Below are 72,089 nucleotides of genomic sequence, written 5' to 3'. Positions count from 1 at the left end.
AAAAGGGAAGAAAGAATTAAGAAAAATATATATACATCTACATTAACATAATACTGAGTTTTACTGAAGATGCTGCAACATTCAAATATTGTGTATATTGTCTAAAACAGTAAATTATTTTTTTATTATATTATATTAGTTTAAAACTGTAAATTTATACTAGATACCAGTAAGTACGCTAAATATTAAAGACGCCCTACATAATGATGCACCTGGTCGTCATGGAGATGTTGCCGCCATTAGGAACTTTTGATATGCTCAAGGTGTTATTGAGTAATAAAAACATTCCAAAATTACCGTATTTTTCGGACTATAAGTTGGTCTGGAGTATAAGTCGCACCAGCCAAAAAATGTGTAATGAAGAAGAAAAAACATATAGAAGTCACACTTTTTGGGGGAAATTTACTTTATGAAATCAGAGACCGGGAACTGAATTTTCATCTAAAAGGCAATTTATAGTAACAACAATAGAAGAGAGAACAACAGACTGTTAACGTCACACATGAACAGTTCTTCAGATAAACTATAGCACAAACAACAGAACAGAACAAGTTTACCAAACTCTCCATCTCACTCCAAATCACTAAATCCATTCAATTCTTCATCCTCTGTGTCACTTCTGAGCAACTCCGTGACCTCTGGAGGTAAACAGAGCCCCGCTTCCTCTTCTGTGTAGCTGTCGTCAGACTCGGCATCAGTTCTAGTTAGAATTATTCCGAACTTTCTGAATCCCAACAGGATGGTTTTGTGGTCACTCAAGTTCAGGCTTTGTCGATCCATCCAGTTACTTCCAGGAAAGTTGCACGGTGCATCCTCCTGGTTGCTGTGAAGCTGTGTTCTCATCCCTGCTTTCCACCAGTCCTTCACAAGTTTCTCACCCACTCCAAACTTTCTTTCTGCTGCTCGATTACTGTTTTCAGCTGTGTACTGCTACTTGCAGCAGGACAGAGGCTGTTTCTGCAGGAGACATGCGCAGTAGATCCAAGTTACAGTGGTACAGGAGGAACAGGAGCAACACAAACTGACACACAAGCCTATAGCGCCCCCTCACAGCTGTCAGTGTGAACATTTATATATATATATATATATATATATATATATATATATATATATATAATATATATATATATATATATATATATATATATATATATATATATGAAAGTCGCACCGGAGTATACGTCGCAGGAAACACCCAAACCATGAAAAAAAAGTGTGACTTATAGTCCAAAAAATAGGGTAAATAAATTGTCGATAATAGAGATCTATAATGCTATACTGTGGAACATTCAAGGCAAAGATAACATCTCCATGGAGACAAGCAGGTGGCAAACCCTCCACTAAAAAAGTTTTGCAGTGCACCTTTAAAAAGTGAGTAGAATCAGATCAGGCTGAGTTTGTTCAGTGACCTCTACATTACAATAATGGGTGCAGCCTCTTGAAAGAAGGAGTGTTAACGTCACATGACAAATTGCAGCATGCAGGCCTCTCACAATAACAACATCTGAAGTTGTTGCTGAAGTAAATAAAGACGATAAACAATCATCTTTAAACTAATTTATGCCACTCACATCACAATGCAAGAGCAGATTTAAACCACAAAAACTATTCTAAATCTACAATATTGTTAAAAAATCATGAGCTGCAATAAATAAACAACAGAATTAAACACTTAGTACTTAGTTTGCATCTGTAATGAATCATTTATTCAAGTTTTTACAGCTGAAATCTTACTATATAGCCAAAAGATAACAAAAAATTCCCCAGTATTACAAAGAAAAAGTACACAAGTTCAATATTGTTCCCCATGTACTGAACAATGAGTCCATATAGAATTGTAGTGACAGGCCCAGCAGTGTACAGTGTCACACATATCTGCTGTAAGAGTGTGAGTTAGTAAACCAATAGAAATCTAGATAGAGTGCAGAAGATCAGGAAGTGTGCTGTGTTAGCCGGTTTGTTTTTTGTAGCTTTTGAGGTCAACTCTTTCCACTCATGCAGATAATTAATTTACTTTGGAGCCCTAATTATATCTGCTATGTGTACTGGAATCAGAGGTGGGCTCCCAGTAGAATTCACTCAAGTACTTGTGATAAAACTTAAAAAGAGTAGTTTTCAGACACTTTTACTCCCACTTGAGTGATATATTTTATAATGTAACAGTAAACTCACTTGAGTAAAAGTTTTGGTTAATCTTCCCACTGTGAATAAGTCTGCAACTGGCTAAAGCTTCTGCATATTACACTATTTTCTGATCTATGTTATAATGTTTCCCAGAGGTGAGACTTGCAAGTGGTGACTTGGACTTGAGTCTGACTTGAGTCACTATTTTTAGGACATGAGACTTGACTTGATAAAATAGACAAAGACTTGGGACTTGACTTGGGCTTGAAGGTCAGTGACTTGGGACTTGACTTGGGCTTGAAGGTCAGTGACTTGGGACTTGATTTGGGCTTGAAGGTCAGTGACTTGGGACTTGACTTGCACTTGAGCCCTGAGACTTGAGAAGACTTGATGCTTTTCTGATACTTTTCTCTTTACAGTTGATACGTGCAGTGATTCATTTTACAGGAACAAACTGGAACATATCCCTCTCACTTCTCTGTTTGTTACTTGTTACATGTAACTGAAGTACTGTGACATGTATCCTCAAATGTACTACAGTAATATACAGCACAATACAGTAAAATACAGTATGGTATAATACAGAAAAACAGAGGGAACTACAGAGAACATGATCCTTCCATTTAACTGTTAATAAGGACTCTTAAATCTTAATTCTTTCTATTCTGACCATAATAATTCGCACTCTCGTCAAGATGTTTAAAAAAGGAAAAATTAGCAATTCTGGAACTCTTGTCTTGTATACATACTCATATACCATGACTCTTTAAGTACAATTTAGCTTAAACTTCATATAAATTGCATAAATCTTTTTTGGGGTTTAAAGATTTGAAATGACTTGAAGTTCAAAGCAAACGACTTGGACTTGACTTGGACTTATGGGCCAGTGACTCGAGACTTGAGTTGGACTTGGACTTGGACTTGTTTGTATTTCACTTGGGACTTGAGGTCAAAGACTTGAGACTTACTTGAGACTTACAAAACACCGACTTGGTCCCATCTCTGTTGTTTCCTCATCACAAACAGACCTGGAGTTGTGTTTTGTTTCATTCACACATTTAAAACACAAATGCTGCATATTTAGGCTGAGTTCTCCACACACCTTCACTAGAATCATTTGGATAATTTCAGCCCTGGAATTTCCCATCTCTACTGAATTAAAAGCAAAAGGTACCTGTGTAACTTGAAAAAAGTGGAACAGAGCATTTTGAGCTTTGGAGATGTAGACAAACTAAAAAATATTCAAAAAGTTACTCAAACATGTGTGAATGAAAGACTCCTGGTCTGTTTTTAAGGAGGTCATAACATTCTAACATGGCTTAAAGCTCACAAGAATCAATTTAGTGTAATATAAGATGATCAGAATGATTGATGAATGATTTGAACGTTTGTGTTTCTTGCTCTGCTCTTTTGGATATGATTTAGTTTTTCTCATTTTTGTGGTCTATGATTTGAAAATACCAGATTTCCAAATACATAAACTTCACATTACAAAACAAATGTTATGCTAGACAGTCTTACAATTACTCCTACTTGAGTAGCAGTTTTTCCAAATACTGTTTTACTCTTACTTTCTTGGAGCTTTCTTTGTATTTCTACTTGAATAATACTATTTTAAAGTTACTGTCTTAATTAATTGTTTAATATAATGTACTTTTAATGTATTATTTTAACTTATTCATTGTGTTACTTTTCTGGGGAGGTTGCGTCAAATGCTTTTCTTTATCGAGATGTTTTTGCTTTGTCTGGAATGTCTCACAGTATGGTATTAAACCTTTCTATCTTCATAGAGACCAAACCAGACCAAGTTACGGGTCAGATCTGTGGAGAGGTGACCCGCTCACAGTCAGAACGTTTGTTTTTCTAGGTATTTTTGAGCACCTGTAATTGAATAAATCTAAGATAGAGCTAGTAGTCCAATGAGGTTCATTTGATCTTTCGATAATTTGTATTATTAGGTTCTTTTTTCAGCCCAAGAGCTTGTTTTCATACTTGACAGTTTCAAGTGCTCACTAGTGATCTTCCTCAGAGTGGTCACGTGATGTTGCTGTGACACAATATGAACACACAAAAAACTCTCGCAATTACTCACTCACCCAAAAGACAAAATAGAACTGGAGCATAAATGAAATGTCATATACAAAATACCCTAGCTAGACTGGTGCCACATAGTGCCTCCAGCAACTAGGTCAGGAATCAGAAAACATTAGATGGTTTTCAAGAACCCCGGAAGTGCAAGTTCAGGCACCAGCCAATCAGCAAAGAGTGATATATTCAGTGTTGTCAGTAATTCCCAAGATTGAGGATTTAAAGCTGGAACAAAGAGACTGTTTGGTGAATTTTATCAAGGGGAAAGACGTTATTGTCCTTCTTCCTAAGGGATTTGGGAAAAGCTTAATTTTCCAGTTAGCCAAGTTAATTACATACGTCACAACCAAATAGCAGTGATTGGTTAAATGCTAAAAAGTACCCGCCTACCGTCAAGCGAACGACATCTAAGGCTGCGAGGTCAGACGGTTTGTAGTGAAATGAAGTAAAACCAGCTGATGAATCGGACTAGAAATACCCTGCATGTCCTGCAATAAAACATACATCAGGGAAACAGGGAGGGCATTCAGTCCAGGAAAAAAGGAACATAGAACAGAATGTGAGAAGGAAACAGCGAAGGTGTGTACATGAGCAACAAAACACAAAGCAGAACAGGAACAACTCAAATTGGTCATCTCTGACTACTGTAAAAAAGAAAAGCACATTCTGGACTGGGATGGAGCAAACATCACTAGGACAGAGGAAAACAAACATCATCGCTGGATTAAAGAGGCAATCGAAATACGGAAACGTGCCCACGGGACGATAAACCTGGATGAGGGGGCTTTTTTACTCTCACACACCTGGGATATCATCCTGAGGAGGTTGGACTGAAGATGGCGCTGTCGTCCTGCCTCCACTGGTAGGAAGACAGCACCAAAACCTGTTTAAATCAACGGACCAAACACGTCACAGCAACATCACGTGACCATTCTGAGGAAGACTAGGAAGAAGAGTTAGTGAGCAACTGTTGGGCATGAAAACAAACTCTTTGGCTGAAAAAAATAACCTAATAATACAAAGTAAGGTAGAGCTGTTTAATGTCATACTGTGGAACATTCCAGGCAGAGCAATGAAGACATAACCATAGAAACAAGCAGGTAACCCAGCAAAAACGTTACACAGTGCACCTTTAAGTACAATTCTTTGACTACTCGAGCCTCATCTGGATATAATGTGTACGAGGAAGCACTGAAAAATACATGATGACAGTTTTTCATTGGAAACATTCTGATGCCTGTTTAGGGGAATGCTCAGAGTTATATAATGTGGTGTAACTTCGTGATAGCTCGACCCAAATAATCGTCTGCTTAAGCGTTTGTGTGCAGCGGTAATAACAGGAATGTAGTTGATTTAATTGGAAGCGTGTAATTTACAAAAACACAGCTTGGATTATTTAAAACCATACGACGGAGCGCGCACAGACAGAAAAAGAGGGCCAAAAATGTCACTGATTTCCAAGTTTTGAACGGAGGGCCTAACTATGCATGTAAACACATTATCCCCATGAGTAGAATGGTCAAATGGAGCATAATTGGATTTTTAAACACTGTGAAATTCAACTAAAATCCAATACAAATCTTAAGACCTGCTTGTCTTGCTTTGCCTGGAATGTTCCACAGTACGGCATTAAACTTATTTATCTTTATTGAGTCAAGCGGGTGAGGTCACGGGGTCAAGTTACAGGTCAGATCTGTGGAGAGGAGACTCCGCTCACAGAAAAAATGCATGTTTTGTAATACAATTGAATGCAAGATTGAAAATGTAGTTTAATGCCATACTGTGAAACATTCAGGGCAAACCAACGTCTCCACAGATAAGCAGGTAGCGCACCCCTTAGCATAAAAGTGACAGATTTTTTTCATTTTTTATTCATTTTTATTTTGAGTTTGTGCCAAGAGAGAAACAATAATCATAAACATACTACATCTACATTATAAATAACAGAAAAGCACACATCCATCCATCCATTTTCTTCTGCTTATCCGGGGCCGGGTCGCGGGGGCAGCAGTCTAAGCAGGGACTCCCAGACTTCCTTCACCCCAGACACGTCCTCCAGCTCCACCGGGGGGACCCTGAGGTGTTCCCAGGCCAGCCGAGAGACATAGTCCCTCCAGCATGTCCTGGGTCTTCCCTGGGGCCTCCTTCCGGTGGGACATGCCCAGAACATCTCCTGAACACTCCTGAACACCTTCTGAACACCTCGTGAACTCCTCCGGAACACCTCCAGAAAAGTACATTTCTCAAAAGGAGCAGGAAGAAAAAATATATATATATATATTAACCCACCCATATTCATCACAGTTTCAAAAATTCAAAAATGATGTGGTTGCTGTACATGGATGAAACTTTATAAATAAAAATAAATGACATACTATGCATACTAAATATAATTTTAGCCCAATTTCTTTCTTTTTGTGTTGTACTGTATTATGGTCGTACAAACTCATAATAATGATAAAGAATAATAAACACAGTGTTTCTTTAAATGAAAGAAAACTTAGAGGTAAATTAATATTGTGAATTTATTGAAGAGGATTAGGCAGTCTCAGCCAGAGGTGCGGACGTGCAAGTCGTGACTTGGACTTGAGTCAGATTTGAGTCACTGTTTTTAGAACTTGAGATTTAACTTGATAAAATAGACTAAGACTTGTGACTCGACTTGGACTTGAAAGCCAATGACTAGCGACTTGACTCAGACTTGAGGCCTGGGACTTGAGAAGAGCTGATGCTTCTCCTAAAAAATATATATGTTGTATGTAGAAAATACTTTTCTCTTTACAGCTGATACACATGGTGATGAATTTTATAAGAACAAACTGGAACATGTCTCTTCCAGTTCTGTTTGTTACTTTGGTTGTAACTTAAGTACTTTGATATAGTATCCTCAAATGTACTACAGTAATCTGGCAGTACAGTACAGTAAAACAAAGGGAACTACATAGAACATGATCCTTCCATTTCAGTGCAGGCACACGACAAAATAACTGTTATTAAGCACGCAATTCTTTCTGTTCTGACTAAAACAGGACTTGACTTGGACTTACGGGCCAGTGACTCGAGACTTGACTTGGACTTGCTTGTATTTGACTTGGGACTTGACTCTAACTTGAGGTCAAAGACTTGAGACTTACTTGAGACTTGCAAGACAATGACTTGGTCCCACCTCTGGTCTCAGCAATATAATTTTAGTACACATATAATACATAATACTACTACGGATATGTCAGTTTGAATCCATTTAAGTCTTTTATTTACCAATTGTTGTAGCTCTTTTCATCTGTTGACAAAAAACATATTAGCTGTGAAATCTATAATAGAAAATGAATTGTAAATAGACTTATAAAAGCACCTAAGGCCTGTACATTTGGTCAAGAAGATTAAAGTCCACTATTTGCCAACTGTTGTACTTCTATTCTTCTATTGACCTATTAACAAAAACATACTTGTAGTTGTGAAATCAAACCTGTTATAAATGTAGGTGGTAAATATAAAAGCACTTGACGCCTGCACCTTTGGGTGAGAGTTCTCCTCCTCCACTCTGACTCATATAGACTTGTTTTCTCAGGTTAAGATGCCATGGTTTCTCTGCACATGTAAAGTTGGCATGTGGCCTCTTCTGTTTCGTGTGTTCTCATTAAAAAGGCACAGATTTATAAAGATATTACGGAACATTGTGATTTGGGAGACTAAACAAATGTAGATGAGAGAAGGAGTGAACAAGGACCATACCAAGACCAAACTAAATAGACATTTGTTAGAGACAGGAAGCAATACTGTGGTGTACTGCATTTAGTCATGATATGGTGTGTGTAAAAGGGTGTGAAAGTACTATTAGCAGAGGGTTGGAGTTTAGGCCTCATCTCTCCCTGGGCTCGGTGTCGTGTCCTAGGGGCTGGCGGCGCCCCTCTGCTCCTGACACAGATGGCTCCTCTCATGATTCTTCCTCAATTGATTTGTTTGTACTCATCCTCATTTATCTGTACCTAGCCATGAGTATTTTAGAGGGCGAGTGTGTGTGTGTCTGCATGTTAGTCAGAGTGCAAGAGTCTGTCTGGTTTGTTTTTGTTTGTGTGGGTTGGGTGACTGGGTTGTATTTTGGTATGACATGTGCTTAATAAATAAAGTTTGGATTCGTTCGCTGCTATTTGGTGGTGACATATGCAGTATGCCAAATCCCATAGGAAGAAGGGCAATAACATTTTCCCCTATAAATTGATTAAACATTCTCTTTGTTCCGGCTTTAAATCCTTGATCTCGGGAATCGTTGCCAACACAGAATGTCTGGCTTTATCTACAGCCATCTCGACCGCTTTGTTTACTGTTGTTTGTTCCACAAAAGGCACCCAGACAGGTGTTTGAGTTTGACGCCATGGCTTTACAGCTCTTCACTGATTGGCCAGTGCTCGGTCTAGTGTATTCCTGACCTAGTCGCTGGAGAGAAATGAAATTGAGTGGAGGCACTAGGTGGTGCAAGTCTGGCTACCCTAAAGCTGCACAATGTAACTTTTTGATTGGGGGTCCGTCACTTGCTTGTTTCTGTTAATTTGTCATTGCTCTGCCTGGAATGTTCCACAGTATGACATTCAACAGCTCTACTTTACATTTATTCAATTACAGGTGGTTTTATAGCTCAAAAATACTAGAAAAACAGACATTCTGACTGTGAAAGGGGTCGCCTCTCCACAGATCTGACCTGTAACTTGGTCTGGTTTGGTCTCCATGAAGATAAGGTTTAATTCCACTCTATGAAACATTCCATACATGGCATCTCCATGGAGAAAAGCATTTGCAGGACTCTTCAAAGAAAACTTACACAATGCACTAGGGGTGTAACAATAACCAAAATATCATGATATCGTATCATCAAAAGTCTCTCAATAATAATGTGGACCATCACAATATATCGAATTACAAGTTTCTTCGCTTAAATTCACTGTTTTGGTGCAGCAATAGCTAAAAAAAACAGAGGGAACTACACCGATCATGATCCTTTGCTCCATTTCAGTGTTGGCTACAAGAAGAAATAACAGTTCTAAGCACTTTTATGTCTTAGACCTTTGAATTAAGTCTTGTCAAGGCATTTTAAGTTGAAAGATTTGTTAGCCTCCACAAAGTATTGCAATAAATATTGAACCGTGAGATATATATCATGAAAATATCGTATTGTGAGATTTGGATATCGTTACATCCCTACAACGCACCTTTAACAACGCACCTTTAAATTTCACTCAACAAACCACAGTCATGATTGTTCCGTTTTGTGTATTGACCGCATGACACACTTAGTTTTGTCGAACCTGTGCGCTTGAGTCCCTCACCTTTGTACCTGCAGCACATGTGTGTTTGATGTGGCGCCCCGGGCTCAGACCACAGCGCAGTCTTGTGGTCAGTCTGGGTGTTGCTCTTTTTGTCCACTGTGGATGTGGTCAAGGCACAAGTCAAACCAGGAGGCTGTGGTTACGCACGGTCTCCCTCAACTCAGTCTTTCCTGGGGCGTCCTGCTGAGAAATGTGAAAATATTTATTTTTTTTTTATAAAATCAGTTGTGTAACCTTAAACCTGTTTTAACCTGAAATTACATCATAGTATTACATAATCTCACAGTATTTTTTATTTTAACATGATGAAAGCAGATTTTTTATTTTTTTATGTTATTTTATTTGTCTCTATGGAGATGTTATTGCTTTGCCACAACTTTTTCTGCCAATATTCTGCTCTGATCTATGTTCTAATGTTGTTTTCTCATCACAAACATCACACAAACCCTGCGTATCTAGGCTGCGTTCTTCTCTCAGACAAAATACACTCCACTTTTTGATGCCATGTAGTAAGACAGGAAGTGCTCAACCGTGTTTTTAAGCTCCATACATTTTACAAACACTGGATGATTTCAGGCCTGGAAGTGACAATATGTACTGAACAAAAATCAATCAATCAACAACTTTATTAATCCCAAAAGGCAATTCAGTCCACACATCTCTGGTAGTGCACAATCTATAAATAATAAAATGAAAAGAAAAACAAACATACAACACACGCCGCACATTCAAACCTCAGTGCATCAGGGACACAATAGCAAATTTACTTTCCATTTAATAGCTTTATGGCAGAAGGAACAAGCGCAATCAGAGATATCAACCTGGTCTCCCATGAGGCATCAGTGGCAGTTCATCACCACAGAAGCAGTTTATGAGGAGTCCAGCCCATATTACATGATCATTATATCCACAATACAATATGTGTATCTGTACAGGCCCATGAACATTTGTGTGATACTGGTCACACATGAGAATGTCTGTGTTTACTTGTGTGTAATGAAAATGTCATTTTTCATGAGTTGTGTATGTGTTAGTTGTGTGACTGTAGATCAGTGTGTTGTGTATCACCAGAAAAAGAAAAAAGGAAAAATGTTTTCATTCCAATTAGAATTTTAACAGCATACACTGACAGAGAAAGGGACTGTTATAATTAGTGATTATCTGGAAAACTATTCATATTTGACTGTACAAATGCATAGAATTATAAATAGATAATAATTTTTCTGAGATTTTGAGACACTCCCGTTGCTCGAGCTCCATCCTTCATGGAGTTATGACCAAAACTGCATCTTTGACCTTGGATACCTTGACCTTCAAATGACCTTGACCGGTTTCAACCTGTAACATCCAGTGTACCCCTTTTATGTGTGTATCAACTTGTGTGACGATTGGGTGAATATTTTAGCCCACAGATGGTTCAGAAATTGCCGAAATTGCCCAATCCTTTATAATGGCGTGACTTTTCAATTGACCTGTGTGACCTCAAATGACCTCAGATCATCACCAAACTGTTTTTGCGGCATCAGGCACAGGAGCTTGACCCACATACCAAATTTGGTGACAATCGGTCCATAAATGGTGGAATTATCATGGGTGGACAGACACACAGACACACACAAAGGCACACAGGGTGAGTACAAAACCTGGTCAACTCTTCGGGGACCAGGTAATAAAAGGTTTAGCGTAGCGATTGGTCTTTTGCTGTGGGGTGACATATCGTCTCCCAGAGAGCATTTGCACAAACTGTAAGTGCAGTACATGGTAAGGCTGGCTCAGTAGGACCTTAGACTTTTGGAGCACCCAATGTCTCAGCACAGAGGCTAAATCCTCCATCTGAACATCACTGATTTTGCTGCACACTTTTACTCTCTGGTTCAGACTGTTCTTGTAAAAGGGAGTAGCTGTTAACTTGAAACTACCACTTCATGACATCACAAGGTGTAGTATTAGGTATAGTATAGTGTAGTGTAGGTGGAGAATTTTGAGGTTAGGAGATGTAGACAGACTAAGTTGTCTAGACTTTTATAAATTTGTAGACATTTGACTAGACTAACTTTTATAAATTTTATGTAATGTAAATGTAGGACCTTTAAAGTCTATCTTCAAGCACATGACAGCACTCCAAGTTACAAGTCAGATCTGTGGAAGGTGATCCCACTCACAGTAAGAATGCATGTGTTTCAAGTTATTTTTCAGCATTAAAAAGAATTGCAAATGCAAGATAGATTTGTTTAACGACACACTGTGGAACATCCCATCTCTATGGAGAGATGGTGGACCCTCCCCCTCCAGAAAAGTTACATAGTGCACCTTTAATTACACATGCAGCAGTAAAGCTCTTCCTAAAAATAAAAACAAAACAATATGAGTTGGATTAACTGACAACTTTCCAAAACAGTGTCATACATATTCAGCGACTTTATCTGATCACACAGTTTCCACCTTCACTCTCTTTCTGTATGTTTCTTGCATTTACATGTACTAACCAACATCCCCGTACTCTGAATACCACAGGCCGAAGAAGAGTTTTGCATTTATGTGTATACTTTTGTACTTCACACCATATGGAATTATAGTTTCTTTGTTTCATTTGATTTAGTTTTCATTTTAGTGTTTGAATATTGATACAGAACCAATAAAGCCACATTGTGTAAGCTTTAAAACAGACTTAAGTGTTTTTTAAAATGTATTTATTATTATTATTATTATTTTGGAAGCGTTTATTGCACGGAAAAACCTCAAAAAACATGTGTCCTTAATGTGAACATCTCCACAAATCTGATTCTTATTTGACCCGGAGAAGGGCCTCTTAATTCTTGTTTCTCATGAATTATTGTGTCTTTTTTTTTTTTTTTACAATATTCCACAATATGAAGAAAGTTACACACTGGACCTTTAAGTTATCACATCACAAATCTAGTGGCAACAATCTTATAAAAAGTAAAACAATTCAATTAAACACACACACAAATAAACTTCTCTCTCCTCCCTCGTTGTGCAGATTTAATTTATAACTTTCTACTAATATTGATTTAAAGTATGTAGTTACTGTTGAGTATTGAAGTACAAAGAAAGATCTGGAACCGTGCACCTGCTGCTCAGAGGAGCCGTGGAGAAGAAGCTGTGAGGGCGGACTGCAGCTTCCTGTTGTGGCTTTGTCTCTGTTTCTTTTGCAAAACTTTCAGACTTTTAACACAAACTCAAAGTGTGGGGCCCACGGTGATGTCGTCTGCTCCGGCTCTGCTCATCTGAAAAACAGGTGGGACCGTTTAGACATGATAGTCACTTGTAGTTTTAAACGATTTTCTTTCCTCTAGTGATATTTGCACACGTCAGTAATAATAATACGTACGTTTTTATAGCGCTTTTCGAAAAGGAAATCAAAGAAGCTTCACATAGGCAAGAAAAAGACACTAGACGACTGCAAAACAAACTTAAAATAACAGGATCATTATAGGAAATTGTATATGAGTGAGTGACTTTTTAGTTTTTAACAAGTTTTTGAAAGATTGTAGTGAATCTGAGTTTCTGATTTGAAGGAGGAGAGGATTTCAGAGGGTTGACGTAGCAATGGCGAAGGCCCAGTCCCATAAAGTTCCAAGCTATTTCAGTAACAATTAATTTCAGTTGTTTTATTATTTGTTTTATGTGAGCAGGCCTGTTCGAATAATTACTACATCGCCTGTTCATTCCGTACATTATAGCTGGAACAATAACTTTCAGAGTCAATTTTCATCATGCTACTTTTTCTTTGTACTGTTCTTTTTCTTTTTAACCTTTTGTTATTTTTCTGTAAAGCTGAAGAGTTGTTAAATTTCTTTCTCGCAGCTCACGTTCTTCAAAAATACTGTACAATTGTTTTTATATTATTAGAGGTGTCAGTGGCGTTACTACGTTCAAGATTACTGTGTATGTCGATAGTTTCTTCAGCAATATTTAGTACTTTAAAATGAGTTACGGGCCAGGCAGGGCTGTATGTGAGGTGAAAATATCACTTTAATGAATGCTTTTGTAGACATGGACAGTATATTGGTGCAAGTAGCTCTTCTGTGTTATCAGGCCTTATGTTTTTGGCGTACATTTTGTGTGTGTGTGTGTTAATGGAAATAGAAAAGCAATTCAGCTAATAAATAGGTGACTGTATGTTTACATGTTTTATCTCAGATTAAATTTTAAAAACGCCTTTAAAATCTTAATTGGGTTAGTCTATAGCAGGCTTGTCCAAAATATGGCCCGTGGACCAAATGCAGCCCTCAGACAAATTGTCCTTGGTCCTCAGGCTTCCAGGTGAATTGGCCCAAATTATATGGCATCAATTAGAAATGAACTTCTTGCTGCAAGTTTTTTGAAAATCTACTTTGATAAAGCTAATATTTAATATTTAGTGTGTGGTTTTAAGGATCTTGGCATGAATAAAGACTGATGGCTCATTCTAACGTGTTAAACATGCATATATTTCTATTATTCACTGTCTTGAGCACCAGTCTACAGCCCTCAGCCAGCCCTCTGCTTCCTCTGTGTTTAGTTATGTGACCCTTCATGAAAAAAGTTTGGACACCTCTGGTCTATAGTCTTTCATGTGTTTGTTTGTATTCTGCTGTATTCATTGTCCTTGCATTTTTTATTTACACAAGTCCATCAGAAATAATTAGAATATCATGGAAAAAGTTCAGTATTTTTTCATTTCAGAAAGTCAAACCCAAATATTATATAGATTCATGGCACATAGAGTGAAATAGTTTATGATTATGGCTTACAGAGAACAAAAAAATTCTATGTCTCAGAAAACTTGAATATTACATAAGTCTATTAAAAAAATGATATTTAAAACAGAAATGTCAGGCTTCTGAAAAATATGTTCATTCTATTCTACTTGGTTAAATCTTCATTGGTATTTTTACAGCATTAATGTGTCGTGTCATGGAGCAGATCACCCTGTGGTACTGCTCAGGTCTAAAGGAAGCCCAGGTTGCATTTGAGAGCGGTCTTCAGGTCATTATTGAGTATTTCTGGGTCTGGTGTCTCTCATCTTCCTCTTGACAACATCTCAGAGATTCTCGATGGGGTTCGGGTCAAGTTCAGGTTCAGGTCAGTGGGTTTGCAGGATAATCAAGCACAGTAACACAATGGTCATTGAAAAATATTGGCTGTGTGGGCAGGTGCCAAGTCCTGCTGGAAAATGAAATCAGCACCTCCGTAAAGCTTGTCCACAGAAGGAAGTGTGAAGTGTTCTAAATGTCCTGGTAGATGGCTGCGCTGACTTCAGAAAACACAGTGGACCAACACCAGCAGATCAACCAGGCTGCCATCACTTAGTGCCTCCACTCAATTTCATTTCTCTCCAGCGACTAGGTCAGGAATCAGAATACACTAGACGGTTTGCAAGAACCCCAGAAGTTGAAGACAGCGCGCCGACCAATCAGTGAAGAGCCATGCATTGTGTTGGCAATGATGAGGATTTAAAGCCAGAACAAAGAGAATGTTTGGTGAATTTCATCAAGTGGAAAGACGTTATTGCTCTTCTTCCTACGGGATTTGGGAAAAGCTTAATATACCAGTTAGCCCTGTTAGTGGCGCATTACATACGTCATGACCAAATAGCAGCAATTGGTTAAATTTAAAAAAGTATCCGCCTACAGTCTATTGAACAAATTTTAATGCTGCGAGGTCAGACGGTTTCCACAATGTGAAACCGGTTGATGAATCAGGATGCAGTAGATGGCATGGCAGCCCAAATGATCACTGACATTGCCTCATGTCTCATATAAGCTCTGTGTGTAGTGGCTCAGTCCTCTCCCCCAAATTCTTGAGTGGATTTTTCTTGACAATCCTCTCAAGGCTGCAGTCATCCCTTTTACTGCTGCATCTTTTTTTTCTTCACTCATGTTTTATGAATATGCTTACATATTCAAGCATATGAACAACCCGCTTTATTAACACTGACCTTTTGTGGTTTACCCTCCTTGTGGTGGTCAGTGATTGTCTGACATCTGTGCAGTCAGTAGCCTTTCCCATGATTGTGTAGCCCACTGACCCAGACTGAGAGACCATTTAAAGTCTCAGGAAACCTCTGCACATGTTTTCATTGCATTCACTGATTCAGGTGTGAATCCATGACCCAATATTCAGCTTTTTCTCAACATTATAATCTTCTGAGACACAGAATTTGTTTCAACAGATTTTGAATTTGAAATACCGTTGAATTTCTCCTTTTGAATGTTTTAACTCTGAAAAAGCTTGTTTGACTTATTTTTATTCAGAATTTTAGTGTAAATTTTCAAAATGTTTGATTTTTGACTGTTGACTATGAGGGCTGGAATATATTTGTGCTGAATATTTAAAAGGTGATTTTTTTATTTTGAACTTTAGAGAGTAAAATTCACAGTGAAAAAAATTTGCAGGAAAGATCCAAGATGCCAAGGTCGAAGCAATCGATCCAAAGTGATCCGATCGACCTTAGTAACAATGGGAAATGGTGTAGTGAAGCGATCTGATTGGCTAGAATCAGCCTCATCAAAACCTCATCTCTTTTATTTCTTAATTGTAAGCCCCACCCACAGATGAAAACGACCTATAGGAAATAACCTTCTTCCTCCTCACTCTCTAATGATCGATTGCTTCTGCCTTGGTATCTTGGATCTTTGTTGTGAAAGTTTTTACTGCGAATTGTACACACTTGAAAATATCTGTGCTGAATATTTAAAAGGTGAAATTTTATTTTGAATTTTAAATATATTGAAAAAGTATACTTAAAATTTCAGCAACTAAAATTCTGAATAAAAATTATTCAATTCTTTTTTCAGATTAAAAAAATTCAAAGTGAGAAATTCAATGGTATTTAAAATATTTCACTCTGTGTTATGAGTCTGTATAATATCTGGATTTGTTTTTCTGAAATGAGAGATAAAAAATATTAAACTTTTTCATGATATTCTAATTATTTGTGATGGACTAGTTCAGGGGTGTCAAACTCATCCGGGGGCCATATCCAACCTACTTTGATCCCAAAGGGGTCGGATCAGAAAACTAACGGCATATATACCCCAAAAATAACAATAAGTTCAAATATTTGTAAAGAGAAATGCAAATCTATTACAGAAATCTTTTTTAATTGAGGAACTCTTTTACAAAATATTATAATATTATGAACAACGTGAAACTTGAAAAAATGCAATTTCAACACAATGTTTTAACATTAACTTGTATACATTTCATAGAATTTAGTCATGCTTTCTTTTTGCTCCTCAAACTTGGCATCTTTTAGCCTGCACAAGTGCATCAATATCAGACACCATGTCCTGAGCAGCTGCTGTCTTCAGAATGTCATTCAAGTGCTTGTGTGTTGTGTTCAGCTTTGAGCACAGCTTTGTTTTATTAATGTTCATTACTGAGAAAACCTGCTCAGAAAGGTAGTAACTGTAAACCTTTTACTGTATTTTACGGGCTATTAGGCGCTCTGGATTATAAGGCGCACTGTCACTGAATGGTCTATTTTCGAACTTTCGGACTTTAAATGAAACACAATAGTTGGATGGGTCAATGGGACTTTGTTTGACCCGTTCACGGTGACTCTGGGCTTTGTTCAGTTGTGGCGTGTAGGGAGGGTGCTGTCTGGGACCACTGGATTGTTGGCGTGTTCGCAGTGACTCAGTTGTTCAGTTGTGACTCAGAGTAGCACATTTCACTCGCTTTTTTGGTTCATTCCTCCGTTCCATTCCTCGTTCGTGTGGAGTGATGAGTGTGGCTGCGGGTGTGTTTCGCTGCGCAGTCGCTGTCTGCTCCGTGTGTGTTTGCGTGTTCTGCGGGTGGTGCGGCTTTGTAGTTTACTGAAGTCGTGCTGGGACACTCGAGTGGATTCATGTATAGGACGCTCTGGATTGCGGGGCGTGCAGTCGTTTTTTGATGGGGTTAGAAGCTTAAGAGCGTGCCTAATAGCCCAGAAAATTCGATATTTCTAGTTGCATGTCTGCGGGCACATCAGAGGTTTTGACTGTGAATTGTGTGCGAAAAATTGCAAATTCTATCTTCAGGTTTTAAAATATATTTGAAATATTTTAGTAGAAAATCAGCCGAAGGCCAGATTAAAGGTCTTGGAGGGCTGGATCTGGCTCCTGGGCCATATGTTGGACACCCCTGGACTAATTAATATTGTTGAAAACAATTTTGCCGACCCTGAGAAAATGACATGTTTTTTATTTATTATTATCAATGAAAAACTCTACTACTAATGTCGAGTAACTTAAAGTGCAACATCTGATTTATAGTTTATGGATGTGAAGTAAAATCTGGTCCTTTTAAATGTAAAATGAGAAAAACTAAACAAGCTTTAATCACTCACAGTAACCGAAACCTTCACTTAAACAAGAGCACAGTTACTCAATTTAAATTTGACTCAAGTAGGAATAAAAATATACTGCTGGAAATTCAACAAATGTAATTCTTTTGTGTTTCTAGACTAGTTCTGATCCCCTTCGCTGGCATCATGTCTATCGACCCGGCGGCAGAGCTCCCTTTCTTCTACGGCAGCATCAGTCGCTTTGATGCAGAGCAGTACCTCAAGTTAGCGGGGATGAACGACGGGCTGTTCCTCCTCCGTCAGTGTCTACGCAGTCTGGGGGGCTACGTCCTGTCTCTGGTGTGGAACCTGAACTTCCACCATTACCCTATCGAGAAACAGCTCAACGGCACCTACTGCATAGTGGGAGGTGAGGTTGAGATAGGGAAAATAAATCATGTTATTATTTGATAACGGTGACAATTTTATATTTTTGTAAAAAGGTCATATATATATTTTTTTTACAATTTTTTTCCTTCTTCCTTCCCCACCCACACCTCCTATTGACACTTGCAGCTGGTGTCATCACCTATCCCCAGTAGGAGGGGGTTCAGCTAAGTCAGTTCTGGTAATAAAGACTGCCTTATTTGGAACTGCAACAAGTGGGCTGATTTGTCTTCACGTCCAACTTAAAGAACATATACAATAATACAGGCGTCAACTGTTTTCCAGTTTGTCACTTTCACATTTGTTGATAGTTGAACAACTAAACAACTAAAAGGCCGCTTGTATTGATTCCAGGCTTCTGCAGATGTGTTCTTTAAGGTTTCAGATTTGCTATCTACTGTTAAGAAAATCAAATAGAAGTACAGAAGGTAGTTTTAAGGCAGTATCACAGAGCAGTGGGTGTTTGCCGGAGACGGTGAAAACGGGGGTAGTTCGGAGCATGAAAATTTTTCAAGCGTGCATGAATCACTCCAAATTCAACTTTGAGAAGGTAAATGAGACGGGGAAACAAACTTGGTTAAAAAGTCTGAAAAGTTCATTTGCATAACCGGTCCGCTTTAAGAGCATCGTGGGCGTAATATTCCAATGCATTTTGTAAATCGAATGAAAACACTGATTTAGGTTTTAACGCAGGTATATCCCTTGTATCTGTATCGTTCAGCACTTTGGAAATGTGTTATATGATTAAAGTGGATTGGATATGCAGTGTTGGGAAGTAACTGAATTCATGTACTGAGAATATGTATTCTGAATTTTGAGTAACTGTATTCTGGTACAGATACTCTTGGTGATTTGGTTTTATTCAGAATACAGTTACTTTTCTCAAATCAAAGAAATATATTATATGATATTTGGTCATGTCATTGAGGCTTCAAACTGCACAGAATCAATGAGAAAAATAGAAACCACTGCTCTTGTGGTGAAGCAGGTGTGAGTTTGTCATCTCCTGTGTGTGATAGGAAATGCTTTAAAAATGGTGAACCATGAAGCTTTTTTTAAAAATCCTATATCTTTATACCACAGTTTAAATGTAACTCGAAGTCCAAGTATTGCAATACTCTGATTCACGTAACAGAACATGTTACAAAATCAATTTTAATGCAGGTATTCAATATTCTGTAACTAAGACATAAAGTGGGGGTCGGGGGACTGAGAAAGAAAAAGAAAAGCAATGAATAAACTAAAAGGTTACTATATGTTTACAAATTTATATCCCAGATTTCTATGGTTGAAAGTTCAGCAGTTACCATGGTGATACAATACACAGAGTTATAAGATTTAAGTGTTAAAACTCAAAAATACAAAATAAATTTAAAAAAACATTTTCAGCAGCCTGTGATGAATACGAGCGTTCATGGTCTTGTTGAGGTGTTTGATTTGCAACAAACAGTGAGAGACTAACTGAAAAACTGTTGTTGTAGTATTATTTGGAAGAGAGACTAAAGAGAGTTTAAACAGCACATATCAGCTCACCTGGAGTTTCAGCTAAGTCAGTTCTTTATGGTCAGGTTATGTTCAAATAAAGCCTAAATTAATGTCTAACTAAAGGAACAGAGCTTCAGACAGAGCAGTGCAACAGTTAGCATCACACCCCCAGAGAATGTTGATAACTGTAGCTGCAAAGTCCTAAATAATCACAGTGGTGTTATTTCTTTGACCTATGGCCCGTAGGTAAGGCCCACTGTGGTCCTGCAGAGCTGTGTGAGTATTACAGTAAAGACCCGGATGGACTGGTGTGTACTCTGAAGAAGCCCTGCCTCCGCCCCCCCGAGACCAACATCAAACTGGGCGTGTTCGACAGTCTCCGTGACAACATGCTCCGGGAGTACGTGAGGCAGACCTGGAACCTGGAGGTAACTTCACTGCATAAAGTTACATAGTGCAGCTTTAAAGGAACCTGATTTTCACTGACTTAAAATTGTAAAAAAAAAAAAGAGAGTAGTAATTCATTTAAAGCATATGCAGTGGATCAGTTAGTAGGGTGTTTGTCCAATAATTCGAAGAGGTTTGAGGTTTAAATCCTACTCTAAGCATAAACGTCATTAGTCGAGCAGTCAGATCCACTGATCCGCAGGTTCGTGGTGCGATTCCAGCTCCCACAGATGATTATTGCCCCCCCCAGCCCCTCTGCTCAAACCACTTGAACTGGCCCTATGAGGCAACCCTCAAAAGTTGTCATGGCCTTTTTTTTTTTTTTTTTCAGATTACTTTTTGGCAAATAATAACACATCTGCATCTTGTTTTTGCAGATTTTTTTCAATAAAAAATGATATTTATAAGAAGTATTTATATTTATATTTAAATTATTATATGATGTATTTACATTTGTCGCTGAATTTTCATCACCATGAACAGTGACAGTCAACACACGCACACAGTTCTGTAGTGCAGTTAAAGACAGAAAAATGACGAGTGTTAAAGCACAAAAACTTAGTGCAGAGTTTTCAAAGAACAGTGAATGACCGATTATTTTTGTGCAGTGTAAATACCGTGAAATTTTTGGCAATATGTAAAGAAAGTGTGGCGGTTTTCAAAGAATTTAATCTGCGTTGTCAGGGCCAAACAATTCTGTTATACGGCCGACCCGAGCCCAGCTCCCTGTCACAGTCAGGAGCGATAATGTGGCACCAAGAGAAAACAGTTTGGTGACCTCTGTGCTAGATAAAAATGAACATTTACTTGAACAGCAGTATATAATAGTATATATGAAGTATTTAACATTAGTTCTGCAGTTTGGTATGTAAAGAATCTGATTTCACTTTTCTTCAGATTAAGCAAATAATTCCACCATAACCACAGACTTGAGTCAATTTGAATTTCAGGTCAACTCAAGTCAGGAACGGGTTAAATTCCTTTGTACACACATAAAAAAAGAAAAAAAAAAAAACCTTGAGCTAATAATCTGCGGTCACATTCTAGAATTTGATGACATCATTCTTGCAGATGAGTTACTGTGAAAAAGTAATTTCACATTTTCTTATTTATACTGACAAGACAATGAATTTTATAACTTAGATATGAACCATAAACCAGGTCAACAAATCTGCAAACATAGAATTCTCAGTCGTCCTGTAACTCAATTTAAACTATAACTATATTCTACAATGTTGTTTAAATTACTGTTGGTTAAATCAGCAATTTTATTAAGGCCTGTGAGGTGTACAAAAATAAATTGAATAGAATTAAACAAAAACAACAACACAAAAGTAAACAAAACACATAATTTTCACATAATGTTCATACCGTGTTTGTGTTGTGCATGAGGGTGAGGAGATGGAGCAGGCAGTTATCAGTCAGGCCCCAAACCTGGAGAGACTGATCGCCACCACAGCCCACGAGAGGATGTCCTGGTACCACGGGAAGATCTCCAGACAGGAGGGGGAGAGGAGGCTGTACTCCGGAGCACAGCCAGATGGGAAGTTTCTGTGAGTAACATGACAAATACATCTTTAATACAGACTGTTTTTGGATGTATTAGGCTTTTGTCAGGTTCTTAAAAATGACCTGCAACATACATATACAACATACATATACATATCAATGGGGTATTCACATGTTACCTTTTACTGTTTTGGAAATTCTATAGTCACCAAAAATGTATTCAAATGTGTAATTAGCAGAGGTTAGGACTTGCAAGTCGTGACTTGGACTCCAGTCAGACTTGAGTCACTATTTTTAGGACTTGAGACTTGACTTGATAAAATGGAATAAGACTTAGGACTTGACTCAGACTTGAGGCCTGTGACTTGAGAAGACTTGAGAAGCACTTTTAAATTTGAATTTGTTCTATTCTGACCGAAATGATTCACTGTAAAATCTTGTCAAGACATTTAAAAAGGAAAAATTTAAATTTCTACAACTCTTACATACTCTATAAATACTCTTATATAAATATACTATGATTTTGTAAGTACAATTTATATTAAAAGTTATATAAATTGAAAAAAATCTAAGCTATATTTACTATTACTATATTTACTATATTATATTACTATATTTAATGTACTTTGGTTTAAAGACTTGAAATGACTTGAAGTTCAAAGCAGATGACTTGGACTTGACTTGGACTTATGGGCCAGTGACTCGAGACTCGACTCGGGCTTGCTTGTATTTAACTTGGGACTTGACTTGGACTTGAAGTCAAAGACTTGAGACTTACTTGAGACTTGCAAAACAACAACTTGGTCCCACTTCTGGTAATTAGCTTCAGTTTCATTATGACACGCTGAGTCCTTGCTGCCCTTGCACCCTGTGCTAAGCCACTCCCCCTTCAGAGCACTTTCACAACAAAAGCAGTGTGCATTCCACTAAAGAAACTACTGCACATCACATTAGGTTTGAGAAGCTGTAGTATTTTATATTGTATATTTATGGGGAATTGCTGTGAGAGCGTGGGGACTATGGGGACTTGTAGGCTGAGCATTGGACAGAATCTTACAGCTCTTATAACCATAAGGAGGGCCTGGGAGAGATCACAATATTACTCAAACATGCATGGATGACATATAAAGCCTCTTCTGTTATGTTTTTGATAAGGAAAAAACATAATATGTAACCTTTAAAACTAATATAATGAGTGCGTATACATGCACATCAATAACCCCGTTATGATCGGGTTTTTTGAGTATCCCGGTTTCTCAGTGCGCATGTATACACACTAACCCGAATACTGACATAACCGGCATACGGATAATAACCGGGATACTGATGTGCATGTATACGCACTCAATGTTGTTGTTTTTCTCAGGATAAGAGACAGGGAAACGGCCGGGACATTTGCACTTTCGATGATGTATGGAAAAACTGTGTACCACTATCAGATACTGGAGGATAAATCTGGGAAGTACTCAATGCCAGAGGGAACCAAGTTTGACACCATCTGGCAGGTACGAGAAACAGCTTGATTTTGATACTGAGGAATAGACTTGATACTCAATACCATTTCGATACCACAATGATAATTAAAAGCAACCTTTCTTTATATAATGTGATTTTAATCATTAAATAATGGTACTTTCTTTTATATTATCTTTTATATTATATGTGTGTAATCCCTCAGTGGTCCAAGTAGGTTCCATAGTAGTCCATGGAAGTATACTAGTCTGTGTGCACTTATATTTGTTCTGATACAGCTCAAGCTCATTTCTGTCCTGTGAATGTGACTTTTTTAATATCAATTCTTGTTCAAGTATCTAGTTTCCATACTAATTTTAGTATCAATTAGTATCTGATTTTCAATACTTCTGACAACCCTAGCCTACACATTACAAAAGTCTTTAGTTTACCTTTTTGACTATTGTAACACATGGTTAGTATTTGCATAGTAGTAGTAATATTATGATACTATAAAACTTTCTCAATTGAGCCTATATGTATTCATTTCACTATTACTTCTATGCTATATTTTATAACAGTGTTTCCCAAACTTTTTTTCCGTGGGACCCATATTTTAAAAGTCACAAACCTTCGCGACCTGTCAATAAACATTATTCATAAATCACAAAATAAAGGTGGATTTGAGCATTATTGAACATTAATGAGGATATTTTATTGTTGACTGAGTGATCGTGTCTCTGAACAATTAGTATTACTCAAGTTTAAACAATGTAAACAATGAAAAACAGTCATTGAAGCAGCAATAAAAGGATCCATAAGTCGCCTATTTGGACATTGAATCAGATGCAGGATTCACTCTTTTTCTGTGCTTTATGTTCATTTTGGTGAGCACAGAAAATTCCATTTCACACAAACAGTATATGCAATAGTGAAAGGAATAAGCATAGAAATAGAGATTCTGACCAAATGCTTAACCGAAATGATGATAAAGTCACAGATCAGAACCGTATGTTGCAGACCTACATGCAGATCATGACAAGGTGGCCCCAAAAAATCTCTTGCGATTTACCTGAGGGTCGCAACCCAGTCTTTAGGAAACAATGGTTTATGTAATATTTTAGGGCTGCAAGATTAACCATAGCAAATTGTTAAAAAAAAAATCAAATAAAATGAATTAATAAAGCACTATAATATCCTCCACAAACAACAAAACATCCTGTCTTATTCTTCATAAAAAAGACTGCTAAAAAGCCATGCAGTTTAGATCTGTACAAACATGTTTTAAAATGTGATTCTTGTCTTTATTTAAGCAGTTTTGTGTTGTTATGTTGTGTTGTGTTGTGCTATATAAATCAAGTTGTTGGGATCTGGACTATTGTATTAACACAGTACGTGGCATGTGGCAGTGATATCCAAATGTAATATATTTTATTAACTCAAGCTTAGGGATTTCTAAAAACAGCTGGGATCAATCTGAGGGGAGGGGGCATTTGAACGAATATTATAAGTCATATTTTATTAAAGATGCACTGCGTAACATTTCTGGTCAATGGTACAGCACCTGTGTTTGTTCTCAGGCATACAGATGTAATTGCTTTGCCTGGAAGGTTCCAACATATGGCATTAAATGTATCTCCATGGAGGCGTGCAGGCCAAGTTACAGGTCAGATCTGTGGAGTGGCGACCAAATTGGTCGACCTCGCTCCCTGTAATATCGCCAATTTAAACACAAATGCTAGATATATGTTTAATGCCATACTGTGGGACACTCAAACCAAAAACATCTCCATAGCAACAAGCAGGCAGCAGACCATCTATTAGAAAAGTTCAAGTTGCGCATCATCAAATGTTTTATTTTGTGTTTCTTACCATATACATTTTAAAGTTAGTTAGCAAATTTGTATTTCTCTTAGTTAGATGACCTCAAAAACGACGTAACTGTTTTAAATATTTAGTCTTATTTACTTTCTAAGCCATCTTTTTGTATTTTATTCTCATTAGCTGGTTGAATATTTGAAGATGAAACCTGATGGTCTAGTCACTTCTTTGGGAGAGGCTTGTTCCAATGGCAAATCTGATGAAAGTAAGTTTACATATTTTATTTTGTTTGATTTCATTTTGTTTTCTTTGGATCAGTATATTAATAATTATCTGTCATTTCTTGTAACTTTCCAGAGACACCAAGTCTTCCCACAACAGTAAGTCAAATGTTCATTGTGTAAAACACATTGGCGTTGGTGCAGCGTGTGTTCATGTGTTCAACTTTCCCCATGTCACTGTTTCAGAGGCGAGCAACTCCAAATGCGTATGTACCGCCACCTACAGGTCAGTCATCACATGTACACTTCATTTAGAGTTCTTAAACATCAAGGGCTTAGGTTTGGTCTCAGCTTTGGTGGGGATATTATCAGCTAAGCCTCCACTCCATATGTTTTATGAATTCTTTCCAAAAACACACAGAGTCTTGGCAGGTCCAAAATAAGTGAGAGGTGGTTTCATTTTTCAGTTCAAAATGTTCAGTTTGTGACCATTGCCCTTCTAAGATGATTGTTTAGCAGATAACAGCGATGTAGAAGTTTGTAGCAGATTTCTCTTTGCTTGATGGTGATGAGACATTTGTGAGGTCATGTCTGTACATCTTTCCATGGAATATTGTCAGTAGAGTCGGGCTGCTAACAGCGCACGCTCTGTTAGGAGGTGCACTTGTGGTGATAGTCGCTCTTTTTCCACTGCGACTCATTATAAGGCAAGTTTAATTGAAGATGAAGCCAAGTAAGTTCCTTTTGAAAAGTCTTCCAAAGTTTGGTGCAGCATCTTCACTCACACCTGCTCAAGCCTCCATCTTCAGGTGCGGCCCTGTCCTGCCGCTTCCCCAGTTTAGGCTCCTGGCTCCACTAATGACATCACTCTGTTGCAGCCAATGAAATACCGGCAGGTGTAACCCTGTCGTCATATCACTGAATACATCTCAGAACGTCTAATAAACAAAATGTGAACTAAAACGTGTTCAATTAATATTGAAAACATTGTTAGGAACTATTTTGTCTTCCCTAAATATTGGTTGTAACATGTCCCCACCATCCCTCTGCAAACCTACGTCCTTGTTAAACATCATAAAATGTAAATGATTTAAGGGATATGAATAGTGATGAATGGCATTACATTTTCAAATAGAAAGGCACTTATGTAACTTTCTGAATGTGATACGTCACCTGCAGGATTTCACGGAAACAGAAAGTTAAAACCAAATTCTGAAACATTCTCCATGGATATAGATAAGGTCTATGCCTTAGTGTGAAATATTATAAAATTTTCTCCTCCTGGCTCCTCTTGGAGAGTCAGGTATGTGGAGATGCAAGCCCTGTCACAGTAAAGATGCATGTTTTTCTTTTTGGTACAAATTTAAGTTTATATTTGGCTTTAATCCTACCCCTACTTTACCATAGTTCATTTATATTATGTATTTTCAAAGTAAGACCAGCCTTCATAATGCAACTAAGTCCTACATTATAGTGTCCCACTGCAGTAAACAGTAGAGAAAAAAACACCAATTACACATATTAGCAGTAATCAGTTTTGTTTTGTTAGTAAGATAATATCATATCATCACATCATGTCAATCACTATTTCATCTTTGCACTCTTTTCTTCTTATGACCTTTTGTATATAGCTGAGATATATTTGTATTACTATATCTGCATATTTTTTTTATTTTTTAACTTAATTAATTATGCTTTATTTGACACCAGTCTTTTGGTACTTATTTTGTGTTTATTGTCACCATTTATATTTTTACTCTTTGTTATTATAATATATTGTGATGTGTGAGCTACTGTGTCCAAATAATTCCCTTGTGCATCAGATAGTTTGTATACGTGTTAGTCTAAGGCTTTGTTCTCATCTATGTTGACCTACGTTCTTGCTTATCTGACATGTATTGTTGATTCATGTAGAACGGGACCTCCTGCCCATGGACGATAACACGTACCACAACCCCCACGAGCTCAAGAAGTTCAACATCAAGAGGTCCAAACTGGTCCTGGACGAGGTCGAGCTGGGGTCTGGAAACTTCGGCTGTGTCAAGAAAGGAGTCCTTAAAACAGACAAGTAAGAATGAACAGGTTATGTTGTTCACCTGACGTCAATGTTACTGCACTGTACACAGAAATGTGAGTGTCCCAGTGTTCTTCACCTTCTAAATGTAAAGTGAACTGTGTTATTGTCAGGGGTCAGATCGACGTGGCCATCAAAGTGCTGAAGAGTGATAATGACAAACTGGTGAAGGATGAGATGATGCGAGAGGCAGAGATCATGTACCAGCTGAGTAACCCGTACATCGTCCGAATGCTGGGACTGTGCGAAGCTGAAAGCCTCATGTTAGTAATGGAAATGGCCTCCGCTGGACCCCTCAACAAATACCTCGCAAGTAAAAGGTCTGTACAAGCTTTTACGTACCACTTTAGGCCTTTCAAGACAGTTATAATAACTAGTCCCCTACCAAAGGCCAGGGAGCTTGACAGTATCTTTGCTGTTCACTGCACTTTTCTGGACAGAGATGTCTGTTGTTTTTCCTGGTATCTGCTGTAGCCACTAAAGGTTACAGCCCCAAGTGCTCCAATCACCACAAGCACCTCTGATGCCTTCACCTTCCAGGCCTTTTCCAGCTCTTCCTTGAGCCCCTGGTACTTCTCTAGTTTCCCGTGTTTCTTTTTCCTTCGCTTGGTATCACGATCTGGGCCTCTATTGCTCAAGTGCTCAGGGTCTGCTCCTGGATGGCTCCAGGATCAGTGCCTCTGTGTTGTCCTTCAGACCAGCCCTCTCAAACCATTGGTAGAATTTCTTGATATCAGCCACTTCAGTTATGTTCCGATGGTAACTGTGAACCCAAGCAACACAATGCAAAAATTACAAATAAATATTTTACCCAAATCGTTTTGCTATATTTCCTTTATTCTATTCTATTTCATTCTATATGTGTTCATTCATAGTTGCCTCCAGTGAGAACTACAATGTAAATATTCATGAAAATAAAATAATTTAAAAAAACATTAAACTGTATGTAGGAATTATATTTTGAATTTCATAAAACTGACCCATGTGCGTCCCCAGATATGAGGTAAACTGGTTCAAATCAAATACAGCCTTTACTGATAACAATCTAATGTTGATTTAATCTTAGTAACAAAAACATTGGGCTTGATGGCCCCTTTTTATGTTAAATTTTTGTGTTGTCATTTATTTTAATATATCATATCTTAAGGCCATGTTAAAATGTTGTTAACCTGGAGTTGTTGTTTTGCTACCTTTTACTTTTCGTTTAGTTGAGATTAGAAATTCCAGGGCTGTAATTATTCAGATGATCCTCGTGAAAGTGTATGGAGTTTAAATTTACAGTGGAGCACTTCCTGTGTTAGAGGGTTTTCCATTTGAGCAAAGAACTAAACATGCAGGGTTTGTGTGTCCAAACATTTGACTGGTGGTGTATGTATCTCCTGCAGAGAGAGTGTGACAGTGGAGAACATTGTAAACCTGATGCACCAGGTCTCTGTGGGGATGAAGTATCTGGAGGAGAAGAACTTTGTGCACAGAGACCTGGCTGCGCGAAATGTCCTGCTGGTCAAACCCCACTACGCCAAGATCAGCGACTTCGGTCTGTCCAAGGCTCTCAACGCAGACGAGAGCTACTACAAGGTAACACAGAAAAACATAAACTCACATTACTGTAACCAGTATCAAACCTGTATTTGTACTTGCATTTTATTAAATTGTAAAATCATAAAAATAACTGAGTACTTTCCCAACCATCCCAATCCATGGTTCTCACTTTTGTCTCCTCTTCAAAACAATAAACCTACATTATAGCTCTGCATCACCTGCTTTGATTGGCCAGAGCTCAAAGAATACATAGACTGCAGTGTAAAACAATTTAATACAGGTTTAAATTGTTTAACGCAGGGGTCATCAAACTAAGGCCTGTCCCCCAGCCCCTCTGCTCCCCACCACTTAAACTGGCCCTATGAGGCAGTCCTCAAAAGCTGTCATGGCCTATTTTCTTGAATTACTTTTTGGCAAATAATAACATGTCGGCATCTAATATTTTGTAGATTTTTTCTATTAAAAAAATTATATTTATATAAAGTATTTATATTTATATAATTATATAATGTATTTACATTTGCCGCCAAATTTGCTGCCGAATTTTCATCAAGCATGCGTAGAGTTCTGTAGTGCAGTTAAGGACAGCAAATGGCTCGTGTTAAAGTACGAAAATTTGACAGAGAGTGCTGAGTTTTCAAAGAACAGTGGAAGATTGATTATTTTTTGTTCAGTGTAAGGACCATGCAGTTTGTCTGATATGTAAAGAAAGTGTGGCGGTTTTCAAAGAATATAATCTGCGTCGTCAGGGTCATACAGTTCTGTTATACGGCCGACCTGACTCCGGCCTCCATCACAGTCAAGAGCCATAATGTGGCTCCCAGAGAAAAAAACGTTTGGTGATCCCTGGTTTAACATATCAGGAATAGGTAAAAAAAAAAAAAAAAAAAAGCTAATAAAATTGTGTACTATACTACTCATGACCTAAAAATGTTTTAGCTTAATACATGAAGAAAACACACAGTAAGTGCAATATTAGGTAAAATGCACTCTTATGACTTTTAAGTCCATAGAATGTTGAAAGTATGAAAGTTAGAATGGTGTTACCTCATGGAAAACATACCCAGAGTTTTGTTTCATTCACATGTTTGAATAATCCTGCATTATTAATCTGTTTACATCTCCAAAGATCAAAGTGTTCTGTTCCATCTTGAGACGTCATGTACTAGTAGTTTTCAAGTTAATAGCTCCTTTTACATTTTGTTTAGTACGGATTGGAAATTCCAGAGCTGAAATGATACAAATGATTCTAGTGAAGGTGTATGGAGTTTACAAGCACAGTGGAGTCCTTCCTGCATCACCATATGACATCACAAGGTTGAACAGAGTTTTTGAGAACTCAGCCTAAATATGCAGGATTTGTGTGTTAAACATGATGAGGAAATAACATTATAACACACATCAGACTATATTGTAATATGGGCCGTTAATGTTACGTGATTGTTGTTTGTGCTTGTTGTTTGTAGTCTCGCAGTGCAGGAAAATGGCCGCTGAAGTGGTACGCCCCTGAGTGTATAAGCCATCGCAAGTTCTCCAGTAAAAGTGACGTGTGGAGCTTTGCCGTCACCATGTGGGAGGCCTTTTCTTATGGAGGAAAACCATATAAGGTAGTGCTCAGTGGGGCTCACATTAATTGACTAATCAGGACTGATCGAGTATGAAAAGACTGAGGTGACTACTATTGTTGTGATTTTACGTTATGAAACAGACAAAAATAGTAACATCTCCATCAATAGTGCACCTTTTAAGATACTTTTCAATGCTTTGTTATTGTATTGCTGGGTTTCAGATTACATCACAACATTCTATTGATAGTTTGCAGTTGATAAAAACATTCTCTGAAAGTGAAACTGAAAATATTGCTGTCTGAAGCTCTGCTCAAAATTAGACTTTAATCTGAGTTTTATTTTAACACAATCTGACCAGAATGATCTGACTTGGTTGGAACTACAACTGGTGAATTGATTTGTGAGTAAAAGTCTCTCACATATAAAATTACACCATTAGCCCAGGACCACGCTCATCAAAATGGGAGGCCTACTAGTTCCAGAGGTTGGGACGTGCAAGTCGTGACTTGGACACGAGTCAGACTTGAGTCACTATTTTTAGGACTTTAGACTTGACTTGATAAAATGTACTAAGACTTATGACTCGACTTGGACTTGAAGGTCGGTGACTTGGGACTTGACTTGGACTTGAGGCCTGCGACTTGGGGAGACTTGATGCTTCTCCTAAAAAATATATGTTTTTAGAAAATACTTTTCTCTTTACAGTTGATACATGTGGTGCTTAATTTTACACGAACACACTGGAACATGTCCCTCCCACTTCTCTATTTGTTACTATGGCAACAGTAACTGAAGTACTGTAATATGGAATCCTCAAATGTACTACAGTAATATACATAACAATACAGTAAAAAGAGGGAACTACAAAGAACATCCTTCCATTTCCGAGCAGACTACATGACAAAATAACTGTTATTAAGCTCTTTTAAATCTGAATTCTTTCTGTTCTGGCCATAATGATTCACACTAAGATCTTGTTAAGACATTTAAAAAGGAAACATTTGCATTTCTACAACTCTTATATAAATACTCATATATAAATATACCATGACTTTTTAAATACAATTTGGTTTAAAATTCATATAAATTGCATAAATCTAAACCAAAGTTACAAATATACTGTAGCTTAAAGACTTGAAATGACTTACAGCTCAAAGCAAACGATTTGGACTTGACTTATGGGCCAGTGACTCAAAACTCAGCTTGGACTTGCCTGTATTTGACTTGGGACTTGACTCAGACTTGAGGTCAAAGACTTGAGACTTACTTGAGACTTGCAAAACAACGACTTGGTTCCACCTCTGACTAGATCTACTTTTTATTACCTTTTTAATTCTGTATTTATATGATCTTGAACTGTGAATTATGCAATTGTTTAACTCTGACTTTGAGATTTCCTTAAATGTAAAATGCAATATAAATAAATGTATTTACTATATTACTATTATTAGGTGCCATTTTCCCCTTTTTGTTGAAAATCAAACATCTAAACAGGACCATGAACCCTTAAATTCACCACAGGCTCCTGAAAAATAATTGTTTAAAACTATTTTGTATCTTTTTTTTCTTGATTTTTCAGAGTATGTGCACCATCACCAGCATTGTGTGACTGCAAAGCATTAGTAGCCCAATAATATTTAATAGATTTAATAGTGGGGCTGCTAAAATGAATCGTTTTTTAAATACAAATGCAAATGATGAAGTTAAACATTGGTCAATTTAGCTGTTATTTCAGTGTATCGCACAATGTAATCAATATGGAAATCGGTCTCTCGCCCCCATCTGAGAGTATGACATCACGACTAGAATCTGAAAACCACTCATTTCCTGTGTCTGTACTGTTGGTCTGAAATGGCGTTATACAAGACCATAATCATATGTACTGTATGTTTCCTTTTTTAACAGTATAGCTAAACTTAAAGGTGCACTGCATAAAATTTCTTACAAATGCCTTTCACTAGATGGAGATGTTGTTGCTTTGTCTGGAATATTTCACTGTATGGTATTAAACCTTTCTAGCTCTCTATCATGGAAACCAAACTAGACAAAGTTAAAGTCAGATCTGTGGAGAGACGGCTCCACTCACAGACAGAATGTGCATTTCTCTAGGTATTTTTGAGCTACAAAAGCACCTGTAATTGAATAAATAACAGTAAATCTAAGAGCATTGATATGTCCATAGAAGCGAGTAGGTGACAGACCCCCAAACGAAAAGTTACATAATGGATTTTTTACTTTAAATCTTCTCTAAAAATGTCTTATTTGTGTTGTAAAAGAAACTGAAAGGCCAGGAGGTGCTGGACTTCGTTAAAAGCGGTCAGAGGCTGGATCGTCCGGCCGACTGTCCTGAGAAGATGTACTCACTGATGCTGGAGTGCTGGACCATCGAGTAAGAAACCACTGTCTCAGATTTAAACACAGATATTAGAGCTGTAGTTGACTAACAGGCCTGTCACAATAATTACTATATAAACTTATATTAATATCAAGAAAAGGTTCAGTAGCTCAATAGTCAATAGTCTATATCATTTAGGGGTTTGACTTTATGAAATAAGGGACAAACTGATCTTTTTTATGATATTATTCTATTTTATTATTTTTTTTAGATGGAAGAATATATTTTTGGTGTCAGTATTTATCGTGTGTTTATTTTCTTTGCACTACTGGGAAATGTTAGATTATTTTTGGGGCATACAGTGAGATTTAAACTGTAAAAGGCTGAATTAATAACTTGAACTCATGAGTTTTTATAAAGTAGATGTAGAATCATGGCATAAATTAGTTTCAGCATTATCGTTTATCGTCTGTATTTACTTCAGCCATATATTGTGCTTCAAAAATTGTAATCGTGACAGGCCTATCCACTAAAAAAGTTTTCGTCAGCAAAATACAAACACTGTACATTGTAGTTGAGTCAAATGGGCATGAATAAAACTAGATCTGACCGTACATGTGATCCAAAAACATATACACAATGCGATAATAACTATTCACATAGAGAAATACTAGTAAAAAAAAAAAAAAAAGAAACGTATGGGGGTCACTGATGTTAGTAGGGTGCCCTCTAGTGGTGAAATGTTAGTTGTGCTACTCTAGAATCTAAGTCTGTATTGTTTATATGCTGGAAATGAATATTGAAAGTCCTTTTATTGAGTTTTAATACAGAAATTATGAAATGGAATAGAGAATTGTGGTCAATAATAAGAAAAAAATATGATTAATTCATATGCCGTATCACTTAACCATACAACATTATTACTTTATTTTATCTGTCAACAGTCGGTAATCTCTCTCTCTGTCTCTATCTATCTCTATCTCTCTTTATCTATCTATATATTGTATGTCTATATTCTATTCTGTATGTTATGTAGGTTAAAATAAGTGTTAAACTTCAGCCCAAACCTAAAGAATCATTGCAATATGATTAATGATTAAGCCAACTGACCGAAGAGAACTACCTATATATATCACTCTCTATCTCTCTATCTCTATCTGTTTGTCTCTGACTTTCTCTCAGTCTGTGTGTTTGTCTATCTGGTTGTCTTTTTCTGTTTGTTTGTCTGTCTTGTCTGTAATAACACCTAAGCCTCCTCTCTCTTCTCTTTTCTGCCTTCAGGCTCGACAAACGCCCTGACTTCAAGAAAGTGGAGGAGAGCATGAGATCTTTTCACTTCTCCATCTCGAATCGGCCTCAGAACGGAGAAGCTGCAGCAAAAAGCGTCAACTAGGCCCAGAAGACAAGGAACACACTGTCTCTGAGCCACAAAGAGCCTTTTAAACAGCTATTAACCAGCTACAACAAAGAGCGACTATGAGAGAGGCGCATGCAGCACAATCTGACACAGTTCAACAGCATAAGACTCCACAGCACTGGACTCAATGTGATAGAGATATGTCTGACTGTCTGTAAGGCGGATGTCTATGGAGAAAAGGGTCATTGGCCAGATTATTTAAAGTTGTTTACTGTGTTTTGTTTTTGTGATGAGCAGAGATGGATGCTGAGAGCGAAATTGTTGTCAAGCACTGGTCTGTCAGCTGATTTAATTAATTATGTAATTTTTGTTGTTGTCCTTTCAATTACATTAACTTTAAAACAAACCAGAGATTGCATTATTCTTCAACTTGTACTTGTTTAGCCCACAAAACAACTTTAAGCTCCAGTGCATAACACTTTTGAGCCAAAAAAAAAAAAAAAAAACTTAACTTAACTTAACTTAAAAAAAAAAAATTATTATTATTTTTTTAATTTCACAAAAAAATAAAAAAATAAAAATCTTGTCTCAATGGAAATGTTGTTCCCTTGGCTACAATATTCCACAGTATGGCATAAAACATATCTATCTCTGTGGAGAATGTTCCAATGTATGCTTTAACTTCCTGTTTCCATGGAATTGTGCAGATGTGCCACTTCCAGAAAGTTACATACTGTTCCTTTAAATAATGCTCAAAATATGGCATTTTGATAAACTAGAAAATGACCAAACTAAAGAATATCTGAAGAAGCGGTGGACACATAATGTGTAAATCACTTCTTATTGTGGGCATAAAGTAGTCTTACAATGTAAAATATATCACTCAGGTTGAAGTCTGATGTCATAAAAGTACAATTTTATTAAAAAGTTACTTAAGTAAATAGTGATTCTGTACAACAACAAAAAAAAACAAAAAAAACCCAATGTGTTTTGTAATACGATGTGTGTGTGAAACTTATATGGGTTTTCCCTTATTCTAATTTGACCACAAAAGGATTTAAATAGGTTCTATTCAAAGGCAAGTTGATGAAGTGGCTACGTTTGTAAAAGTTTTAATTAGAATTCATTTTATGTGAACTAGTCAGCCTGAACTAGACTTGACAGACTAGTCTAGGAACAATTTCATAGGCGTATGGCGACTAGCAACCAAATAAAATGCAAACAAGACAGCAATCAAAACAGGTAGTTGGAGAAGTCGTGGAAACTACTAGAAAGTAATTGGAGCCGACAACTAGGCCTTCATATGATTCATCTATAAAAATACTTTGCATTAACATAGCCAAGTCCCATATGACTTGAGTAAATTGAAGGTTTGTCCGTGGATTTTGTATAATTATAACCATGTAACTAAGTAACACCCTGCTACTTTACGTCAGATCAAAGCAACTTCAGAAAGCCCAAAAACACATTGTACCGAGAAATGAAGAGGGTCTTTCACAATAAAAGCATACCCATAAAGAAATACACACGCAGAATGGCGACAGAACGTATGATGAACATTATTTTGAAAAATCTACAGGAAGCCACTTTAAGCGCATGCACCTTGACAGTGGTGTAGTTTTCTGTGGGTAGGGAGGAGTCACTTCAGATAGTTTGTTTAATAGTGACATCGATTTAATCATTATACGTTTTGGCAATATGTATTCCTCTGTATCACCATAATGTAGCTTTCTTGAATGTTATTGTGAAGGTTTAATGATCAGATAGTGTATTTTTTCGGTTGTAACTACAAGGAGCTTGACCCAACAGGAAGGCGGAACAAGTAAGTTCAGAAAGTAGCTTTGAACTAAACCGTTTCATCACCTTTTTATCGTTAATGTCAAATATTAAATCTGTATGTAACCCTAAGTGTATATAGAGAGTAAATTATGTCAAATTAAATAATGATCTATGGGTTTTTTGTCGTTAAAATCAGCAACAAGTCTAGTGCTTGCGTTAAGAATAAACTCCGTCATGTGGCTTCGCTGTTTAATCTCCTGCCGCTTTGAGGACGCGTTGAAACAATGTAAAATTTGATGATAATTCAAAGTGGGCGTTTATGTTTTGATGGTAGACTTAATGCTTTTTGCTGACTCGAGTTTTACAGCTAAATAACGGCGCCTTGGAAGGTTTTATTGTCATTCCGGGGATAGTTGGTTTTAAGGCGGAATTAGTCTTGTAATAGGAAATGACTCACGTCTGCGTCAGGGCGCGCTGGTAACTTTGGTGTTGGGGTTGCACATAAGACAACCCGAGGCCATAGAAGACTGCAGGCGTTGTCAGAGTATCTTAATCGATGCTTTAGGCTAGATATGTTACGGAACTTGCAAAAGTAAGTGTAACCTATCGCCACTGCTCGCGTGTGAAGCAAAGAGAAGCAACATGGCTATCAAAAAACCGCATCTGCATCGGTGCGTAAAGCTACATTACGGTGCTGTTACATTCTTTATTGTCATGGAAACGTCCCGTCGTATGTTGTTTTGTCGTTGGTTTTCATCCTTGGTGGTCATGGGATTATCATGTATCCATATTCCAGCGTTGAACTGGATACTGAGATGGAGATGTAAAGGATTACACTTAATCCTGGATAAAAAATATATATGATAAACAATAATTTCAGTCAAATTCCTCCAACCAGGAGAGACTCATGTGGGATTACCTGCAAAATACAGGCCTGTGCTGTTTTGAAAATGCAAACATGTTAAAATATGCAACAGACAACTGCAGTTTCAGCAATTCTAACGTACTATACATGAGGGACGTTTTGGTGAATTTTGTTTATAGTGAAATTCAATTCATGGTTTAAGTTGCCTGAACAATGGACAAAATTACATCAATAACAAAATAAGATACAAGAACATTTATTTGTCCTACAATGGGGAAAGTCCAGTTTGCAACTCAAGAACAGCATTAGAATTGTGACATACTTTGCAGATTAGGCAACTAAGGTTTGTAGGCTAATCATTGTAACATTAATTATGAGGAGGAGTTCTAATAATTTTAAAAGTACGTATTCAGAAATGTTCCATGGACACATGTTAGGCTTACATGTTTCATATTTATTTCCTTGAGTATTTACATTGTGGATTCTCTCTTCTGCTAGGAATGGACACATATGGAATGTAGCATACAAAAAAATGAGATAATTTCAAAATAGCCACCCTTATTGTTTTTGTCACTGCTTTTGACAATTGGCACAGCTGTGAAGTGAAAACCATTTCAGGAGACTTCATCATGAAGCTCCTTGAGAGAAGGCCAAGGGTTTGCAGCACTTTGAGAATTTGAAAATAATACATAAAAATATTTAGCTGACTTATTTAACTTTTTCTTTACCACACAGTTCCACATATGCTTCATATATTCACTGCCTTCTGTATGTATCTAAAATAAGAAAGAAAGTAGTAGAGAAAAAAACACTGAATGGTAATGTATATTTGCTGCTTTCTGAAAATAGCACAGTCACATTGTCACGTACGGCCACCTGACGCTCTCTGCTCTATTTTCTTCTTGCAGAATCAGCCCGTGTGTTTCTGGAAATACCTGAAGTCAGTCCTTGGCCCAGATCCTGGTTGTTTAGTCTACACTTTGTCTCCCTCATCTTCTCCGGTCAATCACTCACTGCAGGCATCCCAAACACCCACACCTCCACCTGTCTCCACTCACCCTCCTTCACAATGTCCCTGGCTTTGAAACAGGTCTTCAACAAAGATCGGACATTTCGACCAAAGCGTAAGTTCGAACCGGGCACCCAACGCTTTGAGCTCCATAAAAAAGCCCAGGCGTCTCTGAACGCCGGGTTGGATCTGAAGCAGGCAGTGCAGCTCCCCCACGGCGAGGATCTCAACGACTGGGTGGCTGTTCACGTGGTGGACTTCTTCAACCGGATCAACCTCATCTATGGCACCATCAGCGACTCGTGCACGGATCAGACCTGCCCCGTGATGTCCGGAGGGCCCAAATATGAGTATCGCTGGCAGGATGAGCATAAATACAAGAGGCCCACTGCTCTGCCCGCTCCGAAGTACATGAGTCTGCTGATGGATTGGATCGAGGTACAGATCAACAACGAGAACATCTTCCCCACAAATGTCGGTAAGTATGTAGATATGTGGTAGGATGTTTCTTTGTTTATGTAGCGTCCTAGTGGAATAGCTGGAGTGTACAAGTGGAGAATATGTGGGCATTAGGGATGGGCATTCGATGAAATTTTCATAATCGATCGTCGGAAGAATTAACGATCAATTATCGATTAATCATTAACGTTTTTATATTAAAATGATCATCATTATTATTACTATCTGCACTACTAATCTGCATAAATAAATTCAACTTTACGACATATAAACCGTAACGAATCTAGAGCCACATCAATCCGTTTGACATTATAATGTGTTTAATTCAGTTTTGTGCAACTTTCACAGAAACGAAACTTAAAACCACATCGCTAATTTGCATTAACTCAGCGAAGATAAAACTATAGCTCTTGTGCGCTGATGCGGTCAATTTCTGTCGGATTAAAAGACATGACTCAGTGGAATACAGGTTAGTGTGACCATATTTGCGTTTGTCAAAACCAGGACACCGTACGGGGGGAGGGAGGTTGGGACTCGTCATCGACATTGCGCGACTCTCACCTGGTAAAACTTTTTCCCACTGGACACCGAAACATATGTGCTGCTTTGTACACTGTGCACAAGGACTCCCACTTGTCCCGAACGCAACAGAAGCGTGGAATTTCTTGTACAAATCATCGTTAAATACACATTTGTGCTTCGGCACGCTGCAGGCTGACCTACTGTTTGTGTTTGCTCGCTCCTTCTGAATGCAGAAAGCTACATGTACGGACCCCTGTTTGGTCACGCTACGCACAGCAACCTACATTCGGTTTGTCGATTAAAATTAACCTAATCGATGAAATTCTTAATGATCAATTATCGATTAATCGATTAATCATGCCCATCCCTAGTGGGCACATCTCATTTCTATTTCCTCTCTTCTTCCTTTTCGTTTATTCCTCTCCTTGATCCTCCATTTTTCAGCTGTCAATCAAATACACCATATTAAGTGGTATAACAAAGCTCTGAAGAGGCAAGGGAAGGAAACCACAGAGGAAACCTGAGTGAAGGTTCAAGAGGTAGACGTCAGTTAAAATAATTGTCTCACAGTGGAGTTTGTATTATCTCAACTACACATGTATAGGGATGGCAGCTAGCAGCAGATAGTTGCATAATCCTGAATTTGACATTAGAACTAATAAAACATATGTTAAACACATTTATCTTAAATGAAAAATGTTGGTCTGACTTAAGATTGTAAAGTCCTGAAATAATAATACATTCATTCATTATAGAGTAATTTTGGTCAGAACCAGCACCTGAGGAAAGTCTCTCCTGTTCACCCTCTGCTCCTCTTTTCTCTGCTCCTTTCTCCTCCTCTCCTCTCTCCTGTCTTCCTTTCACTTCTGTTCACTCTGCTCCTCTGCCCTTCTGTCTCCTCTGCCCTTCTCTCCTCTCCTCTCTCTCCTCTGCTCCTCTCCTCTCTGCCCCTCTCTCCTGTCTTCCTCTGCTCCTCTCTCCACTCCTGTCCTCCTCTCTCCTCTGCCGCTCTCTCCTCTCCTCTCTCCTCTGCCCCGCTCTTCTGTCCTCCTCTCTCCTGTTCCTCTCGTCCTCTCTCGCCTCTATTACTCACTCTCCTCTCTCCTTTGCCCATCTCTGTCCTCCTCTCTCCTCTGCCCCTCTCTTCTGTCCTCCTCTCGCCTGTTCCTCTTGTCCTCTCTCTAATCTACTACTCTCTCTCCTCTGCCCCTCTCTCCTTTTCTCCTCTCCTCTCTGCCCCTCTCTCCTGTCCTCTCTCCTATTCTCCTCTGCTCCTCTCTCCTCTCCTGTCCTCCTCTCTCCTCTGCTGCTCTCTCTCCTTTCCTCTCTCCTCTGCCCCTCTATTCTGTCTTCCTCTCTCCTATTCTCCTCTCCTCCGCTCTTCTCCTCTCTGCCCCTCTCTCTCCTGTTTTCCTCTCTCCTATTCTCCTCTGCTCTTCTCTCCTCTGCCCCTCTTCTCTCTCCTCTGCCCCTCTCTCCTCTTCTCCTCACTCCTCTTCTCCTCTACTCCTCTTCTCCTCTCTCCTCTGCTCCTCTCCTCCTCTGCCCCTCTCTCCTGTTCTCCTCTTCTCCTCTGCCAGATATACCCGATTAATCGACTAAAGGACTACAGCCCAAACACGCGTAGACAAAATAGGATTTACTTGAGTGAAAAAACAAATGAAGAACAAATGCTGCGCTGTCACTCTCTCCTATTGGGGGCTGGAGACATTCTTATAGTTTTAAGAACAAAAAAGTCCAATCAAAATCCCCCCAACTACGCCTATGCAAATCTTTTAAATATAAACTAATTGAGAGTTTTCGTGAGTTCCTGGTGGCGGTCACAGGGGGCGGTGGCGAGGATTGACAGCCTTGTTTCCGTCAGTTTACCACAGTGCAGATGTGGCCAGAAGCAGCTTTCCGTTCATGAATCATCACTACAGTTTAGAGCTTTGAGCGTAGGCTTGCACAATTACAGTATTTTTTTATTCTATTTTATTAATAATTAACAAAACAAGACCAAAACAAAACCCTTTCTTCACACAATGATAATTTCAATACTGACTTATAGTTCAATATATGAACGCTGGAACAGTATATTTTGGAGCTCTACTTACCATTGATACTTTTTTTTTTTTTTTTGCAATAGTGGGGAGATTTTTACCATTTTTTGTAATAACATGATTTGAGCTGTAGAGAGTAGAATACATAACTGTTATGGCTAATTATCGGTTACTTCTGCTATTTATTTGTGGCAGCTCAGGCTTTTTAATGATACTGTCTATTTAAAAATTGGTTTACTGGGATTATCCTGCTTTGTGTCAGTGGCATAAAGTATTAACATTTATGTAAGCGCCTTTCGTGCTAGTTAGAAATTCAAGGTGTTTTCCAGAAGCATAATGAAACCAGAATTACAATATCAGAACAATAAAAAGTATAGTGCAATACAGAAAACAATGAATTACAGTAGTAGTACAGTAGTAACAGTAGTAACAGTTTCAATATGATCTTTTATTACAGTAAATCTTGAGTAATATATTGTTCTTCAAAATTTGACAGAGCCTGTACAACATGATGTAGCAAAACTAGAAGTAAAATTTCTTTCTCAAAACAAAACTGAATGTACCCAGCTCTGTGTTTTCAAAGTTGTGTTGTTGTAAGCATGAGTGCTCATAACCAGTGGTCTCACAGGGGTGTGCTCAGTGTCCGTAGAAGATAGTGAAAGAAAAAGTTGAGAAACTGTTGGCCCAAGACTGTTTAATCTCAAAGCATGACTAATGCTGAGATGTCACATTTAGTACAGTTTAAAGATACACTGTGTGACTTTTCAGGTAAAGGGTCTGCTACCTGCTTGTCTCCATGGAGATAGATACTGTGGAACAAAGCAGTAAGAGACTCATGGAGACAAGCAGGTAGCACAATTTTTGCGCCACGGACCAGTTTGAGGCCTATTCATACTTCACAAGATCATACGACCTTTGTTGTTGTTAAAGTTTCATAATATGTTTGCGCTCTTTTGGGAACGTGGAAAATTAAGGACTGAGGGGTGGTTCGGCGCAGAAAATTGAGGACCGGGGGGGTGGTTCACGCTTTATGTGTGGCCCAATCTTAGACAATATTTCAATATTTTTATATACTGGTGGCTTGAACAAGAAACAAAATTGCGTGGGGTACCAAACGACCCATGGCCTGGTGGTTGGGAACCCCTGCTTTAGCAGAAAAGTTCACTTCCACCAGGCAAATTTTACAGGTCAGATCTGTGGAGGGGTGAACCTGCTCACAATAAGAATGCATGTTATCAGTGTATTTTCAAGCAATAAAAAAACATATTTAATTTAATTTAGTAAATGCAAGATTATTAAAGGTGAAACTACAGAACATTCTAGGCAAAGTATTAACATGTCTATGGCGAACTCTTCACCAGAAAAGTTACATAGTGCACCTTTTAACCATTTACAGTACAATAAAAAGGGAACGCCACTTTGAAATATATCAAATAGACAAGGGCACATGCATTACATAGTCCACATTGTTATGGACATTAAGGACTTGCCTTGTCTGTTGTATTATCATTATCTATCATCCCCCTGTTACATTCTAGGTCTTTGCTGTTATTTGGCCTTTGAGTCGCCGTGGAAACTTCCTAGCCCTGGATTTACAAAATGGGTCACACAATACACACTTGGGCTAATAATAGTAGCGACCTTAGCTCGCGCGCCCTTCAACAGATGCCAGAAATGCTGTTGTATTAGTCAGCTCCAAACAGAACCAAGTCAGTTAATCACGCTGTTCAGACACAGGCTTATCTCCCCAAATTGACTTGTGTTTGTTTTTCCACAGTAAATTGAACCCGGGGCCTTTATCATGTCAGGGTTAAGGTTAAAGAATGGCCAAGGTGGAATAGAAATAGAATAATATGCTTGTAGAATGCCTGAGATGCTAGTATAAGATCAAAAGCACCTTCACAGTCTCTGCATTCTAACCTCTCCTCTAAGGTGATATTGTCAAAATAAACCTCAATATTTAAAGATGCATTATGTAGTTTTCTGGTGGCAGGATTGCTACCTGCTTATTTCCATGGAGATGTTATTGCTTCTTTGACTTTAATGTTTGATAGTAAGGCATTAAACAAATCTGTCTAGTATTTATTTGATCAATGGTAACTTTACATCAATCACAAATACCTTGAAAAATACATGCAATTGTATTTTGAACATGCCACGGTCGCCTCTCCACAGACATGACCTGTAACTTGGCCTGCTGGCTTCATTGCTTGTCACTAGGGAAATGCATAAATTTATGGGAAATCAGCTGGAAAGTCCCTCTGACGGGAAGGTCCCCAAGCCCCAAGGCCCCCTGAATGATACCCTATATGAAACTAAGAAACTAACTTTTTTTTTTTTATTGTATTAATTACATTATAATTATTAATTGCCAATACTCTCCTCAGTCCATCTGCAGAACTTGGCCAGTGGCTCTTTAGATAAAACGCTGGTTCTATGTGGTCAGGCAAGTTTGGCAATGCCATCACAGGTAATTATTTCAAGATTTTATCTTAACTATGTATTTCCTTGAAATATCTAAGACCTTCCTAAAAGTGATTCTGAATGATTTTTGAACAAATTCTGTAGCTTTATAAGTTTCTTGTGTTGCGCTGCTTACAAATGATGTTCATGGCAGCAGGTAAAGAAATAATGAATATTTCTTTCCAAATCAACAGTTACAGATGCTATAGGACAGGTGGAAAAAAAAAAAAGTAATTACGATTTCATAGTAAATTTCTGCAAACAAATGAGGATTATATTTATATTCCATACTGAAGAAATGTGAGCTGCTTCATGAAGATCGGAAAATGACATAAAAAGGCCAGACATTTGGTCTCACTACATTCACATATATGATGGAGAAGCTGATTTTCAAACTCAACACATCACAGTGTGTGACGTGGGCGACTAAAGGCCAGCGAGTTCATCCCCCCTCTCCTGGGCACAGCAGTTACCCGTGAGAAGTGGGTGCCCGGAGTCCCATTCCCTCCCGCCGAGGGAATGGGACGCTCGTGCAGGGACTTTCATGCCAGGGGGACACTCGAGCCAGTATTCGTTTAATGCCGTAATGTAGAACAATCCAGGCAAGGCATTAACATCTCCGTGAGACTAGCAGGTGGCAGACACTAAACCAGAAAAGTTACATAGTGCAGAGACCTTTTTTGAAAGATATGAATTTGTTCAAAAATGTGAAAAAATACCATATATCGTGATACCAAATTTTGTGATCCGTTATCGTGGGCTGTTGTGTCGTCAATTTATAACCAATAATTTTTCGTATCTTTTAGCAATGTTTTTTGTGACTGCACTACAATTTTGTTGCCTATTTAGTGTAAGGAAAGCAAACATTTGACATATTCACTGTTTTGATGATTAAAATAGATGCAATTCATAACACGTTTGCGCAAGTGTTGGTTTAACAAAGAACTAAAATGTTAAAATGTATTTGGTTCTTGAAAAACATGTCCAGTATATCGATTAACACACGTATCGCCATATTGTGATAATATCGTAACGTGAGCCAGATATCGAGTACTGAATCATGAGGGACCCTGTAATTCCCAGTGATTTTCACGTGTTCTATTTTTGCAGATGCCTTCAAATGTCAATTGATCGATGTTATCTGACTGCGCAGTGCCCACCCCTGATCTTCACTACATCCATTAATCTATTTCTTTGTCCTACTCAAGGCCTCCAACTGACAGCTCTTTAATTATCAACAGACCTGTCAATATTCATTAGCCTTGCTCTGCTTGTACAGTAGGGACAGTGCGCTGACTAATCGTGACCAAATATACAACTAGAGCTGGTCAACTGTAGAAATAACTAGTTGTATTTGAATAATCTTCTGGATTCTACAGACTGTGAATGACTTTTTTTTAACTAGACCTGTCACAATAACAAATTTTGAAGAGTGATTTATTGCTGAAGTAAATATAGATGATAAATGTTAATAATGAAACCAAACCATAAAGCAGAATTCTCCACAAAAAATTGTAAGTGTACAATATTATTAAAACATGATCTGAAATACATAAAAAGCAGAATGCAACATGTAAAGGTGCACTGTGTAACTTTTTAGTTGGGGATCCGTCACCTGCTTGTCTCTATATATGTCATTTCTCTGCCAGGAATGTTCCACGGTGTGACATTAAACAGCTCTACTTTACATTTATTAAATTACAGGTGGTTTTATAGCTCAAAAATACCTCAAAAAACAGGTATTCTGACTGTGAGCGGGATTGCCTCTCCACAAATCTGACCTGTAACTTGGAAAAAAAGCATTTGACAGACCCTCCACCAGAAAAGTTACACAATGTATCTTTAAGTAATTGTCTAATCTTATCATGTTGTTGAAAAAATAACCAAAAACTGCCCACCACTAGTGCAGTAAAAAGTAACCACGATAAATGATTTTCAGCGATAACAGGCAAGGAAAGGCAAGTTTATACACAAAGTAATTCAAAGTGCTTCACAGAATAAGAAAGACATTAAAATCACAACACAAACAACTTAAAACATAAATAATCTTCATAAAATAACCATTAGTTGCTGCCCTATTATACAGTCTCCTCATTGTACATTATTCTGTTTTGTGTCTGTACCTATTCTTTATCCTGTTCATTGTCGACATTCCAAAGAAATCCCCCATCTTTTCAGCTCAGCCTTTTGTGTTTTTGTCAGTCATCATCCCCATTCAGTATCATTCCAGAAGATTCCTGCCTGAAGTCTTTCAAAACACCTTTTTCACTTTTCAACTCTCAAAAATAGTGCAAAGTTTTAACAATATGTCTGACAGAAACAGACTGCAGACTTTTGTGTCTACTGTTATAACATAAACTTTTGACCTTCACTTTTGGTTTCACGGTCATTTTTTTGAGATGTTGATACTTATTTTTGATGCAGTTTTCAATACCCTAATATTGTTAATATTGTTTTTTAAAATCCCAAATTTTTTTGATAATAGAATGTAATTTTTTACGCAAAATAATAATTTCTTTAATATCAGTATGTGTTTTTTTACAGTTTCTTTAAAGATACACTGTGTAACCTTTTGGGAGTGGTTCCATCACATTCTTGTTTTTATGGAAATGTCATTGCTCTGCTTGGAATGTTCCACAGTATGATATTAAATAGATCTACCTTACATTTATTTAATTACAGATGGTTTTACTGCTCAAAAATACCTAGAAAAGCAGGCATTCTGACTGTGAGCAGTGTTGCCTCTCCACAGATCTGTCTTGTATCTTGGTCTGGTTTGCTCTACATGAAGATAAAAAGGCTTAAAAACACACTGTGAAACATTTCAGACAAAGTAATAAGATCTCCATGGAGAAAAGCAGGTGGTGGACACAGTACCAGAAAAGTTACACAATGCACCTTTAAGATCTTTCTGTAAATGATTCCAAGACCATGGGAAAAGTAACTGTCCTCTATTCTTATGTGTTGCTAACAGCTCCTCCCTCTGTATCTGCAGGTACTCCCTTCCCTAAGAGCTTCATGCAGGTGGCTAAGAAGATTTTGTCCCGTCTGTTCCGGGTTTTCGTTCACGTTTATATCCACCACTTTGATCGCGTGAGCCAGATGGGCGCCGAGGCTCACGTCAACACCTGCTATAAGCACTTCTTCTACTTCGTCACGGAGTTTCACCTCATCGACAACAAGGAGCTGGAGCCTCTGGTGAGTGGAGAGAGGAAAGGAGGTGGAAAAGGGAAGCAGGAGGAGATGGGAGGGAGGGAAAGGTCTCTCCACAGCGCCCCCCTAATAAGGTTGTCAAAAGTGTAGAAACCCACAGAGTAATCAATAAGGACAGGACACACAAGACACAAGACTTAAAAAATACAGTTTTGTGTGTTTATAATTGTTTTCTACATTTAAAGAGGACATATTGTGCTTATGTCTTCTATATAGTATACTATGAAAGTGTTTCCCAAACTTATTTTCTGGGGACCCATATTTTAAAAGTCACAAGCCTTTGCAACACAAATCAAAAGACATTATTCATAAATCACAAAATAAAGGTGGATTTGACCATTATTGAACAATAATGAGGATATTTTATTGTTGACTGAGTGATCGTGTCTCTCTGAACAATTAGTATTACTCAAGTTTTAAACAATGAAAAACATTAAACGAGCAATAAAAGGATCCTTCTTTTTATTTTCAACATTCAATTGAACCAGCAATATTGGAACAAAATAGATGATAAAATCATTACAAAAAGAGTTTTTGTAGCACGTTCCAGTCCGGGTGCAGGAGGAGAGCGCAACATGCATATCAGGTGACCCAAAAAATTCCCTTGTGACCCATTTGAGGGTCGTGACCCAGTGTTTGGGAAACAACGGTCTATGACACCTCTGGGTCACTGTAAAAATTTGCACATTTTAAATTCCAACTTTCATCTAAATTCCCGTAAATGTCATGGATAGCTGCAGGTCATGCTTCATAACACATTTTAAAAAAAATCAGCAATATGGAGTCTTGAGTCTGAAGTGATTACACATGCATGAATCACTCCAAATACAACTTCAAGAGGTTAAATGAGAAGGGGAAACAGCTGTAACATGGTTGTACCATGACAATACTACTGTCTAATTAACTTTTTTGTAGAAATAATCATACTATTAATCAAATCACAAAAATTTTAAAGTTTTTTTTCTGATTTAAATTTGATTTTGTTTTACTAAAAACAAATAGAAAGGGTGAATCTTTATTTTCTGAACATAAACTAAAGTACAGACTTTTGAATCATCAAATCACAAAACAGTTTCTTTCTCCAAGTCTGAACTCTGCTGCAAACTTCATAATGACTGAATCTTCATCTAGATTAAAACTACCCAACGCAAATTTCTCTCAAATAAACCACATCACCCTATACTCCAGTGAGCAGACTTCTCTTCGTTCTCTGACTCTGATCCTCTAGTGAACTCCATACAAAAAGTCTTAGTGGATTATCTAAATATTGAATCGCTCCAGTGCCCGGATGACACAATAGATTGTCTGTGATTACTTCTCGATTAGAGCATTGATCTGTGTTTGTCTCAGTTACACACGTCGTCTGGTGACCGGGGGAGAGTTTAAAAATTGATGTTTTAACCTGATCTGACCCCTTTTTATTTCCTGTGTTATTTGCTCTGCTCTAGGAGGCGGGTAATACAGAGAGGTGATAGGTTTGTGTGGACTTTTAGTACTTTTATTAACGGCTTTCTTCCTCGGTGCAGTCTTGTCTGTTTTTAAAGATAGTAACTGTAAAATGTGATTCTCAGTACAAAGGATCTTATTGGCTGTGTAATGTAATTCTTCTGATAAGTTGTGCAATTGTGATTATTGTGAAATGTTTTAAAATTAATTTCACAATCCATTACAGCCTTCAAAAAAATACAACCAGATACTCATTTGAACAGGTATTGATAATGATGCAATTACTTAAAAAGGACGAAGTTGGACATAAGATCACACGGTTCTATTCTATTCACGCTGGGGGTGTTCTACATGCATCTCTAATGGAGGAATGTTTAGGACATGACAACATAAAGTGAACACATGCACAAAATACAAAATGGATTTAAAATGGATGAGCCTGTGGTCAATATGAATGTTCATGGTCCTGTTTAAGTGTTTGTTTTTCAATGAAAAAGCGAGAGTGACTAACTGAAAAACTGTCTGGTAATGATACTAGCTTGTGACTGTATTTGTATGTATGAGAGACTTGTTTAACAGCACAAATCAGCTCACATGTTGTAGCTCCATCTGAGTCAGTTCTCTCTGCTCAGACTGTGCTAAAATAAAGCTCAGATTAAAGTCACAAAACAAACAAAGCCTCAGACAGAGCAGAGCCTACAGTTAGCATCACACTCCCAGGGAATGTTAGCCAGGCTAGCGCTACCTAGTACCTCTACTCAATTTCATTTCTCTCCAGCGACTAGGTCAGGAATCAGAATACACTACACAGTTTGCAAGAACCCCGGAAGTTGTAGACCGTGCACCGACCAAAAAATTGGTTCAGCAAAGAGCTGAACCAATCTGAGTTGTGATAGTAGACTGCAGACGCTATCCTCCTTTGGACTTCCTTTGTCAAATACAAACTTTGCATTTTTTTATTGCATCTTTTAATTTGCAAGTTCATCTCGCAGAAACGACAATGATCATTGACAGACATGTTCACTCTCTGCTTTGTTTTCACGCATTACTTACGTCACGACCAAATAGCAGTGATTGGTTAAATAAAAAAGTACCCGCCTACTGTCGAGCGAATGAATCCTAATGCTGCGAGATCAGACGGTTTTCAGAAAGTGAAACTGGCTGATGAATCAGGCTAAGAGAATGTTAACATCAGTGGCAAATTATTAACTGTATTCAAATTCAGTTCCAGTGTGGTGTCAGTTTAAAAGTGCACTATGTAATCATTTGGTTGGGGGACATTAAACAGCTCTACCTTACATTTATTCAATTACAGGTAGTTTCATAGCTCAAAAATACCTAGAAAAACAGACAGTCTGACTGTAAACGGAGTCACCTCTCCACAGATCTGGCCTGTAACTTGCTCTGGTTTGGCCCTCATGATAATAGAAAGGTTTAATGCCATACTGTGAAACATTCAAGACAAAGCAATAACATCTCCATGGACATCTCCACCAGAAAAGTTACACAATGCACCTTTAAAGTCAGTAGAAGCCTTTGCGATTGTGCAGTGCAGGCCCCGTAATTCAAACCAATTAATTATTATCAATTATATTTTTTTACATTACAAAACATTGCTCTTCTATCTGCGCTACAATAACTTTTGTCTTATGTCTTGTGTTCACAGAGAGAGATGACTTCCCGGATGTGCCACTGAAGGAGCACAGCGCCACCTCTGTCCGTCCACGGAGCAGCGAGAACAAAACGCAAAGAACAGAGTCTATTTTTATATTTAAGTACTGTAATCTATTGTAGCAGCGTACGGTAGGCTTAACCCACTGTCTCTTTGGGCGCATTCATTTTCTTTTAATGCATTTTATGCGCAGTATTATGAGCTGTATGTTTGTGTTGGTGTTTTTGATTTTATCCCATTCAAAGTCATTCCAGGATTCCGCTCTTTTTTTCCGAACAGATCCCAAAAACTAGTATAATTTCTCACTTTACACTTTTGAAAAAGCCTGTTGTCTATATATTCAACTAAATCTGTACTTTCTTACTATAAAACTGTATTTTCAGATGTTTTAAACTCATTAAAAATATTGATCCCAAAATGGAAATGGTCTTTTTTTTTTAAATAATTTATAGTACAGAGTCACAACTAGTTTGCAATCAAGGATTTCTCTGTATCTCCTCTTGCTACTATATTAAAATATTACATTATTTTCTGATCTAGACAAGCGGGTGATGCCAATCTATACAGCAGGTTGGTTACAAGTCAGATCTGTGGAATAGAGAACCAGCTCACAGTAAGAATATATGTTGTCGAATACTGTGGAACGGTACAGGCAAAGCAGTAATCTATGAAAAGTCATTAGCAGACACCTTTAATAATAATGATGAAAAATAAATGTACGCATAAATAAAGTCCACTGTGCCAACTAGAATTCGGTATAATGTAATAATATGATGTATAACACACAAAATACATCACATGCATATCAAAATCTGATTATGATCAGCTTTCTGGATTTTTAAAATGACATTCAAAGTGCAAACTCTGATGTGAGCGGTCAGAAGGACCATGATTAAAAAGAAATTGGATTACTTATATAAGATTTACTGTTTATTGACATTTCACAGTGACCTCACACTAGGGAGTGTTCTACATGTATCTGTATCTGATGTTCGGTTACGATGGACACGCAATATACACATTAGAAAACACTGGCAAAAGTTTTAAGCACAGCCAGTGTATTCAAGGGGGTGAAGAGCGGGGACAAACATTCAGAAAATATATAGACTGGCACATGTGCTGCAGCTTAAACCCCCTGACTACTGAGGAACACTTGGGCTGGACCTGTTCTAGTTCTAGTCCAGGTTTAGGGTCTGTTTACATGAGATCGCTTGTGGGTAAAAACGACAAAATATTTGATCAGAAGTGCCTTTTGTTTAGATGATGATGGTGTTTTTGGGGCTTAAAATTGCAAAAATCTGAAACCATCCTCCAGAGTGGAAAAGTTGAATATGCTCCACCGCACTGTCGACATTGACCAAGATGCAAAACTTTGGTCAGATGTGCTCACGTCGCGTACGCGTTTACGTCACATACATCACCACCTAGTGTCACCACCGAGCCGCCTGACATGCATATCCAATTGAATTCCACACACTTTTGCGTCACCACAAGCATGCAGATTTCCTCCCAAATATGCTCATCTAAATGCTGAATAAAAAGTGAAGACACAACGCCAATTTTGTGTCTTCTGTCATCATATAAACACAGCCTTAGTCCCAATTTTCATCTGAAAGTGTGAATAGGCCCATATATGTATGTTTTTCATATTGGCCGCGTTTATTCTTTTGAAAAACATAGAATGACATGTGTCTGTGCTCTGCGTCTGAGCGGGGTTGCATCACTACAAACCTGACTCTTATCCGTTTTAAGATTGTCTGAAAATACAAAATGGATTGAAACAACACATTTTCAGGGGCCTGGGATCAATACAAACATTCATGGTCCTGTTGAGGAGTTTGGTTTTCAACAAAACAGTGAGACAGACTAACTGAAAAACTGTTGACTAAGGCTGGCTTGTCACTGTAATGTTATTTAAGAGGGTCTTGTGTAACAGCATAAATCAGCTCATCTGTTGTAGTTCCAGCTAAGTCAGCTCTTTCTGGGCAGATTGTGTTAAAATAAACCTCAGATTGAAGTCTAACTAGCCTCTGACAGAGCAGTGTCTATAGTTAGCTTCACGCCACCAGGGAAGGTGGATGACATCAGCTGCAAAGTGTCAATACATGTCATTTGAATAATGTTAAACTCCTCAAATCTGCTCCTCAAATCAAGTTTATAGCACCTATATTATGTTATTTTCTGAGCTATGTTATAATGTTTCCTCATCTCAAACAGACCTGGAGTTGTGTTTTGTTTCATTCACACACGTTTAAAACATAAATCCTACATATTTAGGCTGAGTTCTGAGCTCTCAAATTCACTTTACTCCATGTGATGTGATGTGATGTGATGCTCCACTGTCTTTTTAAACTCCATACACCTTCCCCAAAATCATTCAGATAATTTCACCCTTGGAGTTGGCAATCTCTACTGAACAAAAGGTAAAAGGAGCTAAGAGGAGTTAACTTGAAAACTGTCACGACATGAGCATTTTGAGCTTTGGAGTTGTAGACGGACTAATAATCTAACTATTTTCTTCATTATTTGTCTCCAAAACCAAAATAATATATATATTTTTTTTAATGATTTGTTTTTTTCAGTTTTCGATTTTGTATTTAATTTAATTGTTTTGTGTTTTCGTGACTTAAACTGTGATGCCGGACTGAACCAAAACTAAACCAGACTGTTGGGTGACCAGGACTAAGACCAGGACCACACTGGGACCAGACTGGGACGGAGACCAGGACTGAAACCAAGACTGTGATCGTGACCAGACCAGGACTGAGACTGGGACCAGACTGGAACCAGGACCCGGACTGAGACTGGGACTGAGATGGGACCAGACCAGGACCAGACCAGGACCAGACCAGGACCGGCCCCGGAATCGTTATCTGTTTTTTTGTTCATTTTGGTTTTGGAGACAAATAATGAAGAAAATAGTTTTTTTTTTCATTGTCTTATTTTAGGTTTTATTTTGAAAAAACGAATGAACGAATGATACAGATTGCAAAGGATTATTCGATGTTGTATGTATTTGAATTATGTGTGAATGAAACAAAACACAACTCCAGGTCTGTTTTTGAGGAGGTAAGAGCATTGTAACATGGCTTAAACCACACAAGAGTCCATTTTGCATAATATAAGACCATTAATGTTGAGCTGTATCTGTGATCTGTGAGATTTGACAGCATTACAGTATACCTGGACCTGGCTGTGCACCTGACGTGAAGCCTGCTCCTGTCTGCGCGGGCTGTTAGCGTGTTGGTTATTTTACACTTGTGTTGTGAAGTCACCCGGCAGCTTCTCAGGTGACAAACCTTCACAGTATCTGGCAACGGCGAGCCCCACGAGACTCCACAGCACATGTCACTCACTCAGGCTGCAGCCCAGCCAGTGTATTCAAGGTTTTTTCACACGTGCACACGGGTGAAGAGCGGAGACAGACATTCAGAAAATATATAGACTGTGGCATATGGGCTGCAGCTTAAACTACCTGACTACTGAGGAGCATTTGGGCGAGACCTGTTCTAGTCCAAGTGTCCAGGTTTAGACCAGTTTTGATCTGAAAGTGTTAAAGCCACAAACAGACTAAAATAAATAAATGTTTTTCATATTGGTTGTTTTAATACCACTCTGAAACACAGAATGACATGTGTGTACTCTGAGCGGGCTTGCATGTCCACAGACCTGACTCTTATTTGGTAGGGTCTTCTGCTTGCTTCCATGGAAATGGTGTTCTTTTGGCTATAATTTTTCCCAGTATGGCATAAACATACTGTATATCCATAGAGAATGTTCCAAAATATGGTTTTAATTTTCTTTTTCTCTTTAATCACGCAAGTAAGGTAGCCGGTTTCACTTCGTAGAAACCCTCTGACCTCCCAGCATAAGGATTCGTTCGCTCAACGGTAGGCGGGTACTTTTTTGATTTGTTTGATTGATTGCATTTATATAGCGCCTTTCAAGATACCCAAAGCGCTTTACAGTTCATTATTCAGTCACTCCACACTCAGTGGTGGTAAGATACTACTGTAGCCACAGCTGCCCTGGGGCAGACTGACAGAAGCGAGGCTGCCAATCTGCCCCATCGGCTCCTCCAACCACCATCACTCACGCACACACCACTTTCATACTAGGCAAAGTGGGTGAAGTCTCTTGCGTAAGGACACAACAACAGTTTTTTGCCACTGGCACGTCACTCGCTCAACAGTAGGCGGGTACTTTTTTTATTTAACCAGTCGCTACTATTTGGTTGTGACGTATGTAATGCACCGGAACGTTCAGTGGTGTCCAAGTAATTCCCGGCACAACATCAAACAAAGCAGAGAGTGAACATGTCTGTCAACGATCATTGTCGTTTCTGCGAGGTGAACTTGCAAATTAAAGGTGCAATAAAAAATGCAAAGTTTGTATTTGACAAAGGAAGACCAAAGGAGGATAGTGTATGCAGTCTACTATCACAACTCGGGTTGGTTCAGCTCTTTGCTGAGTGGCCCCACTGTGCAGTCTACAACTGGGTTCCGGGGTTCTTACAAACTAGTCTAGTGTATTCTGATTCCTGATGTAGTCGCTGGAGAGAAATGAAATTGAGCAGAGGCACTAGGTGACGCCAGCTTGGCTAAAAGTAAAGAGCCACCTTCAGAAATGTACACACTGTAGCTTTTAACAATTGGTTATAGCTCCTTATTTGAGATATCATATTTTAAAATATTACTATTTAATCACACTAAAAATATTGTAATTTGCAATAAAAAGCACGGCCCAGCACGTGCTTGTCTCCCTGGGAATTATTACGGCTTTCCCTGGAATACTACACGGTATGGCATTAAAAGTATTTACAGTATCTCCATGGAGACAAGAAGCTGATGCCACCAAGCCCAAATTGCTGGTGAAATTTCTGGAGAGGCGTGCCTGCTGACAATAAGAACACCAGAAACGTTACATAGTGCACTTTTAATCAATTAAATATTCAGTCTAACTTATTTCCAGCTGACAGTATTGATAATTTTATGTTTTTCCATTTCAAATTTTAATTAAATATTGTTAACTGTGTGCTAATAATAAGACATCTATAATCATTTTTAAAGGTACGCAACTTCTCCATGCAGATAGATGTTTATGTTTTATTTTATTACATTTCTATGAAAACAAGTCCAAAAGCCTGGACTGAACCAGGACAGAGCCTATGCAATAAACACACAAAAAAGTCTATTTTATTGGCTATAAAATGACATAATGTGGCTTGAATAAATAAATAAACATAAAACCATCTGCTGTATTACTCTCTCTGCTGCCACTTCCTCGTTTGGCTTTAATCCCTGACAACCATCTATTATTATTGAACACTATGTACTTACACAGAGTCAAAAAATAGTCTGAATTCTTTCCACTCCTGGTTTGTTTAGTCTTTTAACAATTCCATCTATTTTTAAACCTGGACTTTAACACATGGGGCAGGTTTAAAGAGTCCACTAGATGGCGTCAGATGCTGAGCGCAGCCTGTAGCACATCCTATATTTCCATGTAACTTGAAATCCGTCCAATGCCCCAGTTTTATCCGTAAAGAGGGAAGTAGAGCCTCCTGATTCGGGTTAAGCTGGTTATATAACAGTGCAGGACCAGACTGTACTGTTGTGAATGCATACAGACATTTGTTTTGAATGAATCCACTGTGGATTTCCATGATTGAGTTAACTAAAGCTCAGAACAAAGTCTTCAGAACAATAAAGAGGGATTTAAGCCTAAAGTCCTGGCTCAGATTGAGGATTACATAAATAATGAGACCAGAAATAAGTGAAACAAGATACTGTCTATTACGTGACAGGGGTCAAGCAGGGGTCACACGGCACCTCCTCTGATCGTGTGTCTGGTCTCTTGTTACTGGAGGCAGGTTTCTAGAAGGTAAAAGGTTCTACAATTATACGAACATTTGGAGTTTGGACATTTGTAAACTGCTTAAAAATGCATTGTGTAATTTTTCTGGTGAGGATCTGCTAGTTCTTTGCTTCCACAGAGAAGTTATTGCTTTTTTCTGTTATGTTCCACAGTATGGCACAGGGATGCACCGGTCCAGGTTTTTCAGTGACTATACCAGGTATCGATACTACGGCTTTAAGCATCTACAGCTATCCCATTATCCAATTACCCAAGACCAGTGTAATTGAAAATGGCATTTTTTCTCTCGAAACAGAGTTAACTTAATACAAAATTGATCTGATTGTGTTAGTATTAGGTATCTTGCAAGCAGCTGAACAGTTTCATATGAATTAAAGTTTAAACAATGAGTCCTATGCTTACATCACTGAGTAAAGAGTCCAACCAGGATATCAGCTTAACCAATATCATGGATACTGAAAATTTTCCTAGATCTGCACTACAGACCATAGAAGTGGATAAAGTGAGAGTGGCGTCACTCATAGTGTTCAGTGCAGGTTACAGGGGCAAATTTGGAGCCTGGGTCTATATCAGGGGTCATCAAATTAACGCTCGCGGGCCGACTGTGGACCCCCACTCCCCTTTAACCGGCCCCCCAGCCCCTGTGCCCCCCACCAATTGAACTGACCCTATGAGAGATTCCTTAAAAGCTGTCATTGCCTTACTTTTTTGCAAATAATACCATGTCTTCATCTTATATTTTGTTGATGTTTTCAATTAAAAATTATATTTATATGAAGTATAAAGTAGTATGTAGTATTTATATTCAAATAATTATTTGACATATTAAGCTTTGTCACCAAATTTTTGTCATCTGACAAGCTCCAGATCTAACAGTGACAGTCAACACTAGGGGGGGTGTAACGATATCCAAGTCTCATGATATTATGATATGATGATATTGTTACGGTATGAACCTCACAGTATGATATTTATTGTAATATCGTGGGAAAGCTCACGATATTACAATATTATACATAAGAACATTATAAACATTATAAAATGCCTTGACCAGTCATTTGGTGCAATGTTTATTGTCATATTCTTAGGATGTAACGATATCCAAATTTCACAGTACGATATAATCACGATATGCATCTCACGGTACGATACTTACTGAGAAATTTTGAAGAGGCAAATAATTAAAGATGGGACACTTTTTTGCTTTTAAAATACCTTGACAAGATTTTGGTGTGAATTATTTCCATTATAATCCCAAGAATTCTAGTAAAAACATATTTCTTCATGTTGTTTGCACTGAAATAGTTTCCAATGCATTTAAGCAAAGAAAACTTGTAATTGACAGTCCACGATATTATTGTGAGACTTTTGACAATACGATATCACAATATTTGTGTTATTGTTACATCCCTAGTCAACACACATGCAGAGTTCTATAGTACAGTTAAGGACAGCAAAACAGCTCGTGTTAAAGTATGAAAAGTTGACAGAGAGTGCCGAGTTTTTAAAGAACAGTGGACTGATTATTTTTTTGTTTATCTGATATGTAAAGCAAGTGTGGGGATTTTCAAAGAATATAATCTGCGTCGTCAGGGTCATACAATTCTGTTATACGGCCGACCTGACCGCGGCCTCCATCACAGTCAGGAGCCATAATGTGGCCCCCAGAGAAAAAAAGTTTGCTGACACCTGGTCTATATTATGAATAGGGTTTGTTTAACAGACAACATAGCTGAAAATACACAAGGATCATCTAGAGCGGGTTAATACGAACATTTTAAGACCAGAATGATGATGCTCACAGCAGCAGTTACAGAGAGAGACATAACAGTTTTCCACTGTAAGTCAATGAGAGCCATGGTCAGAAGTGGCCGCGAAGTGCGAACTTAATATTTGGAGCTATGTCCATCTATATATACAGTCTATATTCTGCACCGATATTCAATACCAGTATCAGGTATCGGTGCATCTCTAGTATGACGTTAAACTTCTCTATTTCGTAGTTAGCCTCCTCCTTCAGACAGATGACAGCGTCCACCAGCGTCTGACCAGATCTGAGGAAGCAGCTTAGACGAACTGTGAAACATAGATCAGAAAAACTTTTGTCCAGTTCACAGACTTGAATTTCTCCTTTGCCACTTATCTGTCTTTTATTCATTCCACTTCAAGTATTTTTACTGCCAAAAATGCCTATTGCCAAACAAGCTTGCATCTCCACATACCTGACCTGGTGTCACCTGCTATGGTGATAAAGATCTTGAAGAATGAAATATTGCGTAACATTTCTAAACAAAAAGACACTATCAGGTGTAAAATAGTTGAACATTGGCCAGTTCTGCGCACCATTGCAACATTTCTGCCTCGCACAGTGTTAATGTGTTACAATTTTCTTTCCGTTTAAAAAAGTGAAAATCTCTGAGGCTGATACAAAACAAAAATTCAACAGTTTTGAACTAAACCGGCCCATGTACCATTGATCTTTTGAATTTCAATTAAGAACAAAAAATAATAAAATGGGAAAACAGTGTCATTTTTCCATTTTAGTGTCAAAAAAAACCCAAACAGATTTTAACCTCTATTTCTAAGTCTTAGTTTTAATTTTGATATTTTATTCTCTTCTAGCAGCAGAACTTCCAAGGAAAATAAACCAGAGAGTATAATATATCAAAATTAAAATGGGCACGGAGACAGTTTTTTGGTTGGTGTTATTTGAAATGAACTTTAAATTAAATATAGAAAATAGATGTTAAAATCTGTTTTGTTTTTTTGTTTTTGACACTAAAACAGAATAATGAAATAACAAACTGTTTTCCCATTTTATTATTTTTCATTGTTAATTGAAATTCAAAAGAATGAATATTACACTGACCTAAACCAAATACCTTAAAACATTCAGTAAATACTTATTAATAGACCTTGAATATCTCACTCCCAATAATTCATGTCTATTTTTCTTACACAACACCAAATATTGTTTTAACGCGCCCATATGAGGTTATTTTCTGATCTATATTATAATGTTTCATCATCACAAACAGACCTGGAGTTGTGTTTTGTTTCATTCACGCATATTTAACACACAAACCCTGCAGATTTTGTTTTTCTCTCAAACTGAAAACACTTCAGTGATGTCATGTACAGAAGTGCTCCACTGTGTTTTTTAACTTCATACTCCATCACTAGAATCATTTGGACCATTTCATCCGATCTCATTCCCAATCTCAACTGAAAAGAGGTAAAAAAGTATCTGTTAACTACCTCTTCATGACTTTTTAGTTTTGGAGATGTAGACAGAATAATAATAAAGTTACTCAAACATGTGTGAATGAAACAAAACACAACTCCAGGTCTGTTTATGAGGAGGTCATAACACTGTAACTTGGCTAAAATTCACATAGGGATTACATTTTGCGGAATATAGGACCGTTAAATTTCAATATATTGTATAATATACAGTATCTTCTACAGGCTGTTCCTGTATCACTGTATGCGTCACTTCTCCTTGGGAATACACCCAGATCACCCTGTTTAAAAATGGCATTTCATTTTAGCTCTATGCAAATTTATGTTAATGAAGATGTGTCATACCCAACACTAACCCCGCATGACCTAAAGGTGACTAAAATGAGAATTTAAGATGCAGTATGAAGCATTTCTGGTGGAGGATTTGCCACTTACTTGGAGAAAATTGCTGGTTTAAAAAAGTTAGGTCTGTGGAAAGATGATCCTCACAGTAAGAATGCATGTTTCAGATTTTTAGCCTATATACTAGGGATGTAAAATAACTGAAATATCGTGATATTGTATCGCCAAAAGTCTCACAATAATATCATGGGCTGTCACAATATATCAAATTACAAGTTCCTTTTCTGAAGTACATTGTTTTATAGTAGCAACAGCTTATGAACATCAGAAACTACATATCCCATGATTCATTTCAGCACAGATGATCCTTGTGTATTTTCAGCTATGTTGTCTGTTAAACAAACCCTATTCATAATATAGACCAGGTGTCAGCAAACTTTTTTTCTCTGAGGGCCACATTATGGCTCCTGACTGTGATGGAGGCCGCGGTCAGGTCGGCCGTATAACAGAATTGTATGACCCTGATGACGCAGATTATATTCTTTGAAAATCCCCACACTTGCTTTACATATCAGATAAACAAAAAAATAATCAGTCCACTGTTCTTTAAAAACTCGGCACTCTCTGTCAACTTTTCATACTTTAACACGAGCTGTTTTGCTGTCCTTAACTGTACTATAGAACTCTGCATGTGTGTTGACTAGGGATGTAACAATAACACAAATATTGTGATATCGTATTGTCAAAAGTCTCACAATAATATCGTGGACTGTCAATTACAAGTTTTCTTTGCTTAAATGCATTGGAAACTATTTCAGTGCAAACAACATGAAGAAATATGTTTTTACTTGAATTCTTGGGATTATGATGGAAATAATTCACACCAAAATCTTGTCAAGGTATTTTAAAAGCATAAAAGTGTCCTATCTACAGTTATATTCACCTCTTCTAAATATCGCAATAAACATCGTACTGTGAGATGCATATCATGATAATATCGTATCGAGGGATTTGTATCGTTACATCTTATATACTGTATTTTAGTGTATATTTTGAGCCGTAAAAGCGCATGTAATTGACTAAATGCATGATACAATATATACAATAAACATTCCAAGCTACTCAAAAACATCTCCATGGTGACAAACAGCTGTATTACTCTTCACAAGAAAAGTTACACAGTCCACCTTTAACTGGTCATGCATCATTAGGGTTGTCGCAATAGTAAAATTTAAATACATAAGAACTGACTTGATACTAAATACTAGGGTTCTGCGTGTCATCAAAGTTCTCACAATAATATCGTGGACCATCACAATATATCGAATTACAAGTCTCTTTGTGTAAATTAAAAGTTATGGTGCAGCAATAGCTAAAAAAACAAACAAACAAACAAAAAAACAGAGGGAACTACATAGACCATGATCCTTTGCTCCATTTCAGTGTAGACTACAAGAAGAAATAACAGTTCTAAGCACTTTTAAGTCTTAGTTCTTTGGATTAAGTCTTGTCAGGGCATTTTAAGAGGAAAAAGTAGTAATTATAAAGTAGATTCATAACCAGATTCATCAGCAGCAACGTCACGCACAAAACAGTCATCTACCTGTCTTGTCTTGTAGCACCCACTTCCCCCTCCCATGTAAAATAAAACTTATAAATAGTAAAAAAAAAAAAAAAAAAAAAAAAGAGGAAAAAGTAACAGATTAGCAGTTTTCTTAGCCTCCACAAAATATCACAATAAATATCATACCATGAGATGTATATTGTGAAAATATCGTACCCAGAGATTTGGATATCGTTACATCCCTAATCGTGAGCCTTCCCACCATATTGTGATCTTTCCTGTGATATCACAATAAATATCCGTGAGGTTCATACCATGACAATATTGTATCATGAGACTTGAATATCGTTACACCCCTAGTAAATACCAATTCTGCCACGCTGATAATAAAAACAGTCTTTATTTAGACACCAGAATGTAATTGTCAACATTAAATAACACTACTTTCTTTTCTATTCCCATGAGGTCTTATATGTGTGTAATCCCTCAGTGGTCCAGGTAGGTTCCATAGTGGTCCATGGGTGCATACTACTCTTTGTGCACTTATACAGCTCAAGATTGTTCTTAAATTATTCAGGAAAGGTTTATTTCTGTCCTGTGAATGTTACTTTTTTTATATCGATACCTGCTCAAATGAATCTAGTTCCGAAACTAGTTTTAGTACCTGATTTTCAATACTTTTGATGATCCTACCATGAATAAACAAATACAATAAAATAAAAATAAAGGCATAAATAAATACAATAAAAGAAAAATAAATGTATAAAAAATAAATTATCTGTTTTTGGAAATATGGGATTTAGTCATTTAATTTGTTTAGAAATACACTACCGGTCAAAAGTTTTACAACACCCTAATTTTTCCAGTTATTTAATGTAATTCAAGTCATGCAAGTCCAATGAAGAGCTTGAAATGGTACAGAAAGTAAGAACTGAACAGACAGAGGTTAATAGAAAGATAAAAGATATAAAACGCAAGTCCAAGCTCAAGATGGAACAAAGAACAAGATGGAGAACTGGAAAACATGGAGTGTCCAGCACAGTCTCCAGACTTAAACCTGATCGAGCTGGTTTGGGATGAACTGGACGGAAGAGTGAAGCAACCTACAAGTGCCACACATTTATAGAACTTCTGCAACAGACTTGGGAAGAACTTTCTGAAGAATATTTGATTCCTATTGTAAAAAGAATGAGCTATGAGTGTGTTCAACTATTAAATCTGCCAAAGGTGGACACTTTCATCAATCAAAAGTTTAAAATAGCTTTTGGTCAACAGTAAAAAGTAAACAGTAAAAAAAATAAATAAATGGAAAAAGCGTGGTGATCTAAAACTTTTAAGTGGTTGTGTGCCTTTGTCTTTCCATGACACGTTTACAGATTTGACTACATGACAAACTGCAGTCTTTACACAGTGACTCAAGAATGACTGATGAAACTCTACATCAACACTGGCGCTTAACTGACCTGAACCGGCTTAAAATTGCACAAGATTTTTAGCTCTATTTGTCATGACACCATAGAAGTAAATATTAGAGAGAGAGGGAAAACCCCGAGTGTACATATGCGCTGTAGCTCTACTTGTGAGCCACTAAGTCTCTGATGCAATTAACAAAGGTGATTAAGTAATAGCTGATAGTGTCTGAGTTTTCTATTGGTGGTTTTGGTGACGTGGTGTTATACACGCCTTGATTACAGATGCGGGAAGAGCCAGATTTCCCCTTTGATTACATGGAATTTCATAATAAATTCACAAAAAGTAAATTCACAAATGTTGAATCTGATAGTTTCTATTAGTGACTTGACTCATGAACCTTTGTACAGTGACACAAAACTGCAATTATTTCACATTCAATTTAGCTGAACCCCATCTGTATTAAATACTATTGGCCTTTTAGATTTAAATCTTTACTCTGCGCTTTATTTTAACAAAATCTGACCATAAATAACTGAATTAGATGGATCTGGTGATAAGATTTGTGCTGTTAAACCAGTCTCAAATAACAGTTACAGTTTTCAGTTAGTCACGCTCAGTTTTTTGTGGAAAATTAAATACTGGACCATGAATGTCACTGCCAAGTATCAAAAGAATGTTGCAATGTCATCTGAACCGTGGCAATTGATTATATGGTGTTTTCATAAGAAATATCTCAAAGGTAAATTTATAAATGTTGAACCTCAGCATTTCTATTAGTGACTAGACCCAAGAACTCACTGTAGTACGGCAAATCTGCATTTTAACAATATTTATTTTACCCTCTCCCTTATTTGAATTAAAATATATATAAATGTCATAGGGCTGTGATGATATCTAAGTCTCACGATACGATATCGTCACGGTATGAACCTCATGGTACGATATTTATTGTGATATCGTGGGAAAGCTCACGATATGGTGGGCAGGCTCACAATTAAGGATGTAACAATATCCAAATCTCTCGGTACGATATTTTCACGATATATATCTCACGGTACGATATTTATTTTATATTTTGTGGAGGTGAACAAAATTTAATATGCTACATTTTCCTCTTAAAATGCCTTGACAAGACTTACAAGTGCTTAGAACTGTTATTTCTTCTTGTAGTCTGCGCTGAAATGCAGTAAAGGATCATGGTCTATGTAGTTCCCTCTGTTTTTTTTTTTTAGCTCTTGCTGCACCATAACTCTTAATTTAAGCAAAGAGACTTGTAATTCGATATATTGTGATGGTCCACGATATTATTGTGAGAACTTTGACGATACGATATCACCATATTTCGGTTTCTTGTACACTTCTAATATGTATGTTGCAATGTCATCTGAAACCCAGCAATGGACACCAAGTTACATGTCAGATCTGTGAAGAAGCAAGCCCGAACCAAGTAAAAATGCAAGTATTTGAATAAATGTAAGTGAATACATGTTAGATATATTTAATGCCATACCTATCCTAAGCACTAATGGAGCAGAGGAGGGAAAGGTTTTATAGTACACCTTTAAATGTGATTCATGTTGTCAGTTAACGCCCATTTAATTATCTAACGGCCAAAATGAATTTAATTGAACTAATTTAAGGTCCTATATTGTGCAAAAAAAACCACACTGGGCCATGTTATAATGCTGTTATATCCTCAAAAACATACTTCAAGTTGTGTTTTGTTTCATTCACACATGTTTGAGTAATCCTTTTATTATTTATTCATCTGTCTACATCTCCAAAGCTCAAAATGCTCTGTTCCACCTTGTGATGTCATGAAGTTTTCAAGTGAACAGCTCCTTTTACCTTTTCTTCAGCAGAGACTGGCAACTCCAGGTCTGAAATCATCCAAGTCATTCTAGTAAAGGTGTATGAAGTTTAAAAACACAATGGAGCACTTCCTGTATTACAAAATGACATTATAAAGTTGAATGGAGTATTTTCAGTTTGGGAGAAGAACTCAGCCTGGAGACCGGAGACTTGGAGACAGATTTATCAATGATTTAAAAATAATTATACAAGTGCCAGTATTTATTTACATAGCCTATTTGTGTACCTGACTCGAAGCATTTCCATCAGGGGAAAACTGCAATGACTCATGGTGACTGGTGACATCTGATGAAACACATACCGCTGAAATGTAATGTTATTTTAAGCACTGGAAAATTCTCCTTAGACCTTCACTGATGCAAGTTAGACTGCACATTTCACTGACTTAAGCATAGTTCACATCACAAAAGTCATGCCTAGTTTTTTTTATAATTTAACACGCTGTTAATAAAAGCCAAATATAGACTGTATATATAAATGGACATAGATAACCCACTAGTCACCGTGTTAAAAATAAGAAGTGAGCATGGGCACGTTTCCAGCTACGTCGACTCTGGCTCCAATTCACTTTCACCTGAAAAACTGTCACCCATGTCTTCGTAACTGCTGCTGTCAGGCTCATCATTTTGGTCTTAAAATGTTCATATGATCCTTTTTTTTTTTTTTTTTTTTATTTCATTTCACTAATCAAAATACGAACATCTACAGACAAATCAGGTGCCTTCATTCCTCAAGGTCGCTCCTGGTAGCCTTAGCAACAGGTTTGATTGACAAGGTTGTTAAGCATCCGCTGACTGCTAAACGGTGGGGTGGGAAGGGTCGTTACCTTCAACAGCCTCGCTCCTGATTGGCTCTTTTGTTGTTATGATACTTGGAATTCAAAACAGGGAACTCCAAATTCTCCAGTATAAAGGCTAGCCCTGGAAGCTTCACTTGACTGGAGTCTAACACTGTGGGTGGCATCACCAGATCTGATTTTTGTAACCTATATCTGATCTTTTAATGACAGTCTGAATGACACAGATTAGATTTTTTCAAATGCGACCTAGGTCACTTGGATATGTGTTCCTAAAACCGATACATATCCGATCTTTTGACATGCGACTTCAGTCTGAACGGCCAGGTCACATTCATCCCAGACGTTGCTGCCACTGCCCCACAAAACGCCACGACCAAAAACCTCGTCCTTCTCCTTCTCAATCTCCTCCTTAAAACAAATAAGCTGTACATGTTCTGGCTCCAGTACAACAGCAACTTTAAAATCTCCAGGTGCTCAATGCTGCGTCCATGTCACATTTAATTGGAAATATGAACGACCTCGCAAAAAATCTGATCTCACAAAAACATCCAAATTGAGCTTTAAACCCTGCAGTCTGAACGTAGCCTAAGTCTAAGTCTAATCCACTTCTTTATACAGTCTATGCAGCCAAACTTGTCTAAGTTGCTCATAGTTATGACTAGATTCATTAAATGACAACACCTATTTTGTTAAAGGTCCTATATTATACTAAGTGGTTTCTTGTAAGCATTAAGCCATGTTATAATGTTATCTCCTCAAAAACATTCCTGGAATTGTCTTAAAAGAACATTGCCCTTACTGAAAAATGTAAAAGTGAGCAAGGTACAAAGTCGAGGCACTTCGATTGAATATATTACAAGTCCTTGATTACATGGAAGGACGAATCATCATCACCTGTATATTCCTCATGATTGGCCAACCTTTTTGTTTCTTTTTGGATTCTTTTGCCTATAGCCATTAGGAGTGTGCAAAAATATCAAAATATCGATATATTGTATCAATATCGGGGGGCTGCTGTATCGATATATCTCCAAGAGTATTTTTTGGTATATTTTGTTAAATAATTTTGTTACAGTGCTACAGTTTTGTTGCTTGTTTAGTGGAAGGAAACCTGTTTATGCGACACATTTGACATTTTCACTCTTTTGATGATTAAAATGTTTGTGTTTCATAAGAACTTTGCACAAGAAGTTGTTTAATAAAGACTTTTAGTATCACAGCCATGATTTAGCCTTTATTTTTTACTGAACCATATCGAATCATTTTGAAATATATCGTATCGAATCGAAAGTGCACTGTATCGAGAAATGTATCATATTGTGGCCTATGTACTGAGGTATGTATCGTATCAACAACTTCTTAATGATACCCAGCACTAATAGTCATGTGACGTGGTCATGTGATTGCAATGTAACTGTATTTAATGAAACCTGTGTGTCCCATTTTACCATTATGCCCTGACGAAGACCATGCTGCTGGTCGAAACATGTTGGCGACCCTCCATGTAATAAAGGACTTTTAATATATTCAGTCAGGGTGCCTCGAGTTTGTACTTTGCCCACTTTTACATTTTTCAGTAAGGGCAATATTCTTTTAATATTTCAAGTTTAACCCTCGTAGACCTGTACTGCTATTTTTGACTTTTTTATGACCCAGGGAAGCGCTCCACCTCTTTACTTCATCTGATACCTGGAGTTGTGTTTTGTTTCATTCACACATAATCTATTATTAGTCTGTCTACTCCCCTAAAGCTCAAAATGCTCAGTTCCACCTTGTGATGTCATGTAGTGGTACTTTTCAAGTTAATAGCTTTTACCTTTAGTTCAGTAGAGACTGGAAACTCCAGAGATAGAATTATCCAAATGACTCAAGTGAAGGTGTGTGTAGCTTACACAGCAGAGCACTTTCTGTATTACCACGTGACATCAAAAGGAGGAACAGTGTTTTGAACCTAAATCTGCAGGGTTTGTGTGTTAAATATGTGACTGCAACAAAACACAACTCCAGGTCTGTTTGTGATGAGGAAACATTCTAAACATAGATCAGAAAACAGCATAATATGGGCCCTTTAAAAGAAGGATTAAACTGTCAGACAAATGCCTTCCTTGAACGTAATTGTCTCTTTGCTTGTCACTATGTATTTTTGTACTTCCTTTTTTCCACCAACTGCCACTTAACTGATGTAAAACTATGATAAACAACGATAAAAAGAAGAAAAACTGCCATGTGCACTTTTAATTTAATACGTTTTGTTTAAATGATGTGATCTTCAAATATCTTATAGCATCTGCGATTAAAAGTCCTGATGCATTTCCTCTGATTTAAGCCAGACGCAATCATTATCTGGTTTCCCAAAGTTGCACTCATTAGTTTTATTTGATTAGAATAAAATTAACTTATTTATGATGTTCCTACGAGGGTTCAGTCTGATGTAATAGATAATAAAAACACGTGAAACTAATTACAGCAAGATTTGATTTGCTAAATTTAGACACTCATCTGTTTTGTCTTTATTTTATAGACTTGGACCATAGACTGTGTAAAGAAGTGGATTAAGGGAGTGTGACGTCACCCATGGCATTCAGCTCCAGTCAAATGAAGCTCATCGGGGCAACAAGTTGTAGGGGTGATTTTGGAGACAGGCCTGTGTCGGGAAAATGGATGTATTTACAGACAAAATAGCGAAATAAAAACACCAGGATCATGGACATTTTAAGACTAAAATGACGAGGCTCACTGCAGCAGTCTTGACTTGGACTACAAATAATGTTCAGTATCCACACAAGCAGGTAAGTTACAATAAAATATTTGACAAAAATTATAATCATTGTGTCAGTGATGGAAGGAATTCCTATGGTGGCAACAAGCAGAAAGCACATACAACTCAATTTGATCTAATGCATGATCCGTAAGTGCAGGAAGTACATGCATAGTCCAGTGAGGTTCATTTGGTCTTCCGATAATTTATGTTATTAGGGTTTTTTTTCCGATGAAAGAGTTTGTTTTCATACCTGACAGTTGTGGTCACGTGATGTTGCTGTGACATGTCCGATCAGCTGGTTTATACAGGTTTTATCTTCCTACCAGAGGAGGCAGGAGGACGGCACCATCTGCAGTCTGACTTCCTCAGGACTGTATTCCAGGTGTGTGAGTAAAAACGCCCCCTCGCCCAGGTTTATTGTCCAGTGCACAACTCAAATGGTCCATCACTGAGCACTGTAAAAGAGAGAAGCACATTATAGACTGGGACAGAGCATACATGACTGGAACAGAGGACAACAAACACAATTGCTGGATTAGAGAGGCGATCCAAATGCAGATGTGCCCACGTGACTATAAACTGGGACAAGGGGGCTTTTTTTACTCTCACACACCTGGGATACTGTCCTGAGGAAGTCGGACTGCAGACGGTAGGAAGACAGAGCCAAAACCTGTAAAAATCAGCTGAGCAGACACGTCACAGCCACATTACGTGACCACTCTGAGGAAGACCAAGAGTGAGCAGTTCAAACTGTCAGATATGAAAACAAACGCTTGGGGCCTGTTTACATGAGAACGTTGGCGGGTAAAAACGACAGAATATGATATCGGAAGTGCCTTTTGTTTAGACGGTGATGGTGTTTTTGGTGCTTAAAAATCGCAAAAATCTGAAACCAACCTCCAGAGTGGAAAAACTGAATATGCTCTGCCGTAGCGTTTCCGTCTACACTGCCCAAGACGCAAAACTCTGGTCAGATCTGCTCACGTCGCATATGTGTTTACATCACATACATTACCACCTAGCATATGCATACCCAATCGAATTCCACACACTTTTGCGTCACCATATGCACACATGTTTCCTCTCGAAAACAGTCGTCTGAATGAGGAATAAAAAGTAAAGACGCAACGCCACTTTTACGTCTTTTGTTCAGACAGTCATCATACAAACATAGCCTTAGTTTGAAAAAAAGAACCTAATAACATAAGTACATGAATATACAAGGTAGGAAAATATACAGTATTTATTTTGTTTTATTTAAAAGCACTGTACCTGATTTTCACCATCTTAAACCTGAAACACAGATCGATTCCTCACTCATCTTATGCATTCTGAGCATCCTAATTATTCACCACGATGAGTTTATACACACTTTTCACTTTCAGTCTGATGTAATAGATAATAAAAGCACGTGAAACGAATTACAGCAAGATTTGATTGCTAAATTTAGACACAGATCTGTTTAATCTGCTTTATACAGTCTGTAAAATAAAGATAAAAGTAGTGCAACGTTCGGCTCCGGTCAAATGAATCTCACCGAGGGCGGAGTGTTTTTTTTGCAGTCACGGCACTGCTAAGAACAACTAGCATGCTGACCGTGCACTTCCTGATTATAAAAGCGATTTATAATTAGACCAGGACTTATTCTGACCTCAAGAGCTGCTTATACAATCTATCTGTACTCGGGCAAGACGAATTTAGCTCAAATACACGGAAAATAAATTGGGTACTGGCCCTTTAAGAATTTTTGTCAACTCTTATTACCGAAATTTTCTGGAAATGCTGTTTGAAATATCCCAAGGTATAGCATTAAATGTATCTAAACTTATATCTATCTCCACGCAGATACCACCGGGTCAAGTTACAGGTCAGCTCTGTGGAAAGGCGACCCTAGTAAGGCGCAGACAGTAAGAATGAAGGTTTTTCAAGTTATTTTCTTAATAATATTGTGTTGGGGTTTTTTTTTTCTATATTTGGACATCAACAAAAAAAGCACTGACTTATTGAAAGAGTTTGGAATGTAGGTTAGTTGGTTACATAATGTTTATCTCGATCGGGCTCTTAAATTGACAGTGACACAGCTGTTTTCGTGCTTAAACCTTGTTCTAATGTATGTGATGTAACCATGTGGCCTAATAACATCAGCCAATGGCATGACCTCATTGCCTGGATTAACCTAGTTTAGCCCCGCCCCCATTCTATTCATTCAGCCTGTAGCCCACACCTCCTCTCTCCTCCTCCTCCTCCTCCTCTCTCTGTCCAACTGTACTCTGGCAGAATCCCTTGTTCCTGGTACGTGCAAAATAAGCTACGCGCGCTTTCACTCGATGTTCTCTCTCCCTCCTGTCCTCCCCTCGTCTCTCTCATTCTCCTCTTTCATCATCTCCTCCTTCCCTCCGCTATGTCTCTCTCCCCCCTCCCTCTACTCTCCCGCCCTTTCTCTCACCTCACTTTCCCTCTCCATCTCCCTCCTCTTCTCCTCTTTCCTCCCCCTCCCTCCTCTTTCACCTCTGTCCCTCTTCCTTCTCATCTCCTCTTTCCTCCCCTCCCTCCTCTCTATGTTTCCTCTCTCCTCTTTCCTCCCCTCTCTCCCATCTGTTACCTCTGTCCCTCTTCCTCTCCTCTTTCCTACCCTCCCTTCCCTTTATGTTCCCTTTCTCCTCTCTCCCCCTCCCTCCTCTGTCCTCTTCCCTCTCCCCCTCCCCTCTATGTTCCCTCTCTCCCTCTTCCTTCTCCTCTCCTCTTTCCTCCCTTCCCTCCTGTTTCCTCTCTCCTCTCCCTCCCCTCTATGTGCCCTCTCTCCTCTCGCTCCCTCCCTCCTTTCTCCCCTCCCTCCCTCATCTCTCCTCTCTCCCTCACTTCTCTCTCCTCTCCCACTCTCCTCTCTCCCCTTTTCTCTCCTCTCTCTCCTCTCTCCCCCTTCCTCCTCTTTCTCTCTCCCTCTCTCCTCTCTCCCTCCCCTCTCTCTCCCTCCCACCTTTCTCCTCTCTCTCTCTCTCTCCCTCCCTCCTCTCTCTCCCTCCGTCGTCTCTTCTTGTGTTTTCACTTGGGTGGAATGTACCAGACTTGCCCCAGAGGCTTTCAAGACATAGCAGGGAGAGGACTGGAGTGAGGCCAAGAACAGGGGAGGAATGTCACAGAGCAGCAGAACAGTTAAAGCCGATTTTATTGACTCTCAGACGAGCCGCTGTCGCCGAACAGGTCACAATATCAACACAAACAAGAAGAAGAAGAACATGACGAGTTTAAAAGCAAAACTAAGTCACAGTGTTCATTTACACTAACAGACATCAACACATGACTCCTGTTTTACTTCCCTTCGCTGGCTCCTGTGTGTTTAGAATTGATTTTAAGATTTTACTGATCACGTTTAAAGCTCGTTCAGGTCTTACACCACGTTACATTTCAGAACTTTAAACCCCGTACGAGCCTCCTGCAGTCTTAGGCTACGTTCAGACTGCAGCCTGAAGTGATCCAAATCCAATTTTTTCTCTCCTATGTGACCTGTAACTGATCTTTTAATGACCCAGGTCACTTGGATATGTGCTCCTAAAACCAATACATATCCGATCTTTTGACCTGACCTGCGACTTCAGTCTGAACGGCCAGGTCACATTCATCTCTAGGTGAGAGAGTTAATTAATATCTGGGGGGATTGTTGTATTCAGGCCAAATTGGAGGGTCTTATTGGAGCCGGGTGGTTTTTCAAATGATTGCCAAAGAAATGTCCGAGCGCGGCTACAGGTGGTCCTGGCGCCAATGTCAGTGAGAAATAAAGAGCCTGCGAGACAAATACAAGGAGGTTAAAGACTCAAACAAAGGAAGAGGTGATGGACGTGTAACCTGTCCATTTCACAAAGAACTGGACCAGATTTTGGGAGACAAGCTCAGCGTTTAGGCGACTTCCGTGAACACTGAGCATGCTCGCTGTGTGTGACGTCGTCGTGTCCTCCAATGCACATGCGGGACACTTTTGGGACGTTTAAAGTTCACACTGGAGATCGCATACAAGTCGCATTTAATTGGAATGTGAACAACATTGCAAAAAAAAAAGATTTCACAAAAAAATCTGAATTAAGCATCAAGCCCTGCAGTTTGAACATAGCTGCAGATCCTCAGGCAGGTCCCTGTGGCTGTTCCAAAGTCCAGGCTCCAGACGAAGGTGATGGAGTCATTTCAGTCTGGGTGCCTTGGCTTTGGAACAACCATCAGTATCATCTTTTAAATCACTTCTTAAAACCCATTTTTATTGGTTGGCATTCCTTTAACTGGCGTTAGCTTGATTTTATTCCTTATTTATTTTTATTCTATTTTATTAACTTGCTTATTATATTTAACTGAATTGTTGGCATCATTGTCTGTTTTTGTGCTTGTATGCGATTTTTTATGGTTCTTTGCGGCTTACGCAGCACTTTGTAAACCTTGTTTTTATTTTTAAAAGTGTTTCATACACTACTAATACATTACTCATTTTTCCAGTTATTTATAGTAATTCAAGTCGTGCAAGTCTAATGAAGAGTTTAAAATGACACAAAGGTAATGCCAAAACTACCTCAGGAAAAAAGAACAAGATGGTGAGCTTGAAAACATGTGTCCAGCACAGTGTCCAGATTTAAACCCCATTGAGCTGGTTTGGGATGAACTGGACAGAAGAGTGGAAGCCAAACAACCTACAAGTGCCA

General features: G+C 38.0%; 2 protein-coding genes across 2 annotated transcripts; both read left to right on the top strand.

Moving 5' to 3' along the window:
• The first annotated feature begins 12,633 nt into the window (after positions 1–12,633).
• Positions 12,634–34,472, top strand: LOC110167942 (tyrosine-protein kinase ZAP-70). The gene is made up of 14 exons (XM_020933348.2): positions 12,634–12,792; positions 17,988–18,238; positions 19,987–20,168; positions 21,580–21,740; positions 23,063–23,201; positions 25,153–25,234; positions 25,327–25,349; positions 25,437–25,476; positions 27,105–27,258; positions 27,378–27,584; positions 28,650–28,842; positions 30,273–30,413; positions 32,651–32,763; positions 33,991–34,472. Exons 2-14 carry the CDS (start codon positions 18,016–18,018, stop codon positions 34,100–34,102), a joined length of 1,770 nt encoding a protein of 589 aa, XP_020789007.1. The 5' UTR covers positions 12,634–12,792; positions 17,988–18,015; the 3' UTR covers positions 34,103–34,472.
• A 1,194-nt stretch (positions 34,473–35,666) lies between these two features.
• On the top strand, positions 35,667–49,960 carry mob3a (MOB kinase activator 3A). Its single transcript, XM_020933349.2, has 4 exons — positions 35,667–35,888; positions 37,619–38,197; positions 46,201–46,403; positions 49,531–49,960. Exons 2-4 carry the CDS (start codon positions 37,780–37,782, stop codon positions 49,558–49,560), a joined length of 651 nt encoding a protein of 216 aa, XP_020789008.1. The 5' UTR covers positions 35,667–35,888; positions 37,619–37,779; the 3' UTR covers positions 49,561–49,960.
• Positions 49,961–72,089: the final 22,129 nt, after the last annotated feature.

The sequence above is a fragment of the Boleophthalmus pectinirostris genome, unplaced genomic scaffold (assembly GCF_026225935.1).
Source record: "Boleophthalmus pectinirostris isolate CB_2022bp ecotype Guang Dong unplaced genomic scaffold, ASM2622593v1 HiC_scaffold_7, whole genome shotgun sequence".
NCBI classification, from domain to species: domain Eukaryota; kingdom Metazoa; phylum Chordata; class Actinopteri; order Gobiiformes; family Gobiidae; genus Boleophthalmus; species Boleophthalmus pectinirostris.
This window is presented reverse-complemented; position numbering and strand designations above follow the sequence as displayed.

Excerpts from the sequence above, each read along its gene's own strand:
- LOC110167942 (XM_020933348.2), top strand. The coding sequence starts at position 18,016 with ATGTCTATCGACCCGGCGGCAGAGCTCCCTTTCTTCTACGGCAGCATC. Across the intron at positions 27,259-27,377 it reads GGAGTCCTTAAAACAGACAA|GGGTCAGATCGACGTGGCCA; the intron begins GTAAGAATGAAC and ends TGTTATTGTCAG. Across the intron at positions 28,843-30,272 it reads CAGACGAGAGCTACTACAAG|TCTCGCAGTGCAGGAAAATG; the intron begins GTAACACAGAAA and ends TGTTGTTTGTAG.
- mob3a (XM_020933349.2), top strand. The coding sequence starts at position 37,780 with ATGTCCCTGGCTTTGAAACAGGTCTTCAACAAAGATCGGACATTTCGA. Across the intron at positions 38,198-46,200 it reads CATCTTCCCCACAAATGTCG|GTACTCCCTTCCCTAAGAGC; the intron begins GTAAGTATGTAG and ends CTGTATCTGCAG. Across the intron at positions 46,404-49,530 it reads ACAAGGAGCTGGAGCCTCTG|AGAGAGATGACTTCCCGGAT; the intron begins GTGAGTGGAGAG and ends TTGTGTTCACAG.